Raw genomic sequence first — 64,493 nt, forward strand, 5'->3', positions numbered from 1 at the left:
CGTGCTCCCCAACTCCAGTGTGTGCCCAAGCCAAGTTCTACAGTAACTATTAGACAACATCCAGCTTTCTGTAATTTAATGCTCCTTTATCCCAGTTTGTTCTCCTGGAAGAAAACAAAAGCTTGCCGGTTTTATGACGTAAACCCACAGATTCTGGGAGTGTAATTACAGCCCAAATGGCCACTTGAACTAGACAAACTTCCACTGAATAGAGACTGCAAAGTGTTGCAAACCAAAGTGTGTTTTGTTCCCTTAGATGGTGAGAAAGGAAAGTTAATTTTGTTACAGAAAACTCTTTATACACTAAATAAAGGAGTTCCCAGAGAAAGACAAGTTCAGATTTCATTCATACTGATCAAGCTGTTCTGTGAGAAATTTCTTTACTCTGTTGTACCTCTGTCCCCTCCACAATGCCTTGGGAAGTGGTGGACCACCTCTGGACCACTGTTTGCTAATTTGGAGGCTCATTACACACTAGATGTTTAGTACATCACTATTTCTGCATGCAAGGACAGTTATATTCAGTAGAAAGTTTAACTAGTACGCAATTTTTTAAACCTTTTGCAAGATAATTGGCAAGCTTATTGTCTAAGCTATTAGCTACCATCTCACTTCTGGAGACTGGAAAGTCCTTCTGTGTTAGAGAAATCACAAGCATATTAAATTTTACACAAATAATTTGAAGCTACATACAGCTGAACACAGTTACAAAAGGTTTGATAGTCACTGTAATTATTATATATGAAAAATACACTTTGAGCCCCACTCAGAGAGGAAGTGGCTCCAGTAAAGTTTGCTGCAATTCTAATGAAGCTAAATTAGCTTCAGACAAAACACAGCTGAAGAGCAAAGGTTCAGCTTTGGTTTTGGCTATGACCAATATTTAATACAAGGAACAGGAATTTACATTACTTTACATATTGGATAGCAAGTCCCTGACCTCAGCATGAGGTCTGGTAGTTTATGAGTCAAACTTAAATTACTTTCTCAGTTATAATAACCAAGTATCAGTTTTGTTCCTTGCAAACAGACCCAGTAACTTGTATCATAATATTGCTTCAGAAAATAAACCCAAGAGCCAATACCACAGAAGGTTCCAGGTATAATCAAGAATTCATTCCCAACCTGGATACTGTAAAAATAAAGGAAGGAACAGCCAAGGGGCAGAGAAGTTATTTGAGCTCTGTGTATGCACTAGAGAGCTGCTGGGCACCAGCCAGTAGTGGCTGCTCAGATGTGCAAGAAATGCCAGTTTTATGAGGACCATCACAGTGATGCAACGCTTGGAAGAACAGAGAGTAAAAAAAGTAGCATTTTAAATACCGAGCATGCTTTGTTTCATTGGCTTCGGCTGGCAGCAGTAACTCCACTGGCTTCATATTTGCTCAGATAAGACCATCTATAATACAGTCATCCTAAAAAAGGTGCTTATTTCAGGCTACTGAACAGGGAAACAAATAAAGCCTCTAAATGATACATTTGACAGCAAATTGCTCTTAGTCAAGTGCTCATCTTCCACTCAAGTGAATTAGGACGGCAATCACTTCCCAGCTACCTCACTCAATGTGTGGTACTTCATGACAGATTTTCAAACCACTTTTCCTTCTAAAGTAAAATGTATATTTTTAAGGTATTTATAGTAAATAAATTGAAATGGAGTAATTTCAGTCTCGCTACTTATAGATCATAGAATAGATGCCCTGTATATTATTAGTGCAGATATACTGGAATTGTTTTCCTTGTTTGCAAGGCCAATGCAGGTAAAGAATAAATGGCTATACAAATTCAGGATTCCCCACTAAATAACAGAACTAACTTAAAAAGCACTGGTACCAGACCAGCCAGATTTAGGCACATCTTTAAAAAAATAAAGTATGCATTTCATTAATGTAAAAATGTGAGAAGGTTCTTAGAAACATCTGAACTTTATGGTGCACTGGAATGGAAGTGATGTTCCTTCAGTTTCAAGGAATACAATAAAGGCTTAAAACAAAACAAAAGAAAAAGAACCAATACCATAGTATTCTTCATAGGGAAGAACAGTTTTCATAAAACCAGGAAGATAAATAAAGAATAATAAGCAGCCATGACAGCTGACTGGTGAATATTTGTGCTTTAAATGTCCAAAAGAAAATAAAAGTTCAGTAACTCTTCTCGTACCATCCCCCAGATCTGGCATCCGTGTCCACAGACCTTGACAGTTCCCAACACCCTGCAGCCTTCCCAACGAGCTGGAGCCAGTGGCACCTCCACCAGCAGCATCCCGGGATGGGCTCCCAGCACGGCTGCATGCCGCCTGGGACGGAGCTTTGGTTAAGACTGTTGTGTGAGCCGTCTGTAATGAGGTAAAACTTGGTTCTCAGGGAGATACAGAGCCAGTTCCAAAGCTACAAGGACGGTGAATTCGAAACCGATGAGATCCCTTCTGTTGAATCTGAATCTCTCTTCTAGTTTCTACGACAGTGGTAACAAAACCAAACAAAGGAGGGGAGAAGGGATCAGTTAATCCAGGTGATTTCAAAGCATTGTTAGATTAAGTCAGTGATGCACAGCCTGAGCTGCATCTTCAGAATCAAAACCAGCTTATCAGCTCAGCTGTGACACCCACACAACAGTGACTGCTTCTCTGGCAAACATATGCAAGTGCAAAAATAACTTTACTGTAGCATCAGTAAGACACTAGCCTGCACCAGGCAGATAGTTTTAATGAATTAAAAAAATAAAGCAAGGAAGAGCCCTAATGAGACATAAAACTGTCTGAAAGAGCTGGTCTTCCATGCAAGCACATGCCACTGAAAACCTTGCATTTAATCTTTGCCTAAGAGCTAGGGAGGAGGTTCTGACAATAGCTGAAACAAGGCTCATAGCACTTACATCTATTAGGTGTTTAACTTCATGTTTCCTGAGGTCACTGCTGATCTTGGCTGCGAGCAGAACACAAGCACCAGCACACAGTTTGCGGTTCTGTTTGTTGAGTTTGCCTTGGAGGACAAGCTTCTCAAAGTAAACATAAGCCATGGAGACAGTCACCGGCTCCAGACTGCATTCCTCACTCAGGTTTCTCATCTCTCTCTTTAAACTGGAATAGGAGAAAAGACAACCCCCCACCCCGACATGACAGATTTTATTAAATGCTGTAGAAATACTGCAGCACAGCAACTCAGAGGAGCATATGGGCAAGACCCCTATTTGGAAAACCATCACAAGTATTATCCTAGAGCGGAAAAGCCCAGTTGGCAGCAAACTGGTGCTGATGCACGAACTGATTTCACCTGGCTGACAACATCCGCTGTAGTAGAACAATTCCTCATCTGCCCATAAACACCAGAGCTTAGCTGCCTCACTGACACACAGGCTACTGCTGTAGGATTCCTTCTGGGCTCCCAAACTGGTTTGTTTGATTCATATCATAAGAGTGAACCACTGTGACCTACAGAAAACCACATCAGAACCCTGCAGATGTCAGCAGCTGCTGCGTAGAGACCGGTCTAGTACACACCTCGTGTAAGAGCCAGGTGTGAGGTGAAGGCAGCCTTGCTTTCCACACTTCCCACACAGCCAGCCCTTCACCTCAGCATTTAGGCAGGCTTGGAGTGTGGATGGCAGCCCTGAGAGGAACCATCCACGCTGTGCCTGCATGATCCCTGCATGAGCACACTGCTCTGAACTGCTGCAAAGAGGAGCATGCAGGACTCAGAACAGACTGCCCAAGCAAACCTTCCCCTGGAGCTGGGCTACACCTGGCCCTGGTGACTCAGCAGAATTGTGTTTAAGCTGGCTATTTCAACAGGCCCTGACTGCATTAACACCCTGTAACACCAGCAAGATTACAGCTCTCTGAAGGTGGAGCAGTGCATCTTGGTGAGGAGCGACCAGATACATTTACTCAAGGATGAGAAATTGTGTTTGGCCTCCACAAAAATCTTTTCTTTACCAAGTCTTCCCAGATCTAACACTCTTTATCCTACAATCTTGTTAGAGCCTGTGGTCATCAGTGAGTCTGGTAATTGAAAGGCAAAAATAGCCAGAGGGCCCAGAAAGCCAATCCAGTTGGAGTGGGATTGCAATGCAGCCAAGCAATCAGGTTACAAGTGTTTGTTTCAAAGCTAATGCTACTCCACTGTTAATTGGCTCCTAGTGTTAGTACACCACGGTTGGTGAAACAAAACCCTTGAGGTGGAACTTTGAAAACCAACTGTTACCCTTTCTCAGCATCCTAAACATTCCAGTACAGGGCTGTCATCCTACAGTCAGCTCAACTGACAACAGGAGATTAGTGTTTAATCATATATGCTATTAATAGATTTAGTATTTGCTCCATACAAGTGCAGCCTCAGACAGTGTGGACGATGTTCTTGTTATTCAAGGCTTATTTCTTACCTCCGAATTTTGCTCAGTGTCAACTTGATATGAGGAAACTTCTCTCTAAAGGTTTCATTCATATCCTTTTTAAGGTCTGAGGGTTTCACATACTCTATGACTGTAGTCTAAAATGCAAGAGGCAAAATTTATCATTTGTCTTTTAAACAGGACTGACAGCCAAACAACTCTTCCAAGAACACTAATGCAAAAGCAAACTTGAATTTTATTATTCACAATTTAACCTTTCTGAAATGTCCCAAAGCCAAATCCCAGCTACAGACAAAGTCTTTAAAAAAGCAGTAAAGCAAATGGTTACAAGAAGTAAATGATAACATGAAGACATGTGTCAGGTTGGCCCTCGACAAGCTCACTGCACAAACTCAACTGTTTGTATTTTTCCTGATCAATTATTAGGAAAACCACTTTTTTTTTTCCTAGAGGAATTTCTTTTCTTCAAAAACCTCTTTATAGGAGGATCTGTGAGGGAGTCTCTTCTCTGTTCAGACACACTCACCATGTAAGAGGCAAAGATGAGAACACGTTTATGTTTTCCACAGGGCCACTGAGGATCATCCAGAAGATCTGGATCATACTCTGCAGCTTCTCCAGCTTCGCTTCCTGAGGGAATGAGGAAAGCACATTCGATCACCACATAAAGAGCTTTCAATTCCCTGTTTCCTCCTTAAAAAAATTTTCAAATAGCAAATGTTAAGTGTTGGCAGATCTCACAGTACAGGCAAATTGCAGCTACAGGCACATGTTTGCATTTCATAATGCACCAGTCACAAATTAGAATGATTAAATAAACCACACAAACTCTTTCTCCACCACACACACACACCACGCCTCACACATCATTTTAGATTTAGTGCAAATTGAGTTTGCACCTACAAATATACCCAGAAAACAAGACTGAAGTCTTTTGTCTGTAGTCTAACAGACAGCAGAGTTGTCAGGTTTGCTCTTTTACACAAGAGAAGGGATTCTTGGCACAAACTCTAGCTTATGCATTGTTCCTGTGGTAGAAGGCAAGGAGAACCACCTGGGTCCACGTACACCAGGCGTTTCTTGGTAATACAAAACTTTACATTCCCAAGGAAAAGTTTTCTGCCTCTTGAATGGCACAAGCAGAACTAGGCTAGATAGATGGAGAAAGGAAGGAGTTTGTGAAAGCCTCAGTCCTAAAAGCTCATCATTTGCACTGCACTAACGAGCTGCAGCACTTCCATCCCAGTAACACACCAACCACCTGCAGTTGTCTCAACAAATCTCTGCCTTTTCTGCTGTGTGCATGAGTGATGACAGAGCTGGCTCCTGTCCTTACCAATGTCTGTCCCTGCTGGTATCGTTTTTGCTGTCACAGGTTTGTATCTTGATCCAGGAAGACTCCGGGGAGCACTGGCTCGACACGGGGGAGCAGCACCGTAGGCGTCAGCTTTGCGAACAACCAGAGCATTGGTCGGGTACAAGAATTTTGCATAGGACACAACCTGAAAGAAGAGAAAGTGTTAGTGGTTACTGGGGGAAATTTACTGAAAAGCTTATTTACAGACATCTAGGATTTTCCAATCAGAGTCCCCTGGAGTCTGGATTTGGGAGTGAGGACCTTGGAACCGTGAGACAGGAGGAAGGGAAATGTTGGATGAGGCGTGCCTTGTTTCCACAACTTTAAAATGAAGTGATGTTGAAGATTTGGTGGGATGGCAAAGAAAAGGCGAGAATCACGGGTAAAATTCTGGTGTATAAATTTAACTAAAGCAGTATGAATTTCATCCATATTTCTATCAAAACTTCACTCACATGTCGCCTCAGATAGCAAAGTCAACTCAGTTCTCCAGAAACACAGGCAGAAGTGATCACAAGCTTCAGCAGCCTCCTCAAAATGCTTCAGAAGCAGCATTATCACAAGCCACAATTTCAAACTATGGGTCTAAAATTTCCACTGCTCTGAAAGCCACAGCTCTCACAGAATGGATAGCAAAGCACTGCATAAATTGATTTGTCACAGCATGAAATGGTCCCGGGGTGAAAAAAGAAATGTCCTTACCTTGCCATCAGCACCCAGCTCTACTCCTTCCAGTCCAAGCACCATCTCAGTAGAAACTGAAACTCCCCCAGAAGGATGTCGCTGTTTCTGTCCTTCCATTTTCAGATCACTAAATGCAGGTAAGAAAGAGAGCTATCACAAAATGCAAGCCCAGCTTCCCACAGTAAACACCAACCAACACCACCAGGTCAGAGCTCTCCTGTGTGGAAACAAGCCAACCCCTCAATGCCACCTCCACGACAGCATCAGTTTTTACTGCTTTTTTCAAAATGTAGAAATGTTCATTAACCAAAGAACCAGATTTCATTTCAGCTTAACACTAATCTACCAATCTACCTATTGGAAATAAACTGTTTTTAATATGATCTTTCTGCACAAGACCACACCATTCTCAACCCTCTAATGCTCAAACACCTAACAGAAAACATGATTTACATTACTTGTTTTCCAGGATTAGAAACCTGCCTTTCAAGTGCAATTTTGCAACCCCTGTGCACACAAGCTCAAGTTAAGAATGAAGCTGCAGATCTCTGTGTCAGTGATAGCAGCACATGGCTTTGTCACCAATATTCCAATACAAAAAAAGCAGTTTTCAAGTGAAGAACTACCTTGCCAGCTTGCAACCAGAACAGCACAGTGCTCAAAATTGCTCTGAAATAGCTCCAGTGACCTTGCTGCCTTTCTATTATGTGGGAGAATTTTTTCCCATCAACTATTTTTATGGCATGTATTTGCATACAATACAATTCCCACCACTAAGCATCCGTTTCCTTTGTCCATAAGTTACGGACAGGACAGAAGTGACAACACAATTGTTTTGCCAGAACAGAATTAGTGTTTTCTATGGTATATTTGTAGATAACAGACCTTCACAGAATGGACTTAAACTTCACAAGGGACTGAAGAAAGATGCAGGGAAATCCAGTTTGTGGGTTTTGTTTCTCATAAATGATCATACCCACAGTTGTAAACAAAAAACAATAAAACAAACTCTAAAAGCAGTGTGAATCAGTCCAAATTGTTTCTGCTTTTCTTAGGCTGCAAATAGTGACATTCAAGGCTTAAAGCTGAGAAACAGAAGAGCATCTTTACCTTATTTAGGTGTAAATTCACTATAAAACCTTGAGGATCTCCACTGAAGGCAGCAGCACCCTTCCCTGAAACTCCCTGCACTATTTTGCTGACACCATTGTTTGTGGCACTAAAGACAGTTGATTTCTGACCACTTTAGGAGTATAGGAGACCTACAGAGCCAATCACATTAACTGTTCAAAGTTGATTTCAGAGATTTCACAGGGCTGGAGTGCTTTAAAAAATGTGAATAAACACTGGATGAAAAGTCTGCCTTTTCCACTATTTTTCTCTTGGAGTTTGAATGAACACTTTGACACTGGTAGTGTCTGGTTTTACTGCTCTGACAGCAAGCTCTTGTCCTTGAATGGTTAAATAAGTTCACTTGCTTCAGAACAGGAGACCCACAGCAACCACACTCATTTCAGAAGATCTTTTGAAACAACAGAGCAGACATTTCACAAAGCAGTTGAAGAGACTCACCTGATCCGTAACCCCTCCCCGTAAGGTAGGATGGAAAACGCCACGCACAGTGTTCGTTTAGCACAGATTAACACAATCCTGTAAGCAGATGGGGAAAGATCAGGATATGAATTAAGACCCAGAAGTTACAAAGCAGATTTTTATGGGATGTTAACAAAAGGCTCTTCTTATCTTGCTCTGCAAGTCATAGATACTGCTGTGGATTTAATGTTTTCAGAAAGCAGCAGAAGAGCAGAGATTTCACGCCCACCCTGCAGGTCTTTGGGGCTCTCTGTCAAACCCCAGTGTTCAGGACCTGCCATCACCTTGGGAGCTCCTCAGAGGAGATCCTAGTCCTTTAACATATATCTGTATTTATGTATTTTTTACATAAACCCTGTGAAAAGATGTAGATAATATTCTACATTGAGATGAAACCTCACACTTCTATTAATAATAAACATGAATGCAGCCTCCCTTTCTCTTCTGCTCAGCGACCATGAACCAAGAATTTGGCTAAACCAAGTCATCCTCCTTAAATCCTCCTCAACTCTGACCTCTCTGTGTGCCTGAGATAAGGAAAGGGTGAGAAATAAGAAATGTGAGAGAAGAAAAGAGAGAATGATTTAACCTCCTCAGAGTGGGATCACAGAATCAGCAGTGTATTGCTGCAAATGTAGCAGATGTGAGCACTTACCCCTTTTGATAGAAGACTGGATAAAACTAACCAGGCCCCAGGCCTTATTATCCTCTGATTCTCACTGATACTAAATTTCTTACTGTGTGGAACTGGGGGCTGTTTCTTACTGCACACAAGTACAGAGGAAACCTCGATCTCCACGCATTACCTGCTGTTCTTGGTGTCATACTGCCTCATGTTCTTGATGAAGTGCATCTTCTTCAAACTTTTGTGTCTTGGAGACCCAGATATATGCTTGGTTCTGCAACGATAAAAAGAAAAACAAACAAAAAAGCCAAATCTGTTAAGCGTTCTGGGAAAAATTCATGCCAGTTGTATGATCAGATGGCAGCAACAGCATGCAGGACCTCAGATATTGGCGTGGAAGAGGGTGGAGGGAGGAGAGGACTGCATGCAACGAGTTGAGGTTAATGCTGCTTTTGAAAAAAAGTACCTTCGTACACTGGCATATTCCACTATGTCTTCTAAAAAGTCTAGAGAGCAGCGCTGGGAGATAAAACGCCTTCTGCAAAATGTACAACACCACGAAGAGTGAACAGCATTAGTCCATGGCCTCCGAGTTTAGGAACTGCAACAGATCTATGAGCTCTTAGGATGCATGGCAGGTTTTCTGGATTTTTGTTTTGTTGCAAGAGTGCTTAATTAAGAGTTTAAAATTCCTTAAAAGGCCAAGAACTTGTCTCCCCCTCTAGGACCCTTGAAATACATTTTTATACCAACTTCATCAACAAGACCATTCATTATCTGCCACACAGAAGAACACCTACCTATAAGCTAAACAGCTAAAAAAGCTTCCAAATACTCATTTAAAATCTGACAAAAATGTCACAAAAAGATCCCCGCATCAAGGCAGGGGAATAAATCATTTTATATCAATTTAAGTTCAGATACTGTATGATGACCAAAGATCTGTGTGCATTCTCCATTCAGAACAGCTGTCTCCAGCTGCAGGAGTCAGCAGACTGAGAGTCTGTGACTGCAGCTCAATAAAACTGACAGATCTCTCTGAGAAACAATAGAGAGGGTTATTAGAGGAAGCAAAAAGTATTTGGCGCCCATGTGAAGTCCCAGAATGGAAGATGCAAGAATAATAGTAGGGCTCATGTGAGTTAGTGTAACAGTAATAGGATATTACGTTCAAGCAAAAGAAAACAGACTTTGCCAAAATAAGATACATTTCTATTGTCCAAGTCAAGTCTTTCTTTGATGGTAGAGATTGACAAATGAATTGTGCAACTCTGACTGCAATTTCCATAGGAACAATGCACTCCATCAGCAAAATGCTGACACTACAACTATCAGAGTCCACATCTTCTGCCTTTGTTTAAGCATGCATTGTGCTACACTTTTAGCACAAGCCATGTGTGTTCAAGTCCAAGGTTTTCTTCCCAAGTGACACAGGAACTCAACTAGTGGGCAGTGCTGCCATGGAAGTTAATGTAGAAGCAGCACATGGACAAAAGCTGCAGGACTCTGGTTTGACAAGATCAGCTTCTAGCAAAAAAAAATAAAAATCAAACCTCAAGCTGCAGCACAGCAGACTCTCAGCTGCATTGTTCAGGCACTCTTAAAATGAAGTAAAGCTCAGAACTCAAACAGGTAGGAGGACGAAAAATTAGTGCCCCTTTCTGCAGACACAAGGGAGGCAAACCCTCCCACAGGACTAACACCTTCAGTATTGCTAGAGACTGCCTCCTACAAATCCACAAGGTGCAACTGGAGAACATTCCTGGCACAGCTTCAACACCCTCCACCAGCACTTCAGTTTTAAAATCATTACTGGTCTGCTGCTTTTCAGCAAGAATGGCATAGGTACGTTTAACACTTTATCATTTTCATGGTTCTCCAGTCTAATCTGACATCTAAAATTCAATAAAAAACCCTTCATGAAATGAGGAAGTCACTGCAAATCTCTTAGCTCTAATGCAGTTGGTAACATCCACAGTCTTCCTCCCCTCCCGGGGAGACCTGGCTGGATGGAGACAGAAAGACGCCGTGTATGGCAAGCACAGGAAAAACACAGCTAATGCCAGTGGGCACTGGTACAACAAAAGCACATGGTTCTGTAAAAGGATGCTTGATGTGAGTAACAGGATGGATTGGGAGAGCCATGGCTAGATCCTCACCCCTAACTCCACAGTGGAGACTCATCCAGGGCGTTACACCTTCTGAATTCCCCCTTGTTTTCTCAGGAACAGGGACAAGAGTGACAAACACCTGAACTGAAAGCAGATCTGGAAGTAAAGCCCTGCTCAGTGAAGGGAAGATCCCACCCCTTGACTCAGAACCACAATGACTCATCCCCACTCTGCCAACAGGAAACTTCATTTTTAGCTACACTTGTAAATAATTTCTGCCCTCAGCGAAGCTGTCACCTTGGAGGAATCCCTGATGCTGAGCCAGACACTCTCCCTCCAATCTCAAAACGGGGTGTATGTGAAGAATTCTCACTAATCCAGAGCACCTGAAGCAGTCTGTAGGCCCAAACCAACACTTTAGAGCAAGCCAGCACCCTCAACGTGTTCTGAGAGAGTCACTAATGCAGTACTTGGAGAACACAGCGAACTTTGACACTTTTTAGTAGTCTGCACTTATATAAATGCACACACACATGTATTTGCTTTAGTTTGAGTGCTCTTCTCATGCAGCAACTCACACTTGCACAACAGGCTGCACAGGGTCATTCCAGTGACTGCTAACTTTGATGACAAAAAAATGTCAAGTCACATATCCTGTGCTAAGCAGCTTCACCTAGGATAACACTTCTTGCTATGGTCCATGGAATTTGAAGGATTTTAAGTGGTTTATACAGTGTGTTTGTTGCTGAAAGCAACCCAAATGCTAATACCAACATCTCTACATATGCTGAGTTACATTACGCATCCTTACCCATGTGTGACGTGGCAAATAGAAACTGAAATACCCAATATTAAAATGCTCATGGGCTCCATGGAGCAGGCTGTAATTCCAACAGAAAGTTCAAACATGCCTGTCTGCCAGCACCAGCCATTGCTCTGACAAGTTATAGAGGGTTTGGGTGCTTGTACGTCCCTGACCAGGAGCTCATTTTTGGGCACTTCCCAGACTTATTTCAGGTACCAATAAAGGCCAAAGCAGGACACTCCCAGACCATTAAAAACAGCAACTGTGTTTACAGAGCCAGCACCTCAAGGGGAGCCATCAAGAGCGAAAACACACAGAGCACATGCCCTGAGATAAGGGGCTATCAAGTAGAGGAATTTTGGATTACGCCGTGGCTCGTTATCTCCATGTGCACACACAGGCTGACACAATCCAACACCGCTGCCAAATCTCCAAACCAGCTAAACACACACTTACAAAAAACCCACACAAACCCCTTGTGTCCAGGAAAAAACCCAAATTATCTTCAGAGCTACATTTTGACTCCTGCCCTGGGAAGCACTAGCCAGCCCACACATTTATTCTTTTGATGGATCTCCCATTGAGGAAATCCAGTGTTTTGAGTGCTTCCAGCTTCAGAGTTGTCATCTTCTGGTCCTGCCAGGGTCCCACTGGATCTCTCAGCAGAGACTGCACACTGGATAAGCAGCAGTGGGATCCCCAGCCCTGAGGTTGACACAGCTCTTCTACAGTGTTCCCAGCAGGACAGGACACAGCTAAGAGCAATCTATGTATAGCAGTGGTAATCCCTGCATGGCCTGTCTTATGAATGGAAAGGAGAAAGCTTGTTAAGTCACTGCTGCGGATTAGAGAACACTGACCTTTCTGACGGACTGCCAAGAGTTTTCTCCCTCTTCCCACCTGCACTGGGCTACCTGCAGACACCCAGGAGGACACAGGTAAAGCTTTGGGATGTTCCTGCAGTTGGAAGTGTGCGAGTTGACCGTTCTTCAGCAGGTACTGAATGCACAGGATGCTGTCAGATGTTACTTCAGGAACAGACAGAACAGAAACCTCTTTCACTCCTGCTCCTGGGCCACTCACAGTCCTCTAAGGCACTCCTTTGGGCACCCATGACTCCAGTCTGCACTCACAGATGCTGCAACAAACAGCCCCCACAAATCTCATTTTAACCCCTTCAAGCTGGGCCTTACCCCAATACTGGGCCTGACACTGGCTGATGGTTTTCCTTAAGCCTGTGTGCACTTTGAAGCTTCTCTCCATTTTGCCCTTCTAGTTCCTGCATCTCTGCCACAGCAGGTGAACAGACAAGCTGGCCTCCTGAAGGGTAAAATTGGAAGTTTCTAAAATCTCACAGTGCTTCTCCCCCATCCTGATTAATCCCCCTCTCTCTCAGGCACAGGGCTGCACTCTGAGCCCACCACACAGCCAGAGCTCAACCAACATTCAAATGCTTCCACCAACACAGCACCCCGAGTTCATCTCATGCTGTGATCTCTTGTTCTCATCACCTCCAGGATCACCAAACCCTGCAACAGGAGCGTTCAAAGCCGCTGCCGAAGCTGGACATGGCCCAAGGCCTCCTCCAAGGGCCCAGCAGTGTGGATCTGTTTCCAGTGGAGCTGCATCCGTGGCCCTTCCCATGCACACACAGGCACACACCCCGGGCACTGGGCTAAAATTAGCAGCAGGGCCGATATCCTCTGCTGCTCTTTAGCCATCCGTACTGCTAACAGATGAGTGGAATGGGGGAGGTCAAGGATTTTTAATTACTGTGTAAAATTAGGGCCTAATAGAATTTGGTTTCCTGTTTCTCACTTGAGTTTTATTTTAATATGATGTCCCTTTGTAATGTCCTTCACAGGTCTCAGTATGATCCCATCTGTCAAGAGGCTGAGTTATTAATATAACAAGGACAAAAAAATCATTTATTGGTTTTTGGAAGCACTAGCTTAGAAACAACTGTCAAAGGTAATTTGCACAAGAAATCCAGATCCTAAATCCTGTTTACAACAGGAAGATATACCTGTCAGCTTTGTTTATCCAAGACCTATTTTAAAGATTAAGCTGTATTGTTTTTATTCCTTATGGGCAAGACAACAAACAGATATGAACTGTTCTTGAGCTTCACTAGGTAAAATACAGGCAATAGGAGATTAAGAAAGCTACTCCTCGTATTTAAGCCTGCTTTTTAGCAGCTGCCATTTCTTCTGCAGCCCAGGAGACATTCACTGATTTCAGAGCATCCTGAGTGGGAGCATCCCTGTTCCGCTATCAGTGCCCTGTGCCTCACCACCCTCGGCGCTCACACTAATGAGTTTCCTGCTCAAAAGCAGATTGAGTACAGCTCACTGATAGCAACAAGTTCTCAGTAATTAAAGCCAAAAGAAGCCCAAGACTGCATTTACACTGAATCACATCAAAACCATGTCTTTGGTAAAACAAAAGACTTCACAAAGGATCTGTACCATGAAGCGCCCAGCACCAAGCAGGCCATTTTCATGGGTGGATGATTTCAGCTCAGATGTTCCTTGAGAGGCAGTGGCAGAGAAGAAAGACACTTTGCATCACCAACAGTAAGTGTACAGCTCAGTGCTGCTTCTTCACAGTCAGCTACTCGCTGTTTTATGGCACCACAAATGTGCATTTGGATTGCAGGCCACCATCCCAGGAGCTCTTTTCTGACATTTAAGTACCAGCATGCCAGAAAATAAATACAAGTCTCACAGCAGGGCTAGTTTAACTTATTCATCCAGTAATCCTCATTTTAAGGGGTAAACTGCAATCAGCCACATGAGTATGAGAAGTACTTTTAGGCTACAGAACAGGTCCCTCTGTGAGAGCCCAGGATGAAGGAGGAGGCCTAATTCTTTCACCTTTGTGTTCCTACTCAAGGTTTGTTTGTAAAACTCAAAGGGCACCAGGGGCTTTCCAGCCAGGAGAAAATCCTGCACTCTCCAACACCAGCAAAGCCACATGCAAAGGAAGAATGTGTCACACAGCCTGTGGAACAGATGAGAATGAACAGAAATGAAGTATAATTTGAATGAAGGTGGAGGCCGAGTAAGTGGGAAGCTCACTAAGCCTGGAGAGTTTTAAATACTAACAAGGAAAGAAATTAGATAATCTTCACAGCAGCTGCTACTTCATTGCTGATTCACAACCACATATGATTAAAACCTAATAGAGAATGAGCTTTATATTCATTGAGTTTCATAAATCACATTCTTTTGGTGCTCAGAGTGTTTAGACAATGCAAAGAGAAAATAATGCCTTCCAGTAAGTATTGTGAAAGCCCAGCTGTTGCAACAGAACCACCAAACCAGATGTAGGGTTTGCTGTGCCCGTGGCCCTCTCCTGAAGCTCACTCCTAAAATCCCTGCTGCTTCTCACAAAGCAGACTAGATGTGCTGGCCAGAACACTACCAGCATTTCTCCAAATTTCTCCCAGTTTCTGGAGGTGTTCACAGCTCACCAACCTGGCTGCCCCCTGTGCTCTGTGCTCTGCTTACTCAGCACTGAGCTGCTGACCAAAACAGGCACGTGAAATGCAAAGTGTGTCCTTGATGACACCGTGGGCATTACGCTAGAAATATTCATGCACTTCACTGAGAGATGATGCTGTCATTCCATCATGTGCCTTGCTAAATAAAAGCCTTCAGCACAATAAACTGCCAAGCTGAAAAATATAGGAAGAAGGAAAAAAAAAATTTAAAAAAATGAAAGAGAATCTCCTAACTGGGAAGGAGAAAATTGAAACTGGAGGAAACCAAATCAAAGCAAGTTTAGAGAGGTCCCACAGTGTTTTTATGGGCACCTGGTTTTTCCCATTGCATCAGCCATCCCCTTCAATGCACAGCCAAGAGGGTGTAGCTTTACTAGGGCAAAATTTTATGCTTAAACTGCAACAACCACAACAGGGCAAGTGCAAATCTGTCCTTGCTGTTGAGCAAGCAGCCCTGACCAGCAGCAGTTCAGCCCATGCTGTGGGGATTCCAAAATGAACCAGCTACCCAACTGTGAGGCAGCTTGAGTGCCACCACCTGAGCAAGAGCTGGCACAAGAGGAGCATTCCCTGGAGAAGAGCTCCTGGGATCACAGCCTCAGCAGCAGGGGCAGCTGACAGCAAGCTTTAAGGGCTTGCTATGTCTTGTGAAACAGAGGGCCAGCTGAAGGATCTTCCTTCTCAGAGAATAGGTAAATTCCTATTACAGTAGGCTACAGTAATTCCAGGTGAATTCCAATCACAGCAGGTTAAATACTCAACAGCTGTAAACCAAAGGCCAGGAGTTTGGAGCCCTGTCTGAAGAACTGGGCTGACTGAGTGGCTTTAGCTGAGCACCCTCCATCTGCAGTCACCTCCTCTATCAACAATACTTTGTGCTCATTAAAGAGCCCAAATTTCATTGTGCATTTTTAAAACTCCAACTACAGAGCCAGACACCTTCAGAACAACCTTCAAAAGAAGGCTCGAAAATATCTTCAAGCTTGCTCAGCCTGACAGCATCACAGCTTTAACTGGCTGACAGATGTAAAACAGAACACAGTATTTAATATACTATATACTTAATATACTATATATAACTAAATAATTACATTTAATATACTATACTGTAACACTCCTACAGGACTTGCTCACTGGAGGTCTAAATGGGATTCCCAAAATTAAGTTATTCTGGTTTTTATATTTAATTCAGTAGCGTTTTCATTCTTGGCTGATGAGTCCTTGACTTGAAGCAAGACAACATCATTCTGACTACCCTCATCACTTCCAGCAGAGAAGAGCTTTGAGCTGGAATCCCCAAAACCTGTGGCATCCCAAAACCCTCTGCCAGGCCTCCTGTATCACTCTGAAAAGCTGCAGAATCCATCCACAGGTAAAATCAGCTGCAAGTACAGTTAATTGTGCACAGACTACTTCTGCCTGGAAAGCACAGGTACTTTAAAGCCTCCAGACTATCTAAATTGAAGAGGTCAAATAACCTTGGTGTTGGAAGTGTCTTGGACTGCCTGACCCAGACCCGTTCACAGGAGTGCACAGGATACAAGGACTTGGATGTTCTGATCTCCAAGTTTCCTGCTAGCCATACAGCTTACTTCTGTAATATACCTGGCTGGGAATGTCTACAGGCAGCTGTAAAAAAATTAATATTGGACACGTGTAATTCACCTGCAGTCAAGAATATGAGAGAAATCTGGTGAAGCAGCCTGGGGAAGAGACTGCGGCCCTAATGTTTCAGCTGACTTTTAAATGAAGTTCAGGTTTAGAATATGCTCATTTTCAGCCTCGAGCAGCACATCCCAGTCTACTGTTCACCTCTGAAAGGTCAAAGCTTGCCATCTTTGACAGAGCTTGCTGCTTCCTGAAAAGCACCATGTGCCCAGCTTATTCCAAATTAGGTTCAAAATTTAAAGTAAGACTTTTATTTCATCCATCTCAACAATAACTGTTTATTAGCAGGGGAGTTTTTACAAAAATATTTATAGTTCTTGAAGTGACCACAGCAGCTAAGCTGACAGTAGGACAAAACAACACATTAACTACCATAAGTATAAAATCCTGACGAAGCATTTCTGCTCTTCCACCCACAGAACTAATCTGATCACACCTATGTCAGCAATTTGGCATCCAGTTAACACTCAAAAACAGAGTAGGTCCAAAGTGTTGCTGTTATCAACTACTGTTTAAACTCCCACTTTCAAAATGACCTAAATTTGCTGATAAATCAGAAATGACTGAGCTATCACGAACACTCAGTTCAGCTCCCTGACCACTGAACTCCAAGGACATTAAAGCATCAGTCACAAATAATTTAGTCTCTGTGTTTATTCTTAGGCGCAGCAAAATGCAGCAAATTATGGCAAAACCAGCTGCTTTTACATTACACTGTAACAAAACCTCAGAAGCACAACAAGCATTGACATTCAGGGCTGTTGTTTCCATTTTTAATGCTTTCATAACCTGGCTATTTCCAGGGCTCTCTGTTATCTGTGTTTTCCCAAAAAGCTCTGTCAGTTTCAGACCCAGCTGCAGAAATTCATTAAAAATCTGTGAATGCCAATTTGTTCCCTGTTTGCTGCCTCCCTCCACTGCTTTCTCTGAGGCTCGTTCTTTAAAAGAACAAAAGAACAGAGCAAGATGGAAAAGGAGAAGGGAAGAGGGACAGCAAGCACATCAGGCAAGCTGGTATAACACAGCATTGTAATTTAAGATCCTGTAAACAGAAGACTCCTTAGGAAAATGAAAGTGGAAGGTTAAAGTCATTAAGTTTACAATGCTCAGCCAGTAGCACAATGAAACTGAGCAACCAGATTTGAATGGTGCCTCCTCTGCTAAGTTTCCATCCTAAAGGATCTGACAACTAAGGAGAACTTAGGGAACTCCAGGTTACATCAGGTGAGCAGATCTCTTGTTCCCTGGGCTGCAGTGCAGATCCTGCCTGTTACCAATAACTAACCCCCAGCTCGAGCAGAGGCGCCGTCACGCCCTGCCCTGAGCCACGCTGGCCGGTCTCATCAGCTTCTTGCAACCTCTCAATCAAGTCAAACAAGATCAAGTTTTGTAATAAAACTCTGCCCAATGATACTGTCAGTAGGTAGAGATAGAGATATGATAGTAGATAGAGACCTCCATGACTGGGGCAAGTCCCAGCACGATGAAATCCCCAGACATGGCACAAGACTGGTCAGTGAGCACAGACAGAGGGAGCCTGGAGACCCTGCAGCCAGTGATCCTCATGCATTTGAGGAAAATTCAAAGCAGCTTTTGTCAGATACTCAAAAAGGACTCTGAAGAGAACAGCTGCTAAAGTGGGCTCCAAGGATGAAAAGCCCAGAATGGCAGTGCTGATTCTGCTTCCCCCTTCTCTCCGCCAACCTCACTCACCTGTACCTCTGCATGATGCAGTTAATTATCTAGAATAGCAACACTGCTGGATGGCAAAACAATTCTCAGATTCCCATCTCCCAATAAGATCCATTTTGTAATTGCTGATTTTGGAATCTCAGATTGCAAATAGTTCACCCAACACAGAAGGGGAAGGAGTAAAAGCACCACTGTCCTGCAGGACATTCCTCCAGTGATTCCATGAATCATTCCTCGTGTATTTACAACAAGAAGAGATGCCTCTGGCTCAGGGGGGATGGAGAGATACTCTGCCACAGACCAAAGCATGAAACTGTCCAGTGAAAAATAAAGTGACAAATCCCTCACCCTGGAAGTTGACAGTGAAACTGTCGTTACAGAGGGATGGTCCATTTCACCCATGGCCAGTGTGACTGGGATGTGGTACATTGGATCTAACACATCTCCACAGGCAGCACAAAACTGCCCTTTTGTCAGAATATGTGTGTGTCCATGTAAAGATGTGGATCTTCTGTCTGATGGTTTCAGCGGATGCTTTTTCTTTCAAGATGAAAACCAAATGAACTCGCACTCCAAATCACCCTCAAAAGTAGCATGCAAACTGATCAATACAATATACCCTTCCAGCCAAATCTTCCAAGCAAAAAAATCATGGTTTATTTTGTCATTACTCAGACAGAAGCCTTTTGATTCCCTTGACTGCCTCTTGCATTTCGCTCTACCTTTTATTTCTGATTCATCATTCTTTTCAGCCAGATTGATTTGAATTACTGTGGTGGAACAACTCAAACCTGATGCCAAGGAAAGAGGCAGGAAGGACATAAAATGAGAGGATCCTAGGAATATTTTCTTAGTGTCCTGTTGACTTGGCATGGGAAAGGGCAAGGATCATCTCTCCAGAACTCCGTACACACAGGCACAATGAAAGCCATATCCACAAAGGGAACCGTGCTTTGAAACTCTTAATGCAAAACTTGCCCTCAAGAGCTTCGCCTACAATATTAAAGCAATGAAATTAAATCACACAGCACCTCCTGTGCTGGCTTTTGTGGACCAGGAGTGCTGGGTAGGAACTGTTCCACAGCAGCACCCTCACTCCAGGCTTTCCTGCTCAACAAGCGGCACACAACTGCACAATGCAGGGCACCCAGCTGGGAGCCACAGCTCCATTTTTCCAACAAACAAGGAGGGAAAGGTCTCGTCCATGACAAGAAAAGCAATGAGTGGTAAATAAGGGTTCAAAAGGAACACACCTCAGGAGGGACAACATATGAGGACCCCCCCCACATTACTGACAAACAGCTACTTCTCTTCAAATTCACCTGAACCCCCAAGCTGGGGGTTCTCCACTGTGAGATGCACACTGAAAGGGGATACCCATCAACTGCATTAGCAAACTGCCCAGCTTTCAAGCACTGACAACATCTCTATTTCAGCTCACTAACAAAGCTCTCGAAGCTGCTATAAAGACCACAGAGACTTAAAGCCTTTGATACAGCTGCCTATCTGCAGGCTCAGAGGGCCAGCTCACTTTACAGAACTGTTTATGCAAGAAACGGCCTGAAAAGAGTTCTTTCAGAGCTCAAATCCCCAAGATCTGAGCAAGAGCCTTCCTTCCAGTCGATTAGAAAACCAGCACTTTCAGAAGTCCCTTGGAAATGCAATGGTAATCCTGCTCTGAAGGCCAGAGCATCCTCCCCCGAGGCTGACTCCAAGTTCCCTGTGCACAAGCATTCATTAATACAAGTTGAAGCGACAAGCAGCACAGAGCAGGAGAAGGCACGACACCAGCAGTGCGGCCGGAGTGCACGGAGGAAGCGTCCTGCCTAGCAGTGACCCTGTCAGCTTCATCTGGAAACAGAGAAATGCAGAAACCGGGCTGGGGAAAAGCAGAAGGCAGGGTTCAGGGTACCGCAGACCTGCAAAGAGAGCCTCAGCGGGAGATCCCCTCCGCAGATTCCCCTCATCCGCCGCCGCGCCGGCCGGGGCATCCTCCGCGTCCCCGGGCCCGAGCGGCGCTGCCGAGGCGGTGCGGGCCGGGCAGCGCTCTCCGGCCGGGCCCCGGGGCAGGTGCTCCCTCCCGGGGCCACCGCGGGGCCGCCGCCGCCTCCCACGGCCGCTGTCCCCGGGGGCGCCCGTTTCCCATGCCCCGCTCCCCCCACCCGGAGCCGCCGGCCGGCCCAGGGCCCTGGGAAAGTCCGGCTCTTCCCAGGCCCGCGGGGGTCCCGGCGCTTCCCACGGCCCGCGGGGTCAGCGCGGCGGGGGCGGGGGCTGTGGGCTGGCCCGCCGAGCCCCGTCCCCTCACTCACCTCTGCCGCTGCGCCTCCAGCGCGAAGCCGCCGCCCGCCGCGCTCTGCGTGGGGCTCAGCAGCCCCGGGGCGCCCGGCTTGGGGGCCGCCAGCATCCCCGGCAGGGCGGGCGGCGCCGGGGGCGGCGGGCACAGCGGGCCGCCCAGCAGCAGCTGCGGCAGGAAGATGCTCCCGCGGGCGGGGTCCGCATCCCCCTTGGCTCCGGCGGCTGCGAGCGCGGGCACGCCGGGCAGCAGCAGGGCGGGCGGCGGCTGGCATACGGGCGGCGGGGGCAGCAGGCGCGGGGGGGCTCCGGCCGGCTCCGCCGCCGCCTCTTCCCCGTCGCCCGGGCCGGCGGGCAGCGGCGGCTTCTCGGCGGGCGGGCAGGGCGGCCGCCCGTCCAGGGAGATGTTGTTGAGGAAGAAGAGGGCGGCCTGCCGCCGCCGGGAGTCGCCCCGCTTGCGCGGCGGCGGCTGCTCGCGGGGCGGGCGGGGAGGCGGGGAGCCGCACGCCGTGGCCGCGGCCATTCTCCGAATGAGCCGCGGCCGCCCGGGCGGGGCGGCTGGAGCGCAGCGCGGCCGGCGGCTCGCGCGCCCATTGGCTGCGTCGCGCCCGAATGCAAATGAGCCCGGCGGTGTCTCCCCGCCCATTGGCTGCCAGCGCGAGGCCCCGCCCCCGGGCCGCGGGGCCGTGCCGGGTGCTGGCGCCGCCGGCGGGGGCAGCGGCGGGAGCCCCGCGGGGAGCGGGCGGCCCCGGCACCCCCGGCACCCCCGGCACCTCCGGCACCCCCGGCACCTCCGGGGCGACTTCCCTGCCGCAGCCACCAGCCCACCGTGTCCCCGCACGACCACTCACCTCGTCCCTTTGTGTTACTCTAAAAAAACTTCTCCTCCCCTCGTCTCCCCACCCAAACCATCAGTAACACTGGTGGCCGCTAGTTCCCAAGAGGTCCTGACCTTCCCGGAGGCAGGAGGACACATCTGCTAAACGCATAGCAGGCGTTTGAGCAGGTCAAAGCGCTCTCTAAAAGCGGATGAAGGTGGCTGATGCTCCATCCCAGCGGCCCCGGAGCCGAGCCCCGGCCGGCAGGGCTGAGGTGGAGCCCAGGCTCAGACCCCCGTGCCCAGCCCGAGCCCCAGCAGCAGCCCCCAATCCCGTGCCGAGGGATGGATGCCCACTCTTCCAGCTCCTGAAGCAAAGCCAAGGCAGCGCTGATCCTGGGCCCTATATGGGCAAGGCAGACCCGGGGCTGGGAGGACATAAACTTAGTATTTATCTCCACAAAGTGACTCAAGGCATTTCTGCGCAATACGTTGCTTCCCGGCCGGCTGTGTTTATACTGCACGGGATAAACATTCCCCGCAGGCACTTGAACCCACGGCTGTCACATCTCGGGATGATGCTCTGACCGCCTGCCAAGGCAGAAAGCTCTGCCCTTTCCTTTGCTCGGAGGATGCTGATGTGCACTGACAATGTCCATGCCGTTGGGCCTGGAAGGGGAGGTTTGGGAGCTGTGCTGGGTGTGATGAAGCCTTTGGAGCTGAGAACAGCAGTGTGTGGGTGCTGGTGGCCTCTGTGTTCCTCTGAAACCGAGATGAAGCCTTCCCATGCTTCCCACCTCTCATGCCCTGAAGCAGCTTGTGCTCCCAAGCAGGATTTTGCCCACACAGTACATATTTTAAAGTACACACCAAATTTGCCATTCGAGATGTTTGCCATTGAAAGTTGCAATTACTGTATTTGCAGCATGGGACCCTTAAAGTGGTGAATGCTTTTGCCAAATAGGCTTAAAGAAGCCACGTGGCAACACTTAATAATGCTTGCAGTCTACACCAGCAATCAAACCAATGTCTGATGATACGGCCTGAAATATGGGCACCGAGTAAAAGACAGGTTTTGAAACTGTCCTATAAAACACATGCAGGTTCTATGTCTTTTCATATGGCTGTTGCACAAGATCCCTTTTTGTATGCTGTTGCAAGTGAGCCATCAACACGTCGTATAGTATTAGTAACATATAATAATAATAATAATAATAATAATAATAATAATGAGATGTGAGACAATGTTTTCTTGTAGGCTTCCATTAAAAATCCTACAGTGCAATACAAATTCTGCCCTTAAAATCCCAAGAACATGCTCAGCATCTTATGCTATTCAATATAGGTCAGATTTTTAGCCTAAATTATTTGGCAGAACCATTTCATATCACAGCTGTGGAAAAAATAGTTTGGGATAAAAAGGAATTAAAATCCTTCCTGCTGGCAAGCTCATCAAATAAGCCAGGGGATGAATAGGCATGGAAACCTATCTAGGCTTGCTGCAAACAATTCTCTAGAACCCAAGACTGGATTTTGAAAAATAAATGTGTGGCTTTTTTCTCATTCTTTCTCTGTAAAAATAGCTGTGGGATGTAAATCGTCCCACTGAGTCAGCGCAGAAAGGAGCAGCCTCCATGGCTTAGTGGGTTGCTAACTTCAAAGCTGAATTTAGCGGTTGGAATGTTGCTGCTGTTAATGTTGGGGAGCTTTTATCTGCGTCTGACAACTCACAGTGTTTGAGTACAGTGAGCACAGTGCTGTGTTTCAGAGAATGTGATGCTGAAACAGATGAGTGGCACATCAGCATCACCCCCACAAAAGGCAGTGATTGGGTACAACCCTGAACAACCTTTTCTCCCTGTCTTCTGCAGTGAGGGAATCCCTGGAGCGGGGAGTGAAGGAAGCCCAAGCTCATGTATGTTCTCTCATTCATACACAGGGATGCTGCTTTGGAGAAAGGCTGGACTCTCCACCCTGCTGCTGCACAGCAGCTTCAAGTTCTGGCTGAAGCCTTTTCCAGCCTTAACCACCGTGAAATCCCTGGACAAAGAGAAAGGCAGGGAGTTCTGCTCTTACAATGATATTATTGCACAGATGTAAAACGTTACTCTGATCCACCAGTTCTCAACTCACTCATTTTGCTCCTGGAGCTTCTGCTCTACCTTAAAGGAAGCCCTGGGTTGTTTGGATACATGTCTGAGCAGTCAGGGGCTGCTGGAACAAGGAGCTGGTGTGAAATAAGCCTGCAAATTCTTATTCCAATACTATTTGGGGAATAGAGTCACCAAGGTCACAAGGATTTTTCTTCATGCAAGAACTGCAGGATCTGGTCTAAGCATCTGAGATGAGACAGCATTTTAAAATACTTATGTGGGCTGGCTGTTACATTTTTTGCAAAATCATGGCCCCGAATCAAGCAAAGATAAACAGGTCATAAGTATATTTAGGCTGGGAACCAGAAGTGCAGCTTCCAGTTGGAGGAACTATTGGTATTAAGATAAGGAACCAGAAACTGCAGCACACATTTTTCCAGCCTAAGCAGGGTGGGAAAGGGGGTCCAAGAGACCTCACAGGGACCAGGCAGGTCTCTGGAAGTCTGGAGGATGACACAGAAATGCAATGTGCATCTAGAACCTACAGTTCCTTCTCAACAGGCTTTAATTCTTGTCACCAATTTCCTATCATAGTTTACCCTTTTAAAATTCTCTCCTGAAATCAGCACACCTGGGGGCATCAGCACTCTTTGGAGCTCAGCATTACACTCACCACATCCATATAAAGACCAGCCACTGACCTTTTTGGGAGTACACATTCTCCTAAGCTCACCTTCTCCCTCCTGTTCGGTCTGCCTGAGAAAACACCTGCAGGTGCCATTTCCTGCTTGTGTTACATGAGGAGGGAATGGTGAAACCCTTCCTAACCACATTGATATGTTGGACCACTCCTGCTCCCTGCTGGCACATCCATCCCTGTTGCTCTCCTCCTGCATCCCAAACCCGTGAGACAGGTTTGACTCAAGCTGTCAGTGCCACCAGCTGTGCAGCCTGCGATGGTTTTAATCTGCCTCCAGAGGGTTCCAGTTGGGAGTCCTGGTTTCTTTTGGCTGCTGCTGGAGCAAAGTAGCAGTATTCCCTGGATTGCCATGTGCTCGCCCTGGTGGGTGACACAATCCTCTGCTCTTGCTGCATGTTCACAGTTACAGCCAAATCAGCTGCTGCTCCTCAGGAGGCAAACACTGCCAGCAGCCCTGTGTGCCATGGAGGATGACTCGGGCTCTCCTGCATGACACAGAGAATGTAAAAAACACACAGCTGATCGATTTAATCACATCTCTCTGCACTAGAAGGGCCCTGTGCTCCAGTCAGGAAAATGCTGTGTACTGTTTACAGGAGGATTTGTGAATGAATGGATCAAACTCTCTTCCCTGAAGCACATGGTGCTGCATTAAATGCTATTATTGATAAACCAGTAATTTTCACTGGAGAATCTTGGAAAATGTGCTTTCTGGAGAGGTCCTATTGGAGTTCAGCACACTGAGCAGCAAGTTTGATATGTGCAGGGTGTGCAGCACAGCCTAGGGAACTCCTGAAGTGTTGCTGATAATGTTCAAGGCAGAGCAGAAAGCTGTGGTACCCAAGGGATGCAAGAGGAACTTGCATTTGGGCTCAAAAATTCTACAGTAAACTTTGCTTGAGATAAAGGAGCAAAGGAACTCCCCAAATTTCTCCCTTCCAAGAATCGCTTCTGCTTGCTGGATTTGCTAAATCTATCCACAACTTCACAGCCTCCTTTCAAAAGTGTGAAGGCTTGTCCCTATGCTCTGTTCTGAAGAGCCAAGCTGTCCCTGTCCCCATTCCCTCTGAGCTCCTGGCTGTGAACTGCAGAGCTGCATGTGAGATTGCCAGGGTTCTTTTTCTGCCTTCTCCACACATTCAGGGCACATCTGATCCTGGGAAGGACCTACACAAAATGCCCATCCCACTTAAAACCCCAAAAGAGGATTGAAGCAAGACTTCAGTAATGCTTGGAATGAGTTTTCCTGCGGTGGACTGAGGAGTGAAGCTGTGTTTCCAAAGCCAGCACTATAAATGGGCACTGCTTACAGACCAGATTGCAGCTGAAAGCATTTCACCACAGAGAAGGTGATGCTCAGGCTCATGAAAAGGGCATGGATTAAAACACCTTCAAATTATCTATTGCCATGAAGGCAATGCCACAGCAGAAGGTTGTGAGGGGGAAGCATCTGATGTGCATGTCTCTATTTCTGGAGATTTTGGATCCTGCATTGCAGCCAGCTGAGTTCCCAGCAGAGTTCCCTCTTGCTCTGAGCTTGTGGGACTTCCTACCTTTCCTGCCTGTCTCCCTTACACATGCAACAGAAGAACCTTTGTGTGGTGGGAGATTTTTTTTCCCCCCCTGAGATGGAGATTTGTTCTCATGGCTCAACTTGCACAAATTCACTTCTTTCAAAATTTTACAAATTAAGCCTAGAGAGAAACGGAGACTATAATTTTACTAATGAGTTTGGTGGGAGGCTGAGGCTTGGGGAGGCCTGGAGGGTCTGAGAGCTGAGGTCAGTGCTCTGTGCTGTGAGGATGATTCAGCATGTGCAGATTTTTAAGCATCAGGAAGCAAAGGAGTTGCAGTGGTCTGTTACCGGAATCGTTTGGTCTGCCAGGCAATAAGGGAACCACTCATTGCTGTTTCTGATGGACTAAAAGTGAACAGAAATGGTGACATCATCTCTCTCCCAGATTCCTGTGCAATTTCAAATCCAGCCCCTGACCTGTGTGAGCCCAAGCTGGGCTCTGAACCCCTTGCTCTGGGAAACCTCTGCACTGGCCCAGGTGTCCCACCTACATCACAGCACTGGTGACATCAGAGCTGAAATTTATCTGAACAAAACAAGTGTGAGTTTCCAGCCTTCCAGAAGAATTGATCTGCTCTTGGGACAGATTCCCTTCAGCTCCATTGCTCTGTGGGATGTAACTCATGCACTCGAAGGGTAATTTCAGTGCATTTTTGAAGATTACTGTGTAAAACCTCCTTCTTGTACTGAATGGAAGCGTGGCAACAAAAGGGATGAACTCTGCAAAAAGCAGAGACTGCTGGTTCTGGTACACAAATGCCACTTGGAGTCATGAACCAAACCCCTGTGCAGTTATTTAAAGGCTGCTGAACGCTGCCATGTGTGCTCCTGCAAACACAGCACCTCAGTCAGGGCTGAACCTTCACATGGAAACCTCTGCGGAGATCCAGAGCTGCTTGCAGGGCTCAGATTTCTTCCTTACAGCAGAATAATTCAAATCTGAGGCTGCCTGCATATCACCAAATCAATACATGCATTTACCTGTCAAGAATGACTTGAACAAAAGACTGACAAACATAATTTTGAGAATTGATGGACCTCAGCAATTATCCATCTTTCTGTAGCACGGTGAGGAGGAAACAGCAAGCCAGGGAATGGTAGGAGCAGAGAAATTCCAGGGCTGGATCAAGTGCAGCATATAAAGTTTAATTTACTTCAACAACTTGCTCAGAGCTGACAAAACTAGTTTTTGTTTTATTCAGATATGGGGTTGCCCTAACTGTGAAATATGTGTATCTGCCAGCCCCTCAGACACACCCAGCATGAGATACAGGTGGCAGTGTCTAATGAAAAAAGGCAACAAAAAAGGTATTAAAATTACTGAATTTAAGGTGGATTCTGTGGTGGAGTCATGCAATGTGAGGGAAAGAGATCTTTGTGGGAAGAAAAGGAATTGAGGACTTCATTATTCTTGGCAGGACTTCTGCACATTTTGCTTATCAAGGGACTGTCATAGGGAGTGATTATTTTATAGTCAATGAAAGTTCCCTCCCTCCTTCGTTTCTCCTGATCCCAAGCCATCTCCCTACAGTCTGAGGGGCCTCACTTTGGGATTGCATTTCAACTTCTCTCATTTTTTATTCTTTTCTTTGCTGGGAATTTTTAAAAGACAGATTTATCCAATTCACCACCGTGTTCAGTGGGATATTGCTCTCCCCTCCAGGCTGGTCTAAGAAGGGGCAGATGTTGTGCTGTCTGCCCAGGACTGCGAGGGGAAGGCATCAGTGATGGTCCTGATCCATTTCCCATGGCCATGGTGAACGCTTCGAGCTGGGATAAATCAGCCCTGCCACCCTGGTGACCCCACCACTACCCTGGGTAGATCGTTCCAGTGATTGATAACCCAACCAGTGAAAATATTTACCTAACATCCAATCCAAACCTCCCCTGGTGCAGCTTGAGGCCGTTTTCCTCTTGTCACTTGGTACCTGGGAGAAGAGACCAACCCCGCCTGGCTACTGCCTCCTTCCAGGGGCTTGTAGAGAGGGAAAAGGTCCCCCTGAACCTCCTTTTGCCCAGGATGAGCTCCCCGGGTTCCCTCAGCAGATCCGTGCTCCTTCCTCGTCATCCAACGAGCTCTTCCAAACCGTGAAGACGGGAGGAAGATGACGGCTGTCTCAATAATTTTTCATCCTGGGAAAGTTCCGCTCCTGTGAAATTCCCGTGAAATTCCGTGACAGCAGCAGGGGACTGCCACCGCTGCATCCCCGCTGCTGGAGCTGCCGGCTGTCCCCGCTGCCCTGCCCGTGCCTCCCCGGCCATCAGAGGGTTGTGATGTGCCCCGGGGAGGCTGAACCTCATCCCCCGCGCTCGGGGAGCGGCCCCGGCCCGGCCCGGCTCTGCCCAGCAGGCGGCACTGCCCGCCCGCAGCACGGCCCGCAGCGCCCGGACCGGCCCCGGTCCCGGTCCCGGTCCCGGTCCCGATCCCGATCCTGATCCCGATCCTGATCCCGGTCCCGGTCCCGCAGCGCCCGGACCGCCCCCGGTCCCGGTCCTGATCCCGGCCCCGGTCCCGATCCCGCAGCGCCCGGACCGGCCCCGGTCCCGGTCCCGGTCCCGGTCCCGGTCCCGGTCCCGGTCCCGGTCCCGGTCCTGATCCCGGTCCCGATCCCGCAGCGCCCGGACCGGCCCCGGTCCCGGTCCTGATCCCGGTCCCGATCCCGCAGCGCCCGGACGGCCCCCGATCCCGGTCCCGCTCCCATTCCCGCTCCGCTCCCATTCCCGGTCCCGCTCCCATTCCCGGTCCCGCTCCCATTCCCGCTCCGCTCCCATTCCCGGTCCCGCTCCCATTCCCGCTCCGCTCCCATTCCCGCTCCGCTCCCATTCCCGATCCCTCTCCCATTCCCGGTCCCGCTCCCATTCCCGGTCCCGGTCCCGCTCCCGCCCGGCTGGGTGCATGCGAGGCTGCCCAGGCAGTGCCGGACACTCCGCCCCTGCTCCCCCCCAGCCGGGGCTCTCTGAATGGGATTTTAGGCTTGCGGAGATGGGAAGGTGCTAGGAGCAAAGGACGCTGCCCTTGGCTGGCTGTGCTTTGCCTTCGTTCTTGGGAACAGGCAAAAACCCCACGTTTGAATAGAAATAACTGCAGGTAAAGGAAGTGGGAGTGCAGCAGGAATTGGCTCTGGCACTTCTCTGGTCTCTGTTTTGTCCCTGTTCTCCACCTGTGTGCCAGGAACAGCCCAGCCTGGCTCCTGGATGTTGCGAGCAGGGATGCTCACTGCAGCCCTTCCCGTCTCATCCCAGCAGAAAAACATTACTAGGAACAGCTTATCCACGTGAAAAATAGCTCCCAGCAATCCTGCCAAGGTCAGTGTGAACTGCTGAGCTGGTGCTCTGCTGTCAGCTGCAGCTGGGTCTCACACACTGGTCTTTTCCAGGATGGAAATACAGGACACCGTGGGGAGAGTGAGCACCCGAACCCTCCCTTCCCCTGCTCCTCTCCCTGCCCTCTCCAGGGACACATCCCACCTGTCTGCCCATGTACTTGCTCCTCACTTAACCAGAAAAGAAAACCCTGGACTTTCCCCAGGTCAGGCAAGATCCATGTGTGTATGAAACCTGGGCAGGGATTTAATTGAAGCAGGTTTGTGCATGGGACTCTGCAGTGTTTGATTTGGTCACCACCCCTCAGCCAGCCGCTGGGACATCCTTCATGAGGAGAGGGGTCTCTAGTCTGTTCTCCAAGCTCCAAATCCCAGGGAAGAACACGGCTCTGATGCAGGGCGAGGGTTACAAAGAGACATCTCCTCTTCCTAGCTCCAGTCTGAGGGTCTGCTCTGGCACAGGGCTGGGGTCACCGACCGTGGGGCTCCACCAGCAGTGACCTGGCTGCTCCAGGTGGCACCTGCACGGCTCATCCTTGCCCAGCCTCTCCTGTAGCTGAGTGAGGAGTTTCAGGGTGCTCTGCTCATAAACGAGTCCTTATGAATTCCCCACTGCCTGCTCTCCCAGCATGGGTGGGATTCTGAGGTCTCTGAGCCCTCTCCTTTGGTCTGTAGTTGCTCCATCCTGCCCTGCTGTTAACTCTCATTGGAGGGATCAGTATGGGAAGCTGAGCAATTCTCCAGTTCCTTTGTGATCCCCACTGGGCATTGCTCCACTTTGATTTTCTTTTTTCCTCTCATTGACTTCTTAGATCCTGTAAACAGCCAGATGACAGCAGGAGTTAACCACAGAGAAATGGATTTACACTTCTGAAGTCAGCATGGCCTCATCCCAAAATAGGGACAGCGCAGGGGGAAGCAAAGCTCAGCAAAGGAAAGATGAAGAGAGAAATCCCTCACATGTGAGATGTGTGGGTATCCAGGGGAGACTGTTGTGATCCTGGACACAAAACACGCGGAGCAGAAATAGGCAGAGAGCTGACCTGATGCAGAAGCGTCCCTGGGAGGGTACCCAGAGCAGCAAGATGCATTCTGTGGATTTCTTCCCATTCCAGTGTGGTTCATGGCCCACACTAGATTTTGAGAGAGGTGCTACGCCCTTCCATCACCCCATTCCTGGCAGAGCTGCACCCACCCCTCACTTGGGACATCCCCATCCAGTCCTGGAGGGTCACACGTGTCTGCCCTGGGCTGCACAGGACAGCTCCTCCCCATTGCCCCAAGCGGCTGGTTTTGTACAGCAGATCCTCTTGTCACCCAGCTCTGGTGGAGTCCCCTGAGTGAGCAGGGCCCTCTGAAGGCCAGGCTGTTAAACAAGCTCCCTTCAAGTTTAAGCAACGGCCCTCTCTGCATTTATGGTTGGGCCAACACTTCCCTGTTTTTACCACCAGTACACAGGAGGTGAGCAGCAGGGTTTTCTGACAGAGCATTTTTTAAGGCCCGACAGACAAACTCCCTTATCCTTGCCCTTATCAGGAGCAGTTTTCTTCTTATTCACCTGTAGGAAACGTGGGTACAACGTTTCCTCTGTCAGCAGGGAAACCTCCACAGCCACACTGGCAGATCAACAGAGCTGGCAGAAACCTTTCTCTGCATGTCAATAACTCAGCCCTGGGAATCTGGCCTTCCCCAGTCACCCCCTCCCTGACCAGATAAGCAAACACAAGGGATTAAGCTTTGTTAGTTTAGGTGCTTGGGGTGCTCTCCTGGGAACCCTGCCCAGGCTGTCCTGGCTAACCATTAGCAGGGGCTCCTCTGGCTGGAGATTATGAGTGCTGCCAAAACATGGCTCAGAGGAGCATGGAGGAGAAGCCTCCTGTCCCCTGGCCTCAGGAATTTCTCACAGGAGTCCCTCTGGAAGCAGCAGAAGTTGTAGCCTTGAGCTGATGCCCCAAGGGACTTCTCCTCCCTACCTTTCATCCAGGGATCCTGTCCTCTTTTTCTCTTCCTTTGCTGAACATGAACTTTGTCTTTGGTGCAGAAGTATTTCCCGTCAGCCTCAGATTCTTGTAGGACCTCATCTTCATACTTCTCCTACACCAATGAGATGAACAGTCAGTCTACAAACTACCCCGGCTTTCCCAGGGAGCTGGTGGCTTTGCCAGGGACCTCTGTGACCATTGCTATGGAGTGATGACAAATGCTATTGATCATAAACACTGTCTTGACTGTCTGGAAAGAGTGGCACTTCTATCCCTCAGCACTAAGTTGTGCAACAGGGTGGGAATGAGGTTTGGCACATGGTGCAGGAAGAGCCATCACGTTCTGGAGGGAACTTGGGCTGGGACAAGCTGTCTGATGCCTCTGGGACACAGCAGCCTAAGCTGATGGCTGAGGAGAACAAACAAACAAACAAACAAACAAACAAACCTCGCTGTCCGTCGTGTCTGGCTCATCGGATTCTTGCTTCCCAGACTCGGCATCATTGTCATCTAAAGAAACAAAAAAAGAAAGGTTTTGGGCTGGTGGGAGGCTTGACAAGCTCATGAGCAGATGCAGAGCCACCGGCCCAGTGGCTCACAGAGGCAGAAAGCAGCTTCAGCAATAAACTGTGCTGTGAAGCAGAGGCACTGCAAGCTGTGTTGCCTGGAATGAATGTTTAGGAGTGATCCAACAAGACTCTGTTGGGAAATCAGCTCCCAGGAAAGGTGGATCCGCAGGACTTTGCTACACCAAGGTCACTAGAGCTGTCCCAACATCTGTGGCTACGTACAGGTGGAAAACTTGGGGGTATTTAAGCCCCAGACTGCACTGCCCCAGGTGGGGAGAAGCATGTTGGGGTGAAGAGACCAAAAGGGACAATCCCACGTTTGCTGCTGGTTCAGTCTCTTCAGGCTCTTGGCAAGGAATGTGTGCTGAGGAGCAGAGGGAGGAAAGGCAGGGAAGACACTTCCCTTCCCAGCAAAAGCACCTCACTGCACACAGAACCCGGGGCTGCACAGCCCCAGACGTGTACCTGCACACACCCGACCTCTGCACACACTGAATCTCCATGGGCTGGGGGCCAAGCCTTGCACACATGGTAACACATCTTGGCTGGCCATGCTGGACAGAAAGGACTGGGAACAGGGCTGTGCCCTCTTATGAGGGGCAGGGACACCACAGAAGCTCAATACTTGTTGCTCATCACACTCAGGTCTAGCCAGGATGGAGCTCAGGAGGGCAGCCCCCTCTTGTTGCCCCTGCAGAGGTGGGAGAGCAGGTGATGCTGCTTCCAGGCACTCCTGGATTCCCTGTAGCCTGATCCCATCCTCACCTTATCCTTCTGCAGGCTAAGGTTCACTAGAAAGTGCAGAAGTATTTGTGTATTGTTTCCCGAGCTTTGTGTCAACCTTAAGGTGAGAACTGAAGAAAATTCTGTATTCCCACACCCAGAATGTAATCATCTGAAATTCTTCTGCCATGATGATATCTTCTTAGCGTGCAAATCATGGAGAACTTTTTTTTTTTTTTTTTTTTTTTACCCCCATGAAAAATCCTGCTCCAGAGAGTGTTCCCAAACCACTCTGACACGCCCAGACCAACTAATCCAGGTGAGCTCAACTTTCCGGCCAAGCCAGTAAGTCTGGTACTGAGCAGCTCCCAGCAGACGTGCTTCCCACTCTGATCCACATGGCTGCTGCCTCCCACCTGCCTGGACAAACCTGGCACCTGTGTCTCAAGGGGATCAGGCAGGGAGAGAGCCTTGGAAGGGCTCTTTTGGAGGATGGAGCAAGGAAAGGAAGGAAACTGTCCTGATCTACCTGCTGCAGGTACCAGCATCCCATCCTTTGTGCTCAACCCTATGTGCTGTGTCATCACAGGACACACTTTGGAGCAAGGGGACACACAGGAATGGTTTTCCAGTGCTAGTCCTGCAAACCTCTTGCATTTCCCCCATCTCTGCTGGGGCATTCTGATCTCCTTCTTCCCTGAAAGGAGTGGGAAATGCTGGAGCAGCAACACTGCCTTGTTGCTGCTCATTGTGGGGTGGGTTTTGCCAAGAGGTCAGAGCTACACTGATTCCTTAGCTCCTGGAGAATTCCATGTCCCCAGTGTGGAGTGCAGGGTGCTCTGCTGAGTGTGCAAGAACACCCCAGGGGTGGCTCCTGTCTGTGCTGGACAGAGACTGGGCTTTTCTGCAGAAGAACAAGAATTACTTTCCCCGCATATATAGTGAGCCTGAGTTTTGGACATATCTAGGGTAGAAAACTGAGCTCTCAAAGACAGAAATGTGAAACGTGAAGCTCCCCCCAAAGGCCCAGAAGAGCTGGGAGACAGGAGCACTTGGTCCCTGGAAGACAGGTTTGCAAATGTGTGCAGAGCCCAGCAGAGAGCTCGGGGCTGGGAAATGCCTTCACCAAGAGGCACCTTTCACTCTTGCCCTCTCAAATGTCACATTTGCCTGGGGCTTCTTACCTGCTTCTCCCTTCTGTGCACTGACATCCTGTCTCATCCCAGCCTCAGGAAGGGCCTCTGGGTCGCTTGGTGTGGAGCTGTTTGTCAGATATGCCCGTGAAAGCGTGAGCTGTGGGACACAGGGGTGCAGGGAACACAAACGCTGCTGTCAGCCACCCGGCAGGAGAGGATTGTCCCAGCCCTTACTTGGTGACCGTGACACCCACAGGGACAAACACCACCGAGATGTTGCTGTGCACTGTGCTGTGTTTGCAGGGAGCTCAGCAGCTCCTGTGGGAGCGGGCACAGGCACTGCCTGCCCTTGGGCCTGGATGGGAACACTCTGGGCACTGGAAGGGAATGAGAGCCAGGACTGAGCGACCACAGCTCTGCCGTGCACACATTGCCTTCATTGTGCCCATTTGTGGGTTTCATATCAAACCCATCCTCCCAAGGAGATTAACGTGGTCATAATGGTCCCAGAGGCAGTGCTGGGGTGGGGAAGGGGTGGGGGCTGCAGTCGGTGCCAGCAAGAGCTGTACTTACCACAGCTGCATCCTCCTCCTCCTCCTCCTCCTCCTCCTTGGCAGCCCCGGGCAGAGGCCGGGTGGCGCTGGGCCAGTGGTAGGGGCAGCGCAGGTTGTCCCTGTGTGTGCTGTGTCCCCCGGCAGGGCTGTCCCCGGCGCTGTCCCTGGGGCTGCCGCAGCCCCGCAGCTCCCGGCGGCCGTGCCAGCCCCCGTCCCTGCCGCGGCCGGGCTCCGACAGGTCCAGGGGCGCGTCCGCATCATCGTCCCTCGCCTCCTTCACCTTCGCTCGCGGCTCCGAGCGCTCCCGGCCCGGCCAGAGCTCCTTCTCTTCCTTCCCATCCGCAGCATCCTCCAGGAAGAAGCTCTCCTCCTTGCAGGCTGCCGCGATGCCCAGCCAGGGGGACGGCGGCCGCTCCCCGGGCCGGAGCTTGCTGTCCCTCTGGCACTGCTGCAGGAGGAGATGCTGCAGCCGCTCCCGCTGCTTCAGGAGCTGCAGCTTCTCCTCCAGCTGCTGGTCCCTCACGTACACCATGGTGGCAGGAAGCTGCAGCAAGGCTGCGTGGTCATCCCAGCCGTCCCTGGAGCGCGTCCTGCCGCCGGCAGCCTTGGCCCGGAGCAGGGGGCTGGGGAAGCTGTCCCGGTCAGCCGGGGCGCAGGGACCCGCCAGCCCCAGCTGCTGCAGGGAAAGGTGCTTGTGCAGGAGGCACAGCTGCTCTCTCCGGGCACTCAGCTTTAGATTTTCGTAGGATGGAGCAACTTTCGGGGAGTCCAATTTGCTCGCTGTTAAATAACTAAAAAAAAAGCGTGGGGTAAAATAAAAATTACATTAGGTAGATTTCATTAGCAAAAAAAGACAAACCCCCCCCTCAAAAAAAACCCCAAAAAACCCAAACAAAAAAAACCCCCAAAACAACAAAATAAAAAACCCCAAACCCACAAAAAAATATCAAAAAATCATCACACTAGCATTAGAGTTTTTGCATGGTTTCCCAGCTCTGCAGGGATGTGTGTGGTCTCTCCTGCTCTTTCCATGCCCTGTTGCAGCTCTTGGCCAGCACATCATGTTTGTCTTTGTGTTCTGTGCTGGGGAGGAGGGTGCTGGTGGCCAGGGGCATCAGGCAGTCAGCAGTGGGTCTCCACACAGTGCAGGAAGCCATTCCCATCCCAGCATCCAGCAGCAATCCCCTGTGCCTAGGCCATGGCAGCTCAATGCAGGGGGTTGAGTGAAGGTGAAGATGCAGTGACCTCTCAGATTAGCACTGCTACTCAGTCAGTTTATGAATAATGACAGCCAGCAACATCCTAACTACCTCCCCTGGGCTTTCTTAGTGCCTGGAGATCCCCAGGACAGAGGAACAGCCCACCCTCCCCTAATCCCACTCAGTGGGAAACTTTTACAGCCATCCTAGGAAGGTTGGTACAGTGCAGGAGCCTGTTCTGCAAACCCAGTGCCTGCTGCTCTGGTTATTTGGCAGCTTCCATGAGTGTAAGCTGTTCCCAGGAATGCCCAGCAGAACTGCTCACACTCTGGGAAACTCGCTGTCGCTACAGGTGAACTCACTGGCCTTGCTCAGCCCTCTGTGCTCCTGAAATCAGTGGGGAGGATAAGCCTGGGAAGTGCTGAACCCTGCAGCAAAGCCCATTAGAGCAGATAAGGAGGAGCAGGAATTGCTGCCTGCCTGGGACAGTCCTGCCTGGATGTGGGGGCACCCAGTTCACTCTGTGGGTCTGCCTGAGGAGCTGGAATAACGAGAGCCTGATCTTGTTGGGCCGGACTCCAGTCATTTTTTACTGGTGCAAACTGGGATATCCCCCCCTTCCCAAGGCTGTGGGAGAAGTTTGGAGAGCAAGGTGGGCAGACACAGTGAACACTGGCCATCCATCCATTGAGGGACAGCTGCAGTGGGTGAATCAGGCCCACACCATGACTCCCAAGCTGGTACTCACGCCTCGAGGCTGGGGCTGTGCTCACGCTCCGGAGGGAGAGGAGTCTTCCTCGCTGGTGGAGACACTGCTGCCCCTGAAGGACTCTTTTCCAGGAGGCAGGGTCTGGAGCCAGGTCTCACCAGGGCAATGGTTCCATGCAACTGGTTGGAAATCCTCTGGGATGCCTGTGGCAGAGGACAGAAAGTCCAGATGAGTCATTTTGCAGTGTGCCCCAGGCTCCAGGGAGCCCAGCTGAACTGGGACACATCTCCTCACCAGTGAGAACATGACAGACAGCTCCTGAGTGTGCTGCTTGATTATGGTTCTGGTCAACAGCTCTATCAAGTTTTTGTTCATTTTTCCAGGAAACTTTCCCTTCATGTACTCTCTGTTTTCTGGCTGCACTGATTTGTAGCACAGGAAGTTTTGCATCTTCTCTTAAGTCATGATTCAGTGGCTTAACCAAGATAAGACCCTGCAAATTCCTTGTCCTGTAGTCAGGCCTTTTTACTCATGCAAAATTTTATTCATGCAAGCTCCTGGCACACACAGGTTTGGTGGGTGTATTTCTGGTGGAGAACCTGGGCCAGGACATGGTTGTCTCCATCAGCTGTCATGAAAAGCTCACCACATGTTCTGACTTGACTTTCCCCTGCCCACCTGGAGATGTCACCAACCCTTCCTGTGATCCCTATTAATTATCCCCACAGCCTGCCTGCAGCCTTGCCAAAACCCCTTTTCACCTGCTCTTTCAAGTTTTTTGTGGAGACCTGTGCCAAAACAGGAGAATGTCTGTGGGTGTGTGCACTGGCTTGAGTTGCCATGACCAGGAACAAGGTCCAGCTCCTGCAGTCTCACCTCCCAGTGCCCAGTGTCACTGGCTGACACCCTCTCTGTGTTTGTCCTTGCAACCACTGAGTGTCAGCCCTCTGGAAATGACAAACTACCAGGTCTGGCTTCTTCCACTCCCCAGGTGCCTCCTACTCTTTCCCTGTCCCAGTCTGCTTGTCTTGATCCCGTTCAGATGACCACAGCAGTGGGGAGAAGGCCTGAGGACATCAGGCTGCCTATGACAACTCACCATTTCTGCAAGGCTGACTTCTTGGAGGACAGTGCCTGGAGAAGTCCTGCTGCTTGGAGAGCTTCTCTGGAGTTTCTCTGGAGGCTTTTCTGCAATAGAAGACACAATTAGCTGCTGTAATGGTCCCCCAGAGCTGCTGCAGCCCTGCCCTGCTGGAGCCATGCAGCCTCCCAGGGATGCCACTGGCTGATACCAACCACCTCTCAGTGAAGATTTTGAGTCAAAATTACCTTCTGGCTCAAGCTAGCACCTGACTGAACGTGCCCTTCATTGCATGTCTGGGTGGCAGGAAGGGAATGCCATGGTCTCTGCATGAATTTTCTTTTAGTGAGAGCACCCAAGCACTCTTTTGCTCTAATGCAGAGCAGGGTATTTATCCCTTGACCTGCGTTTCCCCTCATCAGTTTTCTGCTCATGGCCATGTCCATCTGAGCTGCCAACAGCTTGGTCTTTGCTCTCCAGACCCTTTCCCAGGGCAGTTTTGCACAATGGCTCAGTCGCTTCACATCCCCAGATCCCTCAAGGGTGGCAGCAGCCAGCAACACCCACCTTCACTGAGCTTGAGGTCAGGCACATCCTGCTGGGCTTCTTCTGCTTCCCTGTGCTCTGCTTTCTCTGTGCTGACATTCCTGCTCACTGGGGACAGTACAGTCAGAGGGGAGCTTGGTGTGGAGCAGCTTTCTCTGGAGGAAACTCCCGGGGTCCTTGTCCTGTCCCTGTTGGAAGGAAATGGACATGAATGAATGAGAAGGGGCAGGAGAAGGAAGGTTTTGGAGTCACTGTACTGAGAGCTCTGAGCCTGATACATAAATACACGTATTTATGTACGTGTGGATGTGGATATACCGGATCCTCAGACTCACCTCCTTCCACTGCAGCTTATCTGCAGCCCAGCTGCAGTCTGGAGCATGGACAGAGCCAGCATGACAGCCCAAGGTGTGATTGCCCCACTTGCTTGTGGGCAACGTCGCAGGAAGCCACGATGTTGGGTAAGCCAGGACCCAGCTGTGGCTATTGCAAAAGCTCTGTGGGAACCTGTCCCTGGCTGGGCTTTCAGCCTGATGGAGGGGTGGATTCAGCACAGGGATGTGGTGTCTGCCCCCTGCCACCAAATCAAGATGGAGAGGCTGATGCTCTTGGTGACACAGAGGGAGTGCCTGAGCCTTGGAGACACACACAGAGTCCTGGATGGAGTCTGATGCTGAGACATGGATGTTTGGCTGGAAATCTTCCTATCCAGCATCTCAGGGGACAGCAGAGCAGAGCAGAATCACTCAGTGCTCAGCAAGCCCAGCCCAGCCCACAGCTCTGGAGCTACTCAGCTCTTGGGAAGCACTGGGGAGTAAAAGCCAGAGTTTCTCTTTAAGTGGATGGTGCTCCTGTGCTCCAAAGAAAACACATTTCTAAACTAATCCCTCAGTGCTAATTCCTCTGGACTTTAAACCCTTGAGGAATGAGCTGATTTGTATATATTGGCCAGCCTGGCAGGTTACTTGGCTTCCAGCACAGTGCTCTGCTGGGCTGTGAACCTGTTGGTGCAGATCACTTCTCCTTCATTAACCCCATCACTGTCCCTTGTGTGTCACTCTCCTTCCTCCAAAACCACCTGCAGACCCTCTCTGGCTGCTGCAGAAGGGGAGCTGGTGCCATGGAAAAGCCATGGAATCCCAGGCTGAGGTGCCTGCAAGCTGCCCAGGGCTTTGTTTCCACAGGGTTAAATATCTTTGTTCCCCAAAAATGAATTGTTGGATGCTGGTGAACACGGCAGTGAGCAAAGGTCAACAAGGATTTTGAGACTATTAAGGATTTTTTCCATGTCTAACATACAAGAAGCCATGGGAATTAGATGCTAAAATACCCCTGAGGATGCCACAGTCTGGACATTTCCCTGCCAGCTCTGGGGATGCCCTGGCTGTTGCCAACACCCCTTGTAAAGAATGAAACCAGGAAAGTGCTTACTCCAGGCTCCGGAGCCTCTTCAGTTCTTCCTTGAGAGTTTTATTCTCCTCCCTCAGGCGATTGGTCTCGTTTGCTGCGGGGACAGAGGTGGTGATGTGAGTTCAGCTCCTGCCAGGGTACCACTCACAGCTGGCTGGGGTGCCCAGGGGAGGAGGAGGGAACGGCACCGAGTTTTGGAGGGATTCCGAATTTCCTTCCTCCTTTGTAAACATGCCGGGGCTAAGGGATAAAAGGGAGCAACTTTCTGACTCAAGTTTCATCAGGATTAGGTCTGCTTGCAGCTCACCCAGCTCAGGGGAAGAGCACAGTGGTGGATTGGGCACAGTGAACATCCTGCCCCTGAACACCAGGGCAGGGTGATGAGTGGGTGCTGTGTTAGGGGGAGGGCTGGGGGTCTCGGGGGGGATCAGACAGAGGCCAGAGGGAGATGTGAGCACCCAGCACCAGTGAGGAGGCCAGGGGAGCATGGCTGGGCTCCCAGGCAGGGTGCCTTGCCTTGCTCCTGCTCGAAAGCAGCACTCAGGGAACAGTGGCATAGCAGAGGAGATAAAACAAGGGCTCTTGGCACCTCTCCATCCCTCCTAAATGCCTTATCTCCTTTACACCCATGACCCTCCCTGGGCCTGTCAGATCCCCAGAGAAAAACACCCTGTGCCTCAGCGGTGCTGGGAGCTCTGCCAAAGGCTCAGGAGAGGATCCATCACATGTGTTGCTTGATTTCATTTACCCGTGCTGAGCTGCTGCTGTGACTTTCCTGTCTTTGCCAGAGTGTTGCTTCTGCCGTGCCAAATGCATCCTTTTTCCAGGCAGCTGACACAGCCTGGAATCTCTCATTTTTCAGGAGGTGAGGAGGGCTGCAACCCCCAGCTCTGATGATTTGTGTGAAGGGTTATGTCTGCTTGGGGGGACGTGAACTGCCATCCACAGTCCTGCTCCCTCCCTTCTCCCCATCCCCAAACCCTTCCCAGATTCCTGCTCCCCACAAGGGCTCACATGCAAATATCTGGGAGAGGGATTAACAGAGCAAAAACTCAGCCTGCCAAAGCCAAGCTCACAGTGGGTGTTGGTACGTACAGAGGATGAAGATGTGCTGCAGGCTCTGGAAATGAGAGGTCTCGTACTCATTCTGCTTCTTTTTGGCCAGTTCCTGCGTGACCATGCATCTGTCACAAAGACCAGCTCGCAGCCTGGAGGAAGGAAACCCCACAGCTTGTTACCACACGGTTTCCATGGGAGAAATCAGTTCCTGCCCTGCTCATGGGGAAGTGTGAACACCCAGATCATCCCTGGCATCACCCCACAGCCCAGCACTGGCCCTTGCACCCCTCCAGAGGCAGCCCCACCACCACCAGCTTAGGAAAGCTCCTCTGCATGTGCCCAGACTCCTCCAGCCCTCCCAGCAGCTGAGTAAAGGAAAAATAGAGGTTCATATTCTACATCCCACTCCTGAGGAGACAGCAAATCCCAAACTCTCCCCCTAGGACCGTGCAGTTGCTGCCACTCAGCAGCACCCCACTTAAAAATAAATCCTACCGGTTTTCTAACACCTTTACATTTTCTTTAAGGACCTTCTGTTGTTCCCTTAATTGGTGATTTTTAGCAAACAGCTCTTCAATTCTCTGAGCATCGCTAGTTGAAGAAGCAGAACAAAGAAAAGAGGGTTATTAGATTTCTCTCCAAAACACGTGCCTTCATCCACAGTGCCCTTTTTCTTGTGTGGCAGGAGGGGAAACAAATGTGTTGGAGCCTCCCTGGGACACCCTCCTTGGAGTTAGCAGCTTAATTCCCCCCACTTATTGTTTTCCAAGGGAGAAAGCACCGGGTGGCACAAGCATCACCAGCCAGTGGGAAAGCAAACTGGAGTAGGGATCACCCCAAACCCTGCCTGGAGCCAAAAGGCTCGAATTTGGCAGTGCCAGAAAGGCAGATGGTGCTCTCTAATCGGGCAGGAAGTCTGAAATTCCAGTGGTGTAACTTCCCCTCTGCCCCAGCATCGCTCACCGGCACTTCTCTGTGGTCAGCTCCGTCACCTTGCTGTGCAGACCTGGGGTAATGAACAGACACAGAGAGGAGGGTGGTTACTGCCAGCTCCCCAGCACTCAGAAGCAAATGGCACTGATGGAATTTCAGGAAGGTGCATGGCTTTGCAGAAATCCCTTCACGAGCCTTATCTCCGATAAGGAATAACACATTGCATGTGTTAAACACAATCACGGTTTAATGTACCAGGGAAAGTTGTACAAAATGTGAGCTCCTTTTGTATCCCCACTATTTAATGAGTCTGCATTTCCTTCACAGACACAGAAAGTCTGGTTTCATTTTGTTTCTACTTATTTCTCACTGCAGTCTGCATTTCCCAGGTGGGCAGTATTTTATAGCTTTCAGGGCTGGAAAGCATCTTGGAGAATATTTACAGCTGAAAGGCTTTCCTTGATGGATCTGCAGACGTTGTATCCTGTCAAATTCATTTTATGCAAAGTAGATGTAAACATGTGGTTTAAATTGCTCAACAGTTTCCTCTAACTCTCACACAGCTTGAAATTACACAAGAGAAGAATGAATTCATAAGCCAGAATCATCCAAAAGTGCTGAAGTTTTGTTCATAATATTGATACTGGGAATTATTCTAATAGGAAAACAATTGGACTTGGAACTTGGTTGCTTAACCTAATGGGTTTTATTTTAATAATATATGGCCTGAGAAATAATTTATTCCCTAGAGGAATAAACTATCTAACCCGACTCAAACATTTTCTTTAACAGAGCTTCATCTCCTGCTACTTGTGTCGTACAGATTATTGCATCTTTCCACTTTCCCTTTGATCCCTCAGTGTGCAGATATACTCCTCACTGCTTGGAGCAGATGCCCAGCAGGTGTGTGTGTCACCCCTAGAAACCTCTCAATTTGCCTTTATCACAGACCCTGGCAGCAGGGGCAGGAAAGGAGCCAAATCCCCCGTGGTTAATACTTGGAGCAAGTGGGATTCCTTCAAGGGCTGAGCATCCCCATGGCTTGTGTTCCAGATGCATGGAGTGCAGGAATGTCCTCTCTCTTCTGCTCCTTCTCATCATTCAAAATGATGTTCTCAGTATGCCAACCAGAGGTACAGACATGCCAGTGGGTGTTCTCCCCTGAGGGACAGGCTGTGACCCCATGTCCCAGTCCATCCCCGTGGCTGCTGCTTGCTCAGCACTAATCCCCAAATCTCCCTAATCCACACCTGCTCCTCCTCCTTTCACATTATTTCACACCAAACAGATCAAGGTGGTATTACAAAGAAATGGATCTTGCCCAGTTTTTGATAAGAAAATTATGTCTCCCTACCTTGGACCTCCTTCTCATGGACTTCCTTGAGCTTGTTCAGGAACTCTGCAAAGCTTTCTGTGGTCATGTTAAGGGCTGAGCCACAAACCAGACTGTGTCCAGTGTGAGGATGTCCTTTTGCTTCAAATTATTCAGGTTTCAGCCTAAAATAGAAAGAAGAAGTCCAACAAAAGGCATGTGCCTGGTGCATGTGGTGTTCTGGAAAGGACAAAGCCCAAAGCTAGGAAGGGAAATCATTTGCTAAACCATGGGATGCATTTTTGTCCACCCTGCCTCAGCGCTGAGCATAGCAAAGAGCATGTCTTAGATACCAAGAGAAACCTAGCTGGAAAATCAGGCTTTTCCTCTACTTGTTGAGCAGTTTAAATTGCATTTCTCTGGGATGAGGTGGGGCAGGGCATCTTCTGGAGCATAAAGCAGGGACTGCAGAACTCGTGCTGGGACCACATGGGGACCGATGATGGGGAAATTCACAGCAGTTTTGGTGTTTGACTCTCATGGACTCATCTCCTGCTGGGATGCTCCCTTGCATCCCCCCTCACTCTGGCACAATGCACAGCTTTTATGGGGGCAGCACACAGCACTTGGCCACTGCCCAGGCTTCCTGCACGGCCTCGCTGGCTGTAGCTGCTCTGAACCCCTGGGAGACACCCAGCAGAGCTTTTTCACCCGATGGTACAGAGAAACCAGGGGAGGTGGTGTCCTGAGCCAAGAGCTGCAGGAAGCTGTGCATGGGCACAGCACCCATGGGGTCCTCTGGGACCACCAAAACCACACAGGGAAAGAGGAACTTTCACACGAAGGCGTTTAGCATCTCCACATGGGAACTTCTCCCCCAGAATCATCCTGGGTTAGTGAGTTGTGGCGAGTAATTCCGATCCCAACTAAGCACCTGGACGCTCAGCCTTCAACCATGAAGAGATGAGCAGGGTGCAAACCTCCTGTGCTGCTGGGAAGTGAAGAGTGGGCTGGGATCTGGTCTTTGCAGCCCCACGGGGAAGGTTTATTCCAGCGCTCTCTCAGCCCGGCTCCTGCCCGTGCCTTTATCTGCATGCGGAGCAGGGATGTGCCAGATCGCCTGCATATGCAAGATGTGGGCATGCAGAGCTGGAAGAAGAAAGTTTCCCCTAAAGCATCTGATTTTCAAAAGAAATGAGGCACGCGCCAGCAAGCACGAGCAGCGAGCTCGGCACGCTCGGGTCGGCGGAGCAGCTGCCTGAACACGAACCATCCCAGAGCCTCTTGCTTTGGCTTTTGAGCAAATCTGGTGCAAACAGAGTAGAGATCTTACTCTCTGGGGAAACAATTTAAAAATATTCATTATTGCTGCTTCCCTGAGCATAACCCACCCGTTCCCAGGGCTGGGTGATCTAACCCAGCAAATAAAAGCACGGTGCAGCTCGTCCAGCTCGAGGTCTGCCACTGGGAAATGGGATTGGGAACTGATCTCAACCCCAAGAGCCACAGCTGGAAAGCCAGCCAGGAGAAATAACGTGCAGCTCTACTGCAAAACAGGAAAAAAACCCTCCTGATGTTAATGGGATGCACTTCCCAGGATCACTCGGTCCTAAATTAGTCTCTGCCCTGGGCAAAGCACCTCCCCAGGGCTGAAGGGAGGTTGTGAGATCAACCACTGCCATCACGGGACTGACACCCCAAGTGCCAGCTGGGAAGGCTCTGGAGCACTCAGGCACTAATTCCCATTGCATTCTCCAGGGCTGTAATCTGGGAAGGGATTGTAACTGGGAGCAGAGGAGTTGGTGGCTGTGTGCTCCTACCGAGCTTGCTGCTGCTGGGTCAGGTCCTGCCTGCCTTGTACTGAGGGGTACAGCCCTCTCCCCACGGCTGGTGTCTTGGAGGGCTGGAGCCAGCATTGGGGACACAGGGATGTGGCTCAGCCATCCTGGGAAGGTGACAGCCTGGCTGGGAGTGCTGCCAGCCCGCTGCTCAGGAGGAAGGGCTGGGCTGGCAGGTGGAGGGAGGCGTGGGGGCAGCCCAGGTGCTCGGTGCTGGATCTGGATCCCTGCAGTGACTCAGGGCTGCGGGCAGAGCCCAGCACATCAGCTTTTGGGGCTGGGGTGTGGGCAGCAGCTTTGCCTTCCAAGCACAGCTGTGGCTGTGGTGCCAACAGGGTTGGGGTTTACTCCTGATTTTCTTTTCCTCAGAGGCCTCAGGTGAGTAGGGGCCTGTGACCTGCTGCAGATCCAATCAGCAGGGAAAAGCTGCCAGTTTTGGTGCTTTCTGAGATGCCAGAACCATCTCTGCCTGCAGATGGAATAACCACTCTGTGGCAAACCTGGTGAGGACCTCGGCTCTCATCTGTGCACTCACATGGCGACAGAGATCCCTCATGAGCATCGCTCCCCATAAGCCTTTTCCCAGGATTCAGCCTTTTGCTGCAGCAGAACAGCCCCAGTGACAGCCCAGGCTCCCTGAGGGGCTCAGCTTTGCTCCCTCTCACCCGGTGTGGACAGGTGAAGGTGTGAAGCTGCAGCTCCCTGCTCCTCTACCCTGCTCTGGAGGATTTACTGAGGGAGATTTATGGCTGAAACCCAGACCACAGAATTCCTCAGTGTGGAGCTTGTTCCCTGAGACAGGGATTTCATTTCCAGCCCCAGGCCCTTTGCAGAGCTGTCACTGGGATATAGAGCCAGCGGTGCTGGCCCGTGGCAGGGTCAGAGCAGCCCTTTGGCATCCTGGCAGGGCCAGGAGTATTTCAAAGTGATGTGTGCCCTCTGCAAACAGAGCCCCAGTGTTGGGGACCAAAGGCAAACTCCTCATCCAGCCCCTAAATCTGGAAGGTTTGGAAAGCCCAGGGCCTGGGGTGAGCTGTTGTTAAGTGCTGTGGCTTTGCTCACCTGCTCTCTGCATCCCTCGATGCTCAGCTCAGGGTGGGACAAGGGCTCCAGTTTGGGGCACAGGGTCCCTGGGATGTCTGCTCTCATACATGGGGCTGGAGCAGCCCCCAGCATCTCCTGGGTGCCAATGGCATCACTCCTTGGCCAGGATGCTCCTGTTGTGGCTGGGGAAAGGAAAAGCAGCAGGGAGGTTATTTTCTGTCCCATCTGAGGGGGCTGGGGAAGGGATGGACTTGGACTGGCTCTGACAGCACAGCCAACCCCCATTCCTTGGTCCCCAGGGAGTTCCTGACTTCTCAGTGCCATCCCCTGTGACTGCCTGTCACACTCACAGTGAGCACATCCCCACCCTGAGCTCTGTCTCTTTTCAGGAGGATAAAGCAGCTCATTAGCTAAATGAGCTTAAGTCATTAAAAAAAAAAAAAAAAAAGGCAGGAAAGAAAAAGGCAGGACTGTGACATTCTGATACTGTGGGATCAGTGAGGCTTAATGGATTTACCAGCAGATATTTCCCCATCAGCAGTGCTGGAGTTGCTCAGCTCCAGGCTGGATTGATGTCACACACCTTTCTCTGGGAGATTGCTGGGCAGAGCTGCTTTGACCAGACAAACTTTCTTTCCTTGGCTACCCTACTACGTTCCTGGTCTAATTTTAGAATTATAAAACAAGTTTGTACTCAGAAAAACTGCCTGATCACTCATGGAAAATCTGCAGTGCCAGGAGTATTTCACAGGCCGGTGTGGAGTAATGCTCTTTGTGGATGTACTCGGCTTGGCAGTTTGAAGAGGGCTTTTTTGGTACTTTAAGGGATTCTTCTTTTTTGCTGGGTATTTATTTATTTGCATGATTTAACGTGGCACAGACTGCCCTAAAATGGAGCCCAGTGCCTGCTCTCCAGCGTGCTGGGTTTGCTGTGGGTGCTGCACGTGGGCTGCCAGATTGCAAAATTACCTCCCAACAAGAGAGACAGGAGGAGCAGCCTTGGCTCTTGCCTCTCCAGGGAGGAGGATTTGGTGCCTTCCTCTACCTCGCACAACCTGAAAATCCTCCCTGGAGCAGAGCAGCTGCTCCGTGCTGCTCCACCAGCCCAGGCCCGGTTTGCAGCAAGCCCCAGGGTTGCCTCTGCCGGCTGCTGCAAGGGGGTCCCACTGGGGTGATGTGGAGCTGTGACCTGCCCCAATGGCCCTTTGTGTTTGTGGGGACTGGTGCTGGTCACAGCCCCTGAACCAGCTCAGCAGGATCAGCAGCACCAGGGAGATGCTGCCCCTGCTCGTGTGTGCACAGACGTGTCCCACTGCAGGGAGAGCTGAGCTGGAGCAAACCCTCCAAGATGCAGCTCCAGCCTCAAGTCCCAACCTGTACACTGATTTATTTCTACCCCATAAAGTCTCTGTTGCCATAATACAGCACAGCCCTGGTGATCACAAACTCAGCATCTCAATTTCTTCCCCACCACCCTGGCCCTGTGGAGGCAGCTTCTGCTTTTCCAATTGCTGTGGCAATCATCAACCCCCCAGTTTGAGTTTTCTTCCATTACCTCATTTCTGCTCAAGAGCCCTTATTCCCCTCAAGAATCCTTGTTATTCCTTCCAATAGGGACATCCCTCCTCCCAACAGAGTCCTGGCTGCCCTGAGCTTGCAGGATCACTAAAACCAGAGCTGGTGGTCCTCTGCAATACCTGAATACCCCCAGGGATCTGACTGGCTTTTACACAGCAGGCTGAGCAGTCTGGGGATCTATCCTTGCACTGGCTCCATCTGGGAAGGAGGTTTTGTCCTCCCACTCCCCAACTGCTGCTGCTTTGCTGAGGTTTAACAGTAAATATTTGTTCTGCTCCCCACTTGAGGACAAATGACATTTGGAGCCAGCAGCTGTGCCGTGATGCTCCCCAGAGTGTGGTGGGCTTTGGGCAGATCAGTGGGGCAGGCCTGTCTGCCCACAGGAGGATTCAGAAGATGATTAAAAGTATCCACTTATCTGCCTGTGCATCTTGGGGTAACCACAGGTTCTATAAACATTACTCAATTAACACCTCAAAATGCTCTGGGAAGTGGGTAACGAGGTATTATCACATTTTTTGGGCGATTTAATTGAGAAGTGGTGAGGCTCAGGAATAGCTCAAGGCCCTGTTGGGATTGGTGGTCACTGCCCATCCAAAACACTTCCACTGCCACCCCCAGCTCCAGATCCCCTGGCTGGGCAAAGTGGCAGGAAAATACCCTGGGAATCTCTGAGAGGTGGTGTTATCACCCCACGCTCTGCCTGTGATCCCGTTACGCTGCTCATGCTTCCTGGAGAGCATCTTGGTCTCACTGTCTTCTCCTCCACAGCAGGAGACCTCCCCAGCAGCATGGCTCAGAGCCCACACTGCTCCTGACATGGGGAATTCATCACTCGTGGAAAAGCAGGTCTTGTGTGGGAGAACAGGCACGAAGATTCCTCTCAACCACACTTCCATACACTGGCACCTCTGCTCCTGCTGTGTGAGGGGTGCACGGGCATCCTGAGTCAAGGTAATGGCCATGCAAATGGAAAAGAACAGACCTCTCTCCCCTGGGTATGGAGATATCCCTGGATATCCCCAGATGATGAAGTCTTGGAGAGGATCAGCTTTTCTCTTCAGCACCATTTAAAAAAGGAGAAATGTGCTAGGAAGACCTAGCCCTGCAAAACCCTCCTGGTTGTTTAGCCCTGCTGCAGCACCAAGGACGAGTCTTACCAACTCAGCCCCATGTTGTGCTGTCCAGCAGCTGGGACAAACAGAGATGGGCACTTTTACAGACTGAGGCATCTCTGCATGTCCCAAACTCCTGGTGACACACTGGTGTTGGGGACACATTGCTACCTAGGCTAGGTTTGTAATCAATGCATCAGTGTCCTACATTCTCCAGGGGAGGATCTGTGGTCATCTCCTCTGTAAGAGCTCTCAGGACTTTCCCCATGGTGGCACTGTCCTGGCAGAAGGGACAAGGAGCAGGCAGTGGGGACAGTGCCACCCACAGCAGCAAACCCCCATGCAGGGAGGCAGTGTGTGTGGGCACAGTCTCTCCCCACCATCACTTCCTTCCTCCTGGATTTAAAATAGGGAAGGAGGATGCCAGCCCTCGGTAGCATTACACCTCGTGCCTGGGGCTGCTGGAAGCCCAGCGAGCTTCAGCCTCTCTGAATATTTATGCTGCCTGAAGGAACATATCTGGACAACCCAGGAGGGCACTGTCAGGATGTCCCACAAGGGACACAACAGGGACAGATGGCCACCATTGAAGCTATTTATTGCCCAGCATGTGCATGGCTTGGTGCAGGTCAGGGCAGGCTGAGATGCTGCATGGAAGGTGGATCAGGTGTGGACAGGGGTGGTGCCCCCCCAGCACCCAGCACAAACACACAGGTGCTGCCAGCCTGGGATGGGCACATCCTGGATCCCACACTGTCCCACTGTCTATCCCACATGGCTGTCACACTGCTGGATGTTTGCTCAGACAAGTTTTCCTGCCTCTGGTCCCCCCTTGCTGGATGCAAACGTGACTGGGCTCCCCGGTACTTCCATAAACCCTGACAGCCACAAAGTGCTCTGACCCTCCACAGCTATTTCACTCCATCTGAGCAGAGCTGGATGCCATTTCTCAGCGTTTTGGATCGCAGGGATATCCCCTTACCTTTCATGCTCAGGTGGAAAACGCCAGAGGAAGTTTTTGTTAAGAGGAGAGCTCCGGGGTGGTGGCTGGGCAGCACCGCACAGCCCGGGTGGGCTCAGGACCCCTCCCCACCGACCCCTCTGAGTTTGCCACAAACCATCGGCTCCCACAAACCCAAATTTCCTCCTCGAACTCTGAGAGGGGACAGAAAAGCAAGCAAACCCGTGACACACCAACCTCTGCCCATCAGATGGGAACTGGACCAGGCTCCATCTGCCCGCACCGAGTGACAGCTCTCCCGGCGCTCTGCTGAGCCAATTTTGGGCAGCTCTCCATGTGTGTCTCACACCAGCTCCCTTCCCAGCTACACAACACTGCCCAGGATGCTGGGGGACAGATGAAAATCAGTGCAAGCACAATACTCACGGGGAGGACTGTGCCTGTGCCTCTTCCTGGGCTCCTGGAGCTGCGTTTGGGTGGTGATCAGGAGAGGGACATCTGGGACTCGGGAGCCAGCAGTGAGCAGTGTGGGTGAACTTGCACAGACAATAAGCCGTAATTTTTCCTTGCAGCCCGACTGGTTCTACTGGTTTACGTTTCTTTACCCCAGCAGCAGAAAGGAGGCTCAGCTTAGCTAAAGCTGCCCAACCGGTCCTGCTGTAACACAAAAAGCGGCAGGACCAGTATGGTGTGAACCCAGATAGAGATTTGATTGTTTTCCCATAATTACTGCTCAACCTGCGCTGTTGGTTGAAGTCAATCGCATTAGCAAACAGACCCTTTTAAATAATTCATCCGGCATTAAGATGGGAAGGTTTTTTGTTTTATAAAACTTGGCACTTTTTTGAGAAGAGGAAGAAAAAAGGAAAAGAAATGTGACAGCAGAGCAGCAGCAGCATCCTGCTAAATTAGAGTGGCACAGCCAGGGCACACAACAACTCCCAGCCCAAACACTCGGGAGAGGGAAAGTGCCCAAATTGACACAAATTGTTGCTTCAAATGCAGGATGAAAGCCCGTGATCTTCCTGGATTTTCTTCTGGGGGCACTTTGCAGCGGCTGGGGATGCTTTAGGGACCAGTGAGGAAGGGCTGGGTGGCTTGGGCGCTGATCCTAGCTTAGCCCGGGTTTCCTCCCAGCTCCAGCTGCTGACACAAGCAGTTTTCACCCTAAACCGTGGGCTGGTGGAGCCGAAGGCAAAATGGACACTTCCTGAGCCTTTGAAGTGCAGCTACTTCAGCATCCCCTGGGGAAAATGCTGTCACGGATTCCCCAGCCCAGGCTGGGCAGGGACAGCCTTCCCCCGCAGTGCTGCAAGACAGCAGCAGCTCCAGGAAAAAGCAAGAGATGCGCTTGCTCCCCATCACGGCACTGATAGAAAGGAATAGAAAGTTGGTGCCTGCGTCTCTGGGGCCCAGGCAGCACATCCTGCTTTGCCAAAAGCTGCTCTGCCAGCTGGGCCCTGCTGTGCTGGCACAGCCACCTCCGAGCACCTCTGGCTCGGGAGGGACGCGTCCTTCTTGCTTAATAGGACACGTAACCTGAGCAGGGTGGCTTCCCTGTGACATTTCCAGCGCCAGCGGATAGGGAGAGCTCCTGTGGAAGGGGATTTGGAGCACCGAGGCTGAGCTGCTCCTCCTGAGTCATCCCCAGAGCTCGGTGCCCAGCCACAGCTCAGACCCTCTGCTGGGGTGAAGCCCCTCCATCCTCCAGCAGCGATGCCACCCCAGGGGCTCAGCTGGCTCCTCAGCCATCCCAGCAGAGCACTGAGCATCCTTGGCAGCGTTTCCCTGTGGCAGTCACATCTCTCAAGCGGTGTCTTTGAGCTCTGCTCCCGCTCACGGACAGGTTGGGCAGGTGGGAGCAGCTGGGGCTCCCAGGAATGTGGCTGCACACCCATGCTATGGAAATGGGTGGCAGGTAAACAAGCAGCTGCTAGGCAAGCCGTGGTCCTGGGCAGACCTGTAGGGACTGTTTGGTGATTGCTTTACGTGCATGAAATTCCTGACTCATGCCTCTGCAAGAGGGACACAGCACAAGGTTATGGGGGTGATTTCCATCCAAGCCTTCTTATGAGCCACCTGCAGTGGGCAGAGGGAAGCTCTCGGCCTTAATATTCCCTCTTTTCTTTTAAGGCCTTTGTTTTATTGTCGGATATGACAATTAGAGATCGACTGCTAGATAGGGCCTGGCACCTGGGGCTGATGCTTGTGGTGGTGGAATTAATGGCAACCACATGGAAGAGAGATCCTTGCTCAGCCCAGCCTGGTGACACCGTGGGAGGGGCAGTGGAGTAACTGGGAGGTGTGGGGTGTGGGGAAATCACCTGCAGCAGCCAGACCTCCCAGCAGTGACACTGGGACCTGGGACACCGAGCCATGGGGGCACTGGCACCATCCCACACCTGCCTCCAGCAGCTCTGTCTGGAACATCAAGGAGAGAAACACCAAAAGAAGGGAGCAGCTGCTTGTGGGTCTGAGGATTGAGGCAGAGCAGCTGTCTGGAATTATGCTGGTGCACAAGAAAGCAGAATGGACATTTTTGGGAATCATCTCCATATAACCTCCTCTTGTCTTGCAGGTGTCTACTGATGATCATACAGATTGCTCACAGAAACCAAAGGTTCTCTGCTTTCTGGCTGAAGGGCCAAAAGATCTGGGCAGAAGTGGATTCTCTACATCTAGGGACTTGGGAAAAAAAAATCAAGCCCTTTTTATAGAAGGAAGACAATAAAATAAGAAAATAAATGCAAATCCACTGATGCAACGTGAAGGTGTTTGATCAAGACTGAGACAGGTGTCTGCACTGGAAAGCTGGAGAGATGGCAGAGCACCTTTACTGGGCAAGACAAGAAGGACCTTCAATAGGCTCCAACCTTTTTTTCTGGATGTGTAATGGGGAAACTGTTTTGATGCTGAGAGAACTCATCCCCAGAGCTGAGTCATACCCACCCAAAAGCAAAGGGTAAGAGCAAGTTAGGCTTTCAGGAACAGCTGGTCAACAAAATTAACATCTGTTATGAATGCAACTTATCCTTCACTCCATAGGATCAATAGAATGGAAAACCCCTTTGTGTCAGGAAAGAAAGCACATGCTTTGTTCCCATCACAGGGGACACCACAGGGCACTAAATACACCCAGGAGAGATGTTCCCTGTGGGCTGGGCTCCAGTGCCTGAGCACAGAGCAGAGCTGGAGATCAAATGTTGATGCATCCAAGAGCCCAGGTCACCAGGTGATTTTGTGGTGACATGGCCAGAGGTGGAGGCCAGCATCCTGCAGCACCCCTGGGACAGGAGCCGACAGGCTGGGCTGAAATGGGCTCTTGCCCATGGATGTGGATGGAGGCCACAGGTGAGGATGCTGTTAAAGCCCATTTGGGTGCTGACAAAAACATCCCCACATCATCAACAATAATTCAGGCGCAAGGGATCAGCTTCTCTGGGCAACGTGTGCCAGCACCTGTAGGATTTCTCCCCAGTACTCACTCTAACACCACCCTCTGCCTCTCAGTATGAAGCTGTTCTCCTGGCCCTGTCACTCGTCACATGTCAGCCTGAAGACACTTCACAGCCTCATCCTCTTGGGCTTTTCATCAAACCCCACCTGAGCAAACCCAAAAGAGTTCCTGCAGCAAGAACAAGCACAGGGTAACAGCACTGCTGGGCAGACGCTGCCCCACAGCAGGCACAGAAACAAAAGCAAAAATATACAGAGGAGGTAGATCAGCCTTACCAGCCGGGTGCTGCAATGAGAGAAGGAAATATTCCCTCGATGAGCCAGGAATCCCGAGCGGGCTCTGGCAGGGCTCGCACGGAAGGCACCACACACATAGCAGGCAGCTTCCACCAGAGGCTGCTCGATGGCTTCGAAACACTCCTCTGCTGCTGCTGCCTGCACAGGACACAGCCCCGGGACATCCCCGGCTCAGGCTTCGGGAGCCCACAAACCCGGAGGGTCCCCATCACCCTGGACAGTGCTGGGTGCTGCACCCGAGGGATGGAGCATCATTACCTGGGGAACCAGGGCAAGGAGGCTGCTGACTGCTTTTCTCACCTTGGAAAGGTGGAAAGGCTCTGTAAAAGTGAGACAAGGAGAGGCTTATTTAAACCAGTAGTTTTCTGGCGTTATAAGCATTTAAATTACACTAATTAACAAAGGCAGCCTTTGTGGGCTGTGGTTGTGCCACTGGGTGTGCATGGGGTGGCACTGGGTGACACAGGGTGACACAGGGTGCAGGTGAGAGACACATGCTTTAACCCGGGAGGACACCCACAAATCTCAGAAAGATGCACAGAAAAAGCTACCTTGAATTATCATTACTACAACATACAAAACCAGATCAGCTGGGAAGAGCTGTGAGGGTTTTCTCTCAGCTGGAAGGAGAAGCAGATGAACCCTCTCCACTCTGGCTCAGGTTTCCTTCACCTTCTCCAACCTGCACCATCTGGGCTGCAAACACCCTGGGTGTGCAGCTCTTGCCTTCCAAGGTGCTGGGAATGTGCAGGAGAGTACAAAGACATCATCCAACTGGGTGGAAACTGTTCTCAACGAGGTGTAAAGGGGTGGTGGGAAGGGAGCTGTCGATGGCAGGCTTTGGCACAACTTGTCTAGTCAGGAAACATGTAAGTTTTTGTGATCCCACCTAAATTCACCTACTCCTGTTGCCGTTGCTCACATTTTGCCAATAAACAAAAGTTCAAGTATTTTATACCCTGAAAAAATTGTCTGTGTGGATGGTGTGGCTTGCAGAGCTCAGGGTGCCTGGCTCCCTGCTGAGGATGCTGAGGGCTGGGTGGGCTGTGCCAGAAGTTGAAACAAACACTTTTAAACTTTACAAACATGTTATTTTTTGACTCATCTGCCTTCGTGCCTGCTCTCAGCCAGCAGTGGCTCAGCCCAGGCTGGGGATACACAGATGAGTTGAACTGTTGGGGTTCTTCTCTTCACCTCTGCCTCCCCCTCCTCCTGCAAGGAGGAGATTAATGCAATTAGGGTTTTGTAACCATTTTCTGTCTAGCATGAAAACATGTAGGGGGAGTGCAGAGCTGGCTCCTGCTGCCCAGGGATGGAGGACAGCCAGGCAGCCCCTCTTCCAGGCTGGACCAGGATGCCAATCTTGACCAAAATTCATCTTTTTTTCTATGGGTAGAGGAGAGCCAGGTCTTTTTTCAGCTGGCTCCCACTTGACTAAACCAAGGAGGACCCCGCTGTCCTCTGACACATCCTGGCTCTCTTTTAAGCGGTCATGACCCATAGTTTGAGAAACTCTGCACTTAATAGTCCTTCCTGTCTCTTACTCCTCCATCTCTGCTCTGTCTCCTGCAATATCCATTTTCCCTTGCCCCTCCCTCCTCCTCTGGCCAAAAAGAAGTAAAAAATTAAGTGTGAATTTCAGAGCAAAAGATGCTTTTGTGTTTTTTTTTACAGAGACACTGAGAAGTGAAGGCAAAAGCCTTCCCATAAATTATAGTCCCATGAAAATGGCTCAAATTGCACGGAGTTTGCAAATTACAGAAGATGCAAATGTCAATTGAAGAAACACTGGCAGTAAATATTTTTCTCAATTCCTTTGTTAGCAAAGTTTTCACTGGAAAAGCTCCTGCTCTCAAGAGCTGGAGAAGGATGGCAGCTCTTAGGCTTTAAATGGTTTACCCATAACACACAACTATTTAATTTATCCCTCTGTAATTAATCAATCAATAATATATCAGCATTAAAGACAAGAAAACTTATTTTGAACTTCATTTCTGGCATGGGTTCCTTGTAAAGAAAGATGCTCCATAGGTCTCCTTGGCTCTCCCTGATGTGTTATCTCCAGTGTGGCAACACCTGAATACCCAGCATAAGAACCCTGAATGTGCCAAAGTTGTTTTTTTTCTCTGTTTCCATCTCCTTTTTCTCATGATGGAAAACCAGCAGCAAAGTGCTCATGCCACAGTAAAAAGCAGGAATGAGGTGATCTGTCTGAGTCCAGCTGAAGTGGAAAGACCAAATGTCAAACCAGTTGTGGAGCATATAATCCACTAATCCATCACTGCTTTTTCACCAATCTCTAACTAAATAATAATTATTTTTATGAAAACACCCTAGAATAACCTAATTATTTGGTTTGCAGAGTTGGGTGATCAACTTTTATACAATCTACAGTAGCTCTCCACCAAGTGTGGCAGTGTCAGTGTGGTGCACACAGCTGTGCCGTGTCTGGGATTTATGTCCCTTCCTGCTGAGTGCAGATAAAGACAACATCATCCCAAGTATTTGAAAGAACCTCTGCAAAATCCTTCTCCAAGTGTGAAAACTCCTTTGTGGAATGTGCTATATTTGGGCCAACTTCTCCCCCACAAGGGCTGTGTCCAATTCAGAACCTCCCAGGCATGTGTTATTGCAGTCTCCCCTTGCCTGTCTTGCTCCCTTGCCTTGCTGTGGGATGGGATGGAGCCTGGCACACGGGGGTGGCTGGAGGATGGATCCTGCAGATCTTTCCTCTCCCTTTCACCTGCCCATCCTGCCTGGAGGGCTCTGAGCACACCCAGTCCAGTAAAACCATTGCAGCCCCACACTCCTGGGTGCCCCCCAGGAGCCTGCCCCTCATACAACTCCTTTTGGGAAGCATTTTAGCACATTCCTCTCCATCACCTGGTAAAAGCAACACCCACTTCGTGCTCTTTGCAGCAATGACTGTGAACCTAGGAGTGAAGGGCTCTGCTGCCTGCCCCCATGCTGGCCTGGCTGCTCCCAGCCCCATGATTTATGCTTTGATTTGGGAATGCCTCCTCCTGCCAGGTGATCACATGGGCCCTTGCCTGCACATTATTTTAGTATTTGCTTTTGCTTCCCTTCCCTCCCTGCTCTCCCCTCAAAATGGTTTTCATTTTTATTAAAGCAATTTATTCTGGCGGTTGCCAAAAGCTTATCGGGTTCGGCACACGTTCAGACAAGTTGTGCGTGGTGATTTTGGAGGTGGGGGGGTGATGCTTGGGGTGAAGAAAATGAATGAAAGCAACTCCAAAAAGGCAGTTGAGCAGGGCTGGAGCCATCATGGCCCAGCTCCAGCACCAAGATTTCAGCTCCAGTCGAGGGGGGAGGTCAGGAGCAAGACAGCCTGCATGGAGCTGGGAAGGACCAGAAAAGGGTCAAAGGGAATGGGGCTATTTCCACTGCCTCGAGCTGTTTGCCGTGTGGCCACTGCCAATCTGGAGCTGTTGGTATTTCAAATGGCACGTAGAGAGCCGTCCCTTCTCCCTCAGAGGTATGTTAATGAGCATCCTGTTAAGAAACTCCTTGGAAACTTCAAGGGAAGACAAATCCTCTTGGTTGATAAATTAATTTTCTCTCTCTGCTTGACCCATCAGTCTGCGCTGCCAGCAACATTCCCATTAGCTTTGGCGGTGTTTGCCAACATTTGCTGAGATCCAAGACCCATAGAAATCCACTGGAGCCTTTCCATGGGTCTCAAGGAGCTTTGGGTCAAGTCTTGTGCCTGCGGGATGAGGCCTGGGCTCTGTGCGTTGGCTGCCTGCGCGGAGCCTGCCGGTGAGTGATGAGCTGTTGAACGACATCTTCATCTCTGGGCAGGGCTGGGAGGAGGGATGGGGATGCTAACTGGAACCAGCCTGCAATGAAGTCATTTGTTTCCCCTCTCCTGAAGGTTCCCAGGGAGGGAAGTGGAGCTCACAGGCAGCGATGGCTGCAAAACCCCTGGGCTCTCGTTCCGTTGTGTTAAAGCTTCACAGCCTCCGAGGATGTCACCCAACTCCAAAGGTTGTCCCACACCCTCGGTCCCATCACAACAGACCTCCCACTGCTGCTTTCCTGCAAACACCATGGCTCTGCTGGGAAAGGGCTGTGGCAGATGCCAGTGGTATGAGGCAAAGCACGCCCGTGAAGGCTGCCCTGTCCTGCCCAAAGAGAGTGAAAAATCTCTGAACTGACAGTTTTCCAGCACTGCTTGAGAGGCAGCTAAACACAGCTATTATCAGTGTATGAGAGCTTGCAAAGATAACACTTCAAAGGAAACACGTTCTAAATACACCTTTAAAAGCTTTAAAATGCAATTCTATAAATGTTTGTGTTACCTGGGCAAGAGATAAAGCCAAGTGGTATTACTGAATTGTAGTGGGGCTCAATACCTGCAAACTTCCCTCGTGTCCCTATCAGATGAATGGCTCACTTATTAATCTATATCTGGGTGCAGTGGAGCTCTTTCCTTTCTCCATAATCTTCTTCCCCCATCTCTGTGTGCTGGCCACCTTGCTGCTCTGACAGGACCTGGGTATGGGTGTGAATCCCAGCAGGATTTTGTCTCTGGGTTGGTACAGGAAACCTGTCCCTGCAGCTTCACCCCACTCCAAAGAAGAACAAAAACCCCAAGGCTGTAGAGAAATAACAAAAAGCAATTCTCACTTAATTGGTGATGCTGGTCCCTGTGGTTTGGAAGTGGTTGATCCATTTTTCCTCTGTTGTTAGCGGATCAGGACTGTGGTGTCACCCTGTCCCAAAGGATGGACTGCAGGGGCTGTTTTTATATAGGTTTAAATTAGGGATTAACAAGAAATTCTCTCCTGTGAGGGTGGTGAGTCACAGGCTGCCCACAGATACCATAACTGACCCATCCCTGGAAGTGTCCAAGGCCAGGCTGGATGGGGCTTGGGGCAACCTGCAATAGAATGTGTTGTGGCCATGGCAGGGAGCTGGAATGAGATGGTCTTTAAGATCTCTTCCAACCCAAACCATTCTGTCATTCTATGATTCTATGATATCTTGGCATTATAAAACTTCTAGGAGAGATTCCTGACATCCAGGGACAGTGGGGTACAAATATTCCATTTCAGGTTTATTGTTTGTATTAAAGAAATAAAATCAGAAAGATGGGACGGAAGCAGCCTGAATTGAAATTCTTCCCAACACTGTGATCAAATGAAAATGACTCCCACTAACACAATTCCAGAGAGCTTTGGCCCTGCCTGGGGCAGGAGTGAAGGAAATCCCTGAAATCTCTGCTTTTCTAGGAGAGCTCTGTACTGCTGTAGCTGTGGGCAGCTGGTGACATTACTGTGGGCATGTGTTTATGTGGGGTTGAGAGTCTGGGGGAGACTGAGGGAGATTTCCAAATAATTTCCCTGCAGCTTGTTTGGTCCCTGCAATGGTTCTTGGGGAAGGCAGGGCGTCAGAACAGCCCTGACACCTTGGGAAATGTTGAGCCCTGGAAGCATCAATCCCAAAGCTATTTTGGGAAGTGAGTCCGCCCACGCTGGCACATGTGCAGCCCTCCAGCTGTCTGGGCTGGCAGCAGGATTTGGCCATTAATGGAAGATTTTGTGCCTGTTCACCCAATCTATCCTTGACTTTGGCTCAGCAGTTTTCCTGCAGCTCAGAATGGGGGGATCTGCCTGGGGTGCCAACACTCATCAGTGGCACGTAGGAGCCAGGTAAAGGGATTTGTTTCTGAGGGGCTGCACAGCTCTGAGGGTTTTTTCCTGTGTTAAAAGGGGAGATGAGAAGTTTTCCAGCAGAGCCTCTAGACCCCACCCACAGGCAGGCCCCTGGCAGCACTAATGGTCCAGGAGTGGAAATCGATGGCGAGGCAAAGGCAGAACAAATTGATCCAAACCCTCGTCCGACAGACAAAAATTTTCCAGAGTATCGTTCAGTGCATTTAGTCCTAAATACTTAATTAAATTCTGAAGGTGTTTTCTGCTTTAACCCCCCCCCCCCATTCACCTTTTTTAAACCTGTCAGACCACTTTTCAGTTCTCTTCTTTCTTGCAAAAGAAAACCCTCTGGATTTTGGATGTCAGAAAGCAAGACTTTGAATATTTGGGTTTGATCCAGAAACACTTCATGTGCTCAAAGCCAAAGGAAAGGCATTTACAGTTGTTTTTTTTTGCGCTGCACAGTGCAGGAAGATGCTCAGAGAGATCAGGGATGAAGGGTGGCCCAGGGTGTGCCACATCCCTGGGACCTTGTCCTGTTTGGGCCACCACTAGGACTCAATAAAACCCAGCTGTTTTCCCCCCTAAATCCCACACAGTGTGTAAGAAAGCTCGATGAGGACATGGCTTGCAGGGAAGGCTGCTCAACCCTGCAGAAAGTGTCTCTGGAAGCCCTGTGAGCAAGGGATGGCAGCTGGGAGCCACCCACCCAGGGGGCTGGCAGATTGCAATCAGGAGTCAACAGAGATGAAGGATGGCAGAGGGAGAAATCCTGTGTTTTCTCTGAAGGAGGTGTTTTCTCTCCTTTATCTGGTGCACAAGCCATCCAGTCTGTGTGTGTGTTATCTGTCAGTGCCTGGGACACTTCACATATTCCCTGCTGCTCAGCATCCCAGGGCAATCCCAGAAAAGGCAGTGGCTGCAGCAGCAGCAGCAGCATTGGCAGCTCAAGAGCTTTAGCCAGGGTTGTAAGGATCCATCCTTCCCAAAAAGTCCCTTTTTGAATCCTAATTCTGTGCTTGCTCAAGGGCTCCTCTGGCTCCTGGGGCTCAGGATGAGTCCCCAGCCCATGGGGCTGACAGATCAGTGCCACAGCTCAGTAAACTCCAGTCATTAATGGTAAATAAAGATTAATCATTTGTGTAATCTTCCTTAATTACCAAAGAAGAACAACTGGTCTGAGCCCACCCAGAGGCTGTGGTGTCAAACACTTCTCCCCTTGGTGATTGATGCTGGTCCCCAAAATTCAAACTGATAGGAGCATGTTGAGTGAATGCTGATGGGCAGGAGAAGGCACCTGGAGGGGACACATCAACCCAGGGCTTTGTTTTCAGCACAGAGCTCCTCAGCCCATGGCTGGGAGTGGTTTCTACCGGGGCAGTCCATCATTCTTGCAGGAACTGTCCACTCATGAGAAGAAAACACTTTAAAATGCCACTCCTATTATTTTTGCTTTTCTTCCAGACCAGGATACTCAGTCTCATTGCAAAGAAGCCACTTTTTATTTCATTTTACCTGATGGTTTTATGCTTCTCTTCCTACAAGAGCCAAGTTCTCTCCCTGGGTACTGCCCAGGATTTTGTTTCTGTGTCCATCCAGTCCTCAGTGGAAATGAGGGACTGATTTCTTTAGCTGTGTGATATCTTTGCAGCATGAATTGCCTCATGGTTTACAGCCCTGACTTTACAGCTTGCTGTGCATGCACACTGGAGCTGATAATCTTTGACTAACAGTGGTATTAAATCACCAAATTAAAACTAATGAAGGAGAGAGCCAGAAGATGTGATGATGATGAGGGGGAGGAATTCAGAGTAGCAGAGGGGGCCAGGCATCATCCATCCAGGGCTGCTGAATTTATGTGTGTGTTAATTAACATTTTGATTCATTAAGCTTGGCTCATTGTGGGGATTCATGGATGAGAAGCAATTTAGGAGCTGGTGCCAAGCAGAGGAAGTTTCTCCATCTCCCATTCTCCCCTTCTTGTGCTGGTGAAGGATAGAAATGGATCTTAAACTTAAGTGGAAATGAAAAGAGGGTGCAAATGTGAAGGTTTGGGGGTGCAAGGCAAGAGTGGAGGCATATGAGAATGGCCCCTTGCACAAACAAGGCTCCTGCCCACATCAAGGTTTCTGATACATGGCCATGGTTAAGAGAGCTCACTGAAATCTGGCATCTGGGTGCCTCAGCCTTCAATGATACCTGCACAAAGCACTGTGGATCTTCTCCTGGATGTCATTCCATGGCACAAAGAGGTTTCTGCCATGGGAAGGGTGATGGGACATCCCTCATGAAGTGCTGAATCACCTGGGTCACATTATGGGATGCCATCAATATGTGTTATAGATATATTTTACAGAATTATTTCCAGGATGTTTTATAGAGCATTAATATCCTTTATATGTACTGCTTCTTTTACCCCTTCACACAAAAAGCCAGGTGTGTTTTTTTTGCCATGAACTCTGGCCAGAGAGCAGAGTTAAAGCTCAAACATTTCAGAAACCTCTAAAATGCACCTGCAATGGTCTCTTCATCACTGCACTGTTACTCTAAGTTCCAAAACCCTGGGACATCCCAAGGCTCCAAGTGAGCATTGCATGTTCTCTTTTCACACCCTCCTAGAAATTATGAACCACAATTAAGAAAACCACAATTAAGAAGATGGACCATCAGCCCAGCACCAGTCCAAGCCATCAAGCCTTGCTCTTGTACAGCAGCAGAAGACTTGACCCTGAGATCTAGACAAGGAACACTGATCCAAGAACCATAAGGAAAAGAATGGTTCTTCTTGAGGCATTTAGATATCTTCTCCTCTGTTCTCATAGTGGGAATTACAGGGACTCATACACACAGAAAATAACCTGATTAATTCTAACTCAAATTCAAAAAGAAATAGGGTCAAAATCAGAAATTGATAGTTATTGTGGCCATTCTGTTTTGCCCAGTGGCTGCTGCCCAGCTTTTTTACTGATAACGCTTTTCCTTCAGAAAAAAAGTCAAACCAAGTTACTCTGCTGGCTCACTGTACTTTTAAGAAGTGCTTTTACCCTCATGAGGTTGCATCAAAATTTTGATGTTTAGCAGAAAACAAAAATATTTGCACTCAGTTCATTTATAGAGCTGCACATAAAATCCTCCCCCTCAGGGCATTTCCAAGGAAAAGACTGGAAATAAAAATATAAATTCTAAACAGCAGTAAAATGTTTATCGCTTTGGGGGTTATGAGTGTTCAGCTTTTATTACTACAAAAATCAATTTACTGATCTTGGGTTTACTGCAAAATCACAGAAGTGAAAAGCTGAATTCATTTGTTGTCCAGGGTTTTGCTGCTTCTCCCTTCCAATGTCTGGGGAGAGATGTGTCCCTGCTCTCTTCCTCCTCCCCAGCTCCTCTCCTGACACCAGCAAAACTTCCCTCCCTGCCTGGCTGCCCACCTGAGTCCCTCTCACTGCACCTCCCCAAGGAGGCCAAGAGTCCAACCTGAAAAAACAGAAAAAATAGAAAGGAAATGCCCAATTTCCTCTGGCAGGGGTTTTGGTTGTCTCAGGAGCCCGGTTTGGGATGGGGGTGCAGGATATGGCTGAGAAAAGGGGCTGCTGAAAGGATCTTGTGTGTGAAATCATTCCTGTGGACTTCATGTGTGGATCATCTGCTGCAAAGTGCAAATCTGCATGTGCAAAACAATATTGCAATGTTGTGTTAGTCATTCCAATGGTCAAAATTATAAAATAATAATAAAGGAACAGTAGATGCTTAGATGTTGCTCTGCTGTGACACTTCTGTGGGTACCATTCAGTGCAACTCAGTGCTCCCATGTAGCCACTCTATTTTAATTTCCAGAGTTTTTAAGGCAAAAAAATCAATGCATGTTTGAACAGATTTAGCAGAAGGCAGTGCAAAGAGCTTGGACAAAATTCTTCAGGCTGGCTGTCCCTCAGCAGTGGTCCAGAAGGGACTTGTGGCTGTGCTGCTGTGATGGTAAAACTTTCCCAATCCTTCACAGTCTGACACATTCACCTCCCAGAGTCCCAGCTCTCTGTCAATCCAAGTATTTCATATAAAGAGAATTTCAGCCTGGCTGATAATTTCTGGGGGAAAAAAATGTAGGAGAAAACCCATTTTTTCTCCAAATATTGAAGGAGGGCTGGGTCAACTCTACAAATAGTCAAAGCAAATCTTTTGGGGAGTGATGAGGAAGATGAAAGCAGCTGAAACGAGTGAGTCAGCAAATAGCTGGGGATAGCAGCAAATTCTGGGAAGGAGAGGAGCTGGAGAGTGTGTTGGTGTGGGAGCGTGAAACTCCCACCTGATATTAACAGTTTTGGCCCACTCTCAGTGCTGAAATGTGGTCAGAAAGACATGGAAACTGTGCAAGAGGGAAGGTTTGTACATGCTGTGCTGGCACTGGTGATGGGCAAATTTATTTAAATCCCATTTTGTCCCAGCCTGTGGCCAGTGCCATCCATCAGCCTTTGCACTGCACTTTTATAAGCTGAGCACACTTTGCTTCCACCCTTGCTGTGAGCCCGTGGGGCAGCCTGGATGTCTGTGAAGGGGCTGGTGTCACCTTGGTGTGCTCTGACAACCTGAACGTGACCCACCCCAGGCACAGATGGGATTCCTGTCCTTCCCCTTACACCTCCCCACTTCCCCAGCAGCCCCTCCCCAGGTGGATTTTCCAGCTCTTGCACCTAAGCAGCCTCACAAGATTTATCTGTCTATCTTGCAAAAGATGGAAAGTGCTTTACAATTGTTCCAGGGGTCATCTGATAACCCTGTCAGGCTTAATTGTGCCATAATCAAACCTGTCCCCCCTCCACCCCAGCACAGGGCAGGATGAATCAATTGAGAGCAAACACCACTGACAGACCCCACCAACATGAAAGGCATGAGCTCACAAATAATTCATTAAAAGTGTGCGTGTTGGAGAGGATTAATTTCCATTTCCTCAAAAAAAAAAGAAAAAAGGTGTTAAACACAGATGAGCTCCTCTTGGCTGGGCAGTGCCCAGAACAGATATCCTAGATCCTGCATGAACAACCCCTCTGCTGGCAGCTGATGGAGAAAGGGGAACACCTTTATTGGTGCTACCAGCACCCCAGTCCAACACTGGGTGAGCAATGTCCCCATTTCCAGACTCCTCTGACAATTAACACCGTTAATTGCTTTTATTTATCAGCAAAGATTTCACAGTAAGTATCCCTATTCACCCAGCTTTGCAAACCAACAAGGATTCCACAACAAATATCCCTATTAATCAACCTTTCCAGCTACTGATCTCCAAAATAGTAAAGTGTAGATTTTATGTAGATAATTGAACAGACCTCTCCAAAGCCACCAGCCCCTCGCTGTTCCCTCAAGCCGTGATAAGAACCGTGATGACACCGAGCTGACACCGCTGTTTCCCACACAACCATTGCAGAAGTTCCATCAGAGCAGCCTCATTTCCTCCAGGATCAGAGGAGCTGACATTAAATATGGGAAGTGAGTGCCACCTCCAGCCCTCCTCCTGCTACTGGAGCCAGCGGCTCCCAGCCCTCCTTGGGCTTGGGGAACCTGGAAACTTGTTTTACTGCCTGCTTGTGCTGGAGATATAAACAGTGGGGCTGCAGGGCAGAAACATGAGATGGCAATTAGCCCAGAGCTATTAGCTGTGCCTGAATATCATATACTCCAAGCTTCCTTGATCCACTGGAATTTATATGACTGTTAATGGGCACTGTAAATTGCTGTCAGCATGGATAACTCAATCCTTGCTTCTTTGGAGAGGTGAAGCAATGGGGGAAGTGGAGGGGAAGAGGGGAAGGTGGCCTGAGATGGACATGAGGAGCTGTACAACATCTTTAAGGCACTGCTGTCTGCTGGCATATAACAGATAATAAAAATATGCTTTAATTTATAATGTATGGATATGGTGTCAAAATAAAATGTTTCAAGGACAAGTAGGGAACATAAAAAAGTCATAGCCCATGCTGTGAGCATCAGCTGCACATCATAAAGATACATTAATGGTATATTTCTTTAAAAGAAATTTTCATATTTGGAGTTTTATGAGAAATAAGATTTTTAAATATCAAAAGTGGAAATTTTATGATTCAGGGGAAATGTTCAGATGAAGGTGATGG

The 64,493-nt window shown here is 49.3% G+C and overlaps 2 protein-coding genes and 1 long non-coding RNA gene across 3 annotated transcripts; 1 reads left to right on the plus strand and 2 right to left on the minus strand.

The window, feature by feature from the left end:
* Positions 1-6: 6 nt before the first annotated feature.
* CABLES2 (Cdk5 and Abl enzyme substrate 2) lies at positions 7-21,205 on the minus strand. Its single transcript, XM_086852762.1, has 10 exons — positions 20,700-21,205; positions 9,076-9,147; positions 8,791-8,883; positions 7,964-8,041; positions 6,410-6,518; positions 5,687-5,852; positions 4,877-4,980; positions 4,381-4,487; positions 2,875-3,079; positions 7-2,454 (listed from the first exon to the last, which is right to left on the minus strand). The coding sequence occupies exons 1-10, from the start codon at positions 21,203-21,205 to the stop codon at positions 2,314-2,316; spliced, it is 1,581 nt and encodes a 526-aa protein (XP_086708888.1). The 3' UTR covers positions 7-2,313.
* LOC111938068 (uncharacterized) lies at positions 11,585-13,342 on the plus strand. Its single transcript, XR_002868867.2, has 2 exons — positions 11,585-12,463; positions 12,922-13,342. It is a non-coding gene; the product is annotated as an uncharacterized LOC111938068 (long non-coding RNA).
* Positions 21,206-29,418: 8,213 nt separating the features above from the next.
* On the minus strand, positions 29,419-49,481 carry RBBP8NL (RBBP8 N-terminal like). The gene is made up of 15 exons (XM_086852738.1): positions 49,367-49,481; positions 45,305-45,468; positions 42,447-42,589; positions 41,123-41,165; positions 40,655-40,750; positions 40,196-40,308; positions 39,122-39,194; positions 37,712-37,878; positions 37,163-37,251; positions 36,103-36,266; positions 34,175-34,946; positions 33,650-33,758; positions 31,622-31,683; positions 31,165-31,285; positions 29,419-30,006 (listed from the first exon to the last, which is right to left on the minus strand). The coding sequence occupies exons 3-15, from the start codon at positions 42,511-42,513 to the stop codon at positions 29,888-29,890; spliced, it is 1,995 nt and encodes a 664-aa protein (XP_086708864.1). The 5' UTR covers positions 42,514-42,589; positions 45,305-45,468; positions 49,367-49,481; the 3' UTR covers positions 29,419-29,887.
* Between the last annotated feature and the right edge of the window lie 15,012 nt (positions 49,482-64,493).

The sequence above is a fragment of the Cyanistes caeruleus genome, chromosome 16 (assembly GCF_971803275.1).
Source record: "Cyanistes caeruleus chromosome 16, bCyaCae1.hap1.1, whole genome shotgun sequence".
Lineage (NCBI taxonomy): Eukaryota > Metazoa > Chordata > Aves > Passeriformes > Paridae > Cyanistes > Cyanistes caeruleus.

Bases quoted from the DNA above. Each gene is read 5' to 3' on its own strand.
- CABLES2 (XM_086852762.1), bottom strand. From the start codon at position 21,205: ATGGCCGCGGCCACGGCGTGCGGCTCCCCGCCTCCCCGCCCGCCCCGC. The intron at 4,981-5,686 runs GTAAGGACAGGA...TCATTCCCTCAG, and splicing joins ACCAGCAGGGACAGACATTG to GAAGCGAAGCTGGAGAAGCT. The intron at 2,455-2,874 runs GTAAGTGCTATG...CCACTGTCGTAG, and splicing joins AAGTTAAACACCTAATAGAT to AAACTAGAAGAGAGATTCAG.
- RBBP8NL (XM_086852738.1), bottom strand. From the start codon at position 42,513: ATGACCACAGAAAGCTTTGCAGAGTTCCTGAACAAGCTCAAGGAAGTC. The intron at 40,751-41,122 runs GTGAGCGATGCT...TTCTTCAACTAG, and splicing joins CTGACCACAGAGAAGTGCCG to CGATGCTCAGAGAATTGAAG. The intron at 33,759-34,174 runs GTAAGTACAGCT...TGTGTCCCACAG, and splicing joins AGGAGGAGGATGCAGCTGTG to CTCACGCTTTCACGGGCATA.